General features: G+C 47.3%; 3 protein-coding genes across 3 annotated transcripts; 2 read left to right on the plus strand and 1 right to left on the minus strand.

Annotated features, from left to right (window-relative positions):
• Positions 1 to 11,640: 11,640 nt before the first annotated feature.
• LOC115321834 lies at positions 11,641 to 18,965 on the minus strand. The gene is made up of 5 exons (XM_040221934.3): positions 17,602 to 18,965; positions 17,352 to 17,489; positions 16,049 to 16,168; positions 13,498 to 13,758; positions 11,641 to 13,223 (listed from the first exon to the last, which is right to left on the minus strand). The coding sequence occupies exons 1-5, from the start codon at positions 18,146 to 18,148 to the stop codon at positions 12,436 to 12,438; spliced, it is 1,854 nt and encodes a 617-aa protein (XP_040077868.1). The 5' UTR covers positions 18,149 to 18,965; the 3' UTR covers positions 11,641 to 12,435.
• Positions 18,966 to 19,432: 467 nt separating this feature from the next.
• Positions 19,433 to 42,015, plus strand: LOC120849728. The gene is made up of 5 exons (XM_040221926.1): positions 19,433 to 19,799; positions 21,795 to 21,898; positions 41,686 to 41,733; positions 41,796 to 41,852; positions 41,959 to 42,015. The coding sequence occupies exons 1-5, from the start codon at positions 19,619 to 19,621 to the stop codon at positions 42,013 to 42,015; spliced, it is 447 nt and encodes a 148-aa protein (XP_040077860.1). The 5' UTR covers positions 19,433 to 19,618.
• On the plus strand, positions 42,002 to 49,763 carry LOC120849727 (BEN domain-containing protein 5-like). The gene is made up of 4 exons (XM_040221924.1): positions 42,002 to 42,405; positions 43,166 to 43,230; positions 44,015 to 44,234; positions 49,577 to 49,763. Exons 1-4 carry the CDS (start codon positions 42,195 to 42,197, stop codon positions 49,726 to 49,728), a joined length of 648 nt encoding a protein of 215 aa, XP_040077858.1. The 5' UTR covers positions 42,002 to 42,194; the 3' UTR covers positions 49,729 to 49,763.
• The last annotated feature ends 21,399 nt before the right edge of the window (positions 49,764 to 71,162 follow it).

Here is a 71,162-nt window from a genome sequence, read left to right on the forward strand (position 1 = left end):
TTTTCACCGAGTCTTTCAAAATAAGTTTCTACTGGCAACAATGAAACAATGACGTCAAAAAAGGCAGGGGTTCACTCTTTGGACCGTGAACCTTTGTCCTAACTGATTAGAAGCAGTTTCATGGTGTCAAACGAATGCTTTAGAGCCTCGCTTGAGCACACGCGCACAAGCACGAAACAAATGCTCAGAATCGTTCATTTTTAGACCACCCGCTTGACCTGCAAGCTTGCCTTCCACTGACTTCACGGAAATCAAAAGCGCGTGTTTATTTGAATGTTGGTTTTTGATTTTCGTCAACTATATTCATTGAATTTTTGTTTTGTGTTGTTAAAAAGACAAATCATTGACAGCTGTGGTTGAGCACATCAACGGCACAACAGCCGTCAATATTAGAACCAAAAAAACCTGAACAACTAAGGTTGGTACACAGAATAACATGTGGCCCTCCTTAAGCGCGCATGGAGTAGGGTATCGGTAATGGTTGGCAGGCGCGCGTCGCTCGCACGGAGTCCGGCGTTTCAAGTCGGTTGCTAGTCGTGACGTAGCTTCATTGGGAGCAGCTAAAGCGCATAAAGAAGTCACAGGAAACAATCGATGGATAATTTCTTTTGTACCTATGAATTTAGATATTTAGATAAAGGCGCGCCATCTGTCGCACGAAAAGACAAGTGGACCGCGACACTACATTGAAGGATACCGCTTTCCTCATGCCGCTCATGAAAATCGGCGGACGTTTCAATGTTGCAGTAATAATTGGAATACGCTCGAGCTTTGCTGTGTAAAGTCAGAAGGCATCTGTCTTGGTTGCTCGTATTTGCGAAAAAAGAAGTATTTGATTTGTTCTGCCATGATGACCGGTCTAAAAGTCGGCCATGATCGAGGGTCGACGTAACAATGCCGGTTTCACGTGGATATATTTAAGAGTGGAGATAAACCATACAGTGAATTACTATTGTTAGTCACGAAAATTGAGCGGCTGTATGTTTTAAATATTGCTTTATTAGTTGGGTGAGTTGCGAGCGTAGACGCCGAAGACAAGTCAAGCTACAATCTTGCGTGCTTGTCTGTCAGATAGGAAACGCTTATAGATTACAGTGTTAAGACCGTCAGGCGCAATTGAAAGTGGCATTATCACTTAAAAGCAAAAGAGTGAGAATAGCGATATAACCAGATTTTGCTTGTACATAAGCAGTGTACTCAGAGGATATGGTATCGCCGTTCATGGAAAGCGAAAGTAAGGGACACCTAATTTGCAAAAGTGCTTCTGGACGGAAACCTACTTGCTTTGCGCGCTTTTTGCCACCTCCTTGCACGTTTGTCAGTCAGTGAATGAGCGACTGCAGCCCATGGCAATCGTTGAGCCCATAGTCACCCAATCACTGACAACTGTGCAATGCCCGTTACATAAGCTCGTGACTCATCGGAAATAGCCTGTATGATAACAGGTTGTTGCAACAGCCAGCCATTCAAATCGCGTAGCCACGAACAATCTTATGTTTCATAAAAAGGTGGCCTCGAGCGCATCACCGAAACACACAATGAACACTACCCTACTAGAAGTACACCCTTTATTCCTGATGTGTTATGGGTCTCTCAGCATTTCAAAGAACTTAAGCCTTTCAAGCCCCTTCAGACCTTCAAAACCCTTCAGCCCTGCCACCATTTAGATGCCCAAATGACTGTGAACCATACACAAAAAATGCAGTTTAAAACGTGATTGCAAATTTATCTCAGACATTGAGTTTTAGATGCATCTTGTAACTGAAAAAAATATAATAAGAACTAACAGTTGCTCAAAGCCGAGCGCAAGCAGCTGCAGTCAAAGGTGATCAGATGGAATTAGGACAACCAAGTTCTTTGCCGCAAATAAAAAATATAATTCAAGGCACTTACAATGCTGCTGGGTATTATACTCTGGTGTACGGTAGTTCAACTAATGAAGCCGAGCATGTACACCACAAGGACACATGATACTGACAGTAGCACGCGTACGAATACGACGAACTCGCAACTAACACCCGCCGCCGTTTCAGGAATTCCTGATGCCGTCACGGCGGTGTCCTTGATGCCGTCACTTCGGGTGCATCACGCAGACACAAACACACTGTAGTCTGTTAGTAGCACATTTAGCGAAAGCCAAGAACGCACAACTAACATCGGCCGCCGTTAATAAATCCCTGATGCCGTCGCGCCCACGTCCCTGATGCCGTCGCTTCGAATGTCCGACACGGACTCATACACACGGTCAGTAACGTTTAGCGAAAACTATGAACGCGCAACCAAGATCCGCCACCGTTAAGAAATTCCTCATGCCATCATGGCGGCGTCTCCTGCGTTTTTTTCACTCGCTGAATGATTATGAAGTTGTACAGACGAAGAGACAAGAAACGCTCGTAGACTGAGAAAAAACAGGTTTTCTATAAAGAAACAACCCAAAGTCCCATTCTCATTTTTACCACGCCCCCACCCTCGTTCTTGATAGAAGACGTGGCGAAGAAAAACAATGCGGGGGGGGGGGGGGGGAATGTGGAAACTATGATGGGCTTAAATGCCGACGTACAAACTCGGTTTTCTGCAGGACACATCCTTTTTGCGCTCCCCTCTCCTAAGCTGCGAAGACAGCCAAGATGGAACGTGGTAAAAATTGGAGAGGATATAGGAAGGGAGGAAGTGGCAAGAGTGAAAAGCGCGATGTGTACGTAGACCTTTAAGTGGAAATGTGTGACCTTCTTCCACAACGGTCTCTTTCTCTTCGTGCGCGGCCCGTTACCCCTTAGCTGGGGCCGCGTCATGACGTGAAGGGACGTTGGAACGTATACCACCCGGCTGCGCTGGATTCCAAGGTGGCTAAACGGCTTCCCAGACGCATATATTGTGAACGTTCATCTCATCTCTACCAAAGACCCGTTCAATAGATTTTGAAGGGTGATGTAGTTGCACCAAAATTATTGGGACATACCCCGCAGGCCTCTCAAAAGAAGGTAACGGGTTTGTGAAATTACCCGCTGAATATAAAGAATAAAAACACACCCCTATTAAAAAATCCGGCGAAAACTTCCAGTGACATTCGGTGGAGACGGGTTAATTTCCACTCATTTTCACCAGAAACCAGCGTAGTTTACCAGTTCTTTGGTGGAAATATTACCAGCCGCCACTTCCAGTAACCAGATTTCGCTGGACCTTTTACCGGAGACACTTACGGTTGAAATCCGGCAAAAATTTCCAGTTAGATTTGGTGGAAACGGGTTAATTTCCACTCAGTTTCACCAGAAACTAGCGTAGCCACTTTCGCTGGAAGTTATATCAGAGCCATCTTCGATTACCCGCCGCTGGAATCCTACGGGAAAGCACTCTGGTTTGCCGGACACCGAACGTCACTGGACGCCGACGCAAGGCGAACGGCTAAAGTCAAGGAAGCCAAGACGAGCAGGGGGACTTGTGTTTGTAATGGCGGTCGCCAATGCAGCGGCATTCTCATGAGTGTGTGTTTTAGCTCGAAACGACGTGGCAATTCTGCAAGGACTGCGTGCAGCGAACTGTTTTGACGATCCAGAAAGCTGGGCAGCGATCGCCGGCAACTTGATATTTGCGACAGGCAAAAGTCTGGGCCAGAGCAGGTACGAGACCACTGGAGCGGCATTTTCGTTAGTGCGAGTTTTAGCTCGGGACGACGTTGCAATCCTCAAGAAGTGCGTGCAGTGAACTGTTTTGACGATCCAAAAGGGAGGGCACTTTCACCCGTTTTCATTCCAAACCAGTTTATCATGTCCTTAGTAGATTATTTCCGGGCAAACAGATTTCACTGGAATGTCACCGGCAGCCCCTTTCGTATACCACGCAAACGACCCGGTTTTCCTAGAAATCTTACCCGAAACGGGTGACTCGCTTCCCTGTTTACCGACCTTCACTCGATGCCGACGCGAGGGGAGGGGGAAGCCGAGACGAGCCGGAGACTGGACGTGTAATTATGGTGCCTCGCACCAAGGACGAGTCCCCACGCACCCTCTCTCCCTCGTATTGGGTTCGTGGGGAAAATGCAAGAAGGTCGTTTTGCTTACTTAATTTTTTTTTAAGAAAACCGGTTTCTTTGTCCGTCAACGAGCAGCGGCCGGCCAGGAGCGAACGCTCAGCCTCGGCTTCTCGTTCCTAGTGTGCGACCTATCTTCCAAAGCAGCTGGGTGTGCAGATGAAAATAATATATATTTCAGTGACCTGTTTCTTACGCCTCTTTGTCCGTCCGTCTTCAGAAGCATCCAGCGAGCGAAAAAAACTGTGCCCAAGATTTCTCAACGTCGGCGGATGTTTGTTTCGCGCGTTCGTGGTTTTCGCTAAGCGTGCCACTGACACTTGGTGCACCCGCGGCGACGGCATCAGGGACGACATCGTGAGTGCGCCCGGGATTTCTCAACGGCGGCGGATGATCGTTCCGCGCGATCGTGGTTTTCGCTAAGCGTGCTATTGACGCCTGGTGCCGTCGCGGCGACGGCTCAGTGACGACATCGTGAGTGTGCCCGGGATTTCTCAACAGCGGCGGATGTTCATTCCGCGCGATCGTGGTTTTCGCTAAGCGTACTACTGACGCCTGGTGCACCCGCGGCGACGGCATCAGGGACGACATCGTGAGTGTGCCCGGGATTTCTCAACGGCGGCGAATATTCGCTCTGCGCGTCCCTGGTTTTCGCTAAACGTGGTGCTGACAGTATGCCTGTGTGTGTCCATGTGGTGCACCTGCGCGGTTTTATTAGTTGAACTACCGTGCGGCTAGGAATTTACCCACCGGCATTGTGAGTACCTTGAAAGATATATTTTGCGGCAAAGAACTTGGTTGTTCCTATTTGGTCTGATTGCTTTTGTCTACAGCTGTGCAAATTGTTTCACTGGTATCGACCCTGTTAAATAAATACATAGAACCTCCAGGTCTATATGAACTAACCACTTTAATTGTTACCGAATCGTCGAGCATCTGGTAAACATAACCAACCACGGTTCACAGGCTTCCTCTTAAGTGCCTTTCGTTGACGTCCAAAAAAAGAAAAAAAAACACAGTAAATTTTGGTCAATCTGGCGATTTTCTGGTAAATTCTGGCTTTACTGGAAGTGAAAAGAGTCCCATAATTCAGTAAAATATATTTTTACTGGAATTAACTTCCGGTCGAAATCCGGTGACATTCCAGTAAAGCAACCGGTGACATTCCAGTAAAAATTCCGGCGACAATCTGGTAAATTACGGCTTTACTGGAAGTGAAAACAGTCCCATAATCCAGTAAAATAGACTTTCACTGCAAATGACATTCCGGTAAAAAAATATTTTTCAATAGGGATCTCTGTAATTATACATCCACATCCACACAACAAATTAGGCGAGGACCAGAATGAACCGACCGCATAAAAAAAAACAAGAGCGGAAAGCCTTTAGTGGCAGAAACATTTTCATGGTATTACTCATAGGTTAAAAAAGATCGCAAGCTGGTAAGGGGCTTGTGTTCTATGTTCTGCCCCAAATAAGGCATATTCAATGTGTGGCAAAGTCAACAGAGGTGAAAGTATAAACTGGGAAAAGATGTGACACAGCACATACAACAAGGTACACCCAATGACAGAAAGAGGTAGTTTATAACATTCCCTTGGGCATGTGAAAAATACTACATCGGCCAGACCGGCGTATGTATAAACGACTGATCAAGGGCGCATGCAGCCTTTTTAAAGAATTAGGTCACGACAGGAAAACACCGCAGCAGATTGCCGTGCATGCCATGGGAACCAAGAATGTCCGACTTAGCCATCGCGGGCAGACATCAATATAAGATTGGCCGTGAACTGCGGGATGCCCTAGCCATCGAGGAAAAGGGGGACCAATGTGTTAGTGCCCGATCGATTATAGTGCACCCCGAGGAGATAGTATTCCGTATTCTTGCGAGGGTCCACAAGAGTGGAACTTTTAGAAAGAGAATGAAGAATAAAACAGATAAAATGCGCTTTCATTCTGATAGCTAAAAGAGAAGAATGAAGTGGCGTTATTGGATGGTTTCAAGTCCAGCGGTGTGAATGTATAAATATTTATGTGTGTTTCTATCATTTTATGTTCAGCTGGTAATTTCGCAAGTTATGAGCAAACTTGCTCAGCTCCAGCCCGTAACTATGACGGGTCTCAAAGACCGTTTAGGAATTCCTAAAGGGTAGGTCAGGTCCCTTAGAAAGCTTTGACGAACATCTTAAACACATCAAACTTGTTTTGATTGGTACTTCAGAAATCCTGGTGGATTTTCACTAGACGGATTTTCAGTATGGATAAAACAACTAACCCACTCTTACTTTAGTGAATTGATGAGAGCACTGAATCGCTTGTTTTTACTCCAAGCGCGTAAGCAAAAAAACGGCCATTGCCTTTCACATATGAACTACTCACCAAACCACGAACCTAGTGATATGGCGACGTAAACGAACCAGGAGAATACTTTTAAATGGCATCCGCTGCCTAGAATACAAAGCCATATCAAGCTCTTGTCGCTGTTGTCGGACTTTTAAAAGGTATCTATGTGAAAAGGTCGAGGTAACGGGAGGCGCACAAAGTGACGCAAAGAGAGGAACATAACCATTGACATCCTTCGCCAACTGCACTCATCCGCCTCTACAGCAATTCCGAAAAAAAAATTCCAAGTGTATATATCCTCTACTAAACATCAGTCTTCGGGCACACCAGGTTTTATAAAGCATTATGTTGTACCCTTAAAAAAAAAGATTTGAAGAGTTTGGGATGTTGGTCAAAATTTCTTCAAGGGGCCTGACATACTCTTTGAGAACTCCTAAAGGATTTAAGAGTCCTGTTATAGTTTTTTAGAGGCCTGTGGGTTCTGTCTCAATCCTTCCTCAAAATTAAAGCACCCATCAAACTGGTGTTTTCGGCTCTGTGAGAGGGACCACGTGACGATTAAAAATATATCCGCCGGGGAAGCCGGTTGGCCATTTTGTACCGGGCGCCTGCAGCGAGGGTTGCAGATGGAGACGTTCCCCGGTTTCTCATTATTGTGTCTGTGTCTTCTGTGTATGCGTGTCACTGGCTGGACTAGAGAGCGAAAGAGAGAGATGGAGTTTTTCTTTCGCCCGATGACCCAAAGTCCTTGCTCACGAGGGAGAGAAGGTGCTTAGGGAAGATGGGAGCTGGACCTTTTTCTGTTTGAAGAAGATAATACCGCCTTCGTGAGAAGCTGGTCGGGCTGTGTTTTATTCGGGAAGGAGCGCAAACTAAATGCGCAAAATCAGCCGACGCTCAGTATTCGGCTTCCTATCCCATGTTTGGGGCATATTTTCAGGAGCAGCTTGGTGTGAGGATCAAGAAGATCTCAGTGCCCTGTTTCTTGCGCCTCTTCGTCCGTTCGGTTTCACGAGCATCCAGGGATCGAAAAAAAACAAAAACACAGGAGACGCCACTACTACGCCACCATGGGGCTCCGTACGAAAATATCAGATTCAGGCCGGAATGAAAACTGCCGGTTCCGCCTAGACGCAAAATTGGGGCACCAGTGTGTATGCAGCCTGGAACTGCGCATTTCCAGCCCCAATTTTAAACCCAGGCGGTGCACCGCCGGAATTCCCACTGCGCTCACCACTGGACTCTACAAAATAATTTCGTGTTATGCCCTCAGCCGTTACAACCGAGAGATCCTCACGATTTCAAACCCAGGCGGACTGGGTCTGAAATCGCGACGATCTCTCGCTTGTAACGATCAAGGGCATCGCACGAAAGACTTTTGTAGAGTCCAGTGGTGAGCGCAGTGGTAATTATGGCGGCGCACACGGTCGTCCAGGCGTCGTCGCGTCGTCATTAAACCAGTGCACGGAACACACACACAGCACGCACAAGCACAGTATCGAGTGTTGAGTGCATCGGGAAGTTCCGGCGGGCAAGCGATATCCGAGTTGTCCAAGTATTGTCACTAAGCACACCAGCGCATCCAAATGCCGAGCCCAACTGCAATGGGTCGGCAGCTTCACACTACATAAAGATTCAAAGCCGAGGCCAGTTGTTATCCATCCAGGGAAACGATGGGAGCGTCAGTATCCGTGCGCCCGCAGCGCGAACGTCACCGCCGGGCGAGCGCCCGCGCCGGCGCCGGCCGGCAGCCCGACGGAGCGGAGAAGAACCGAGACTCTCGAAGCGGTGCCGCTGACTGCAACAGACAATGAATGCAAGGCGCGTCGTCACCAAACACGGTGCACGGAACACACACACACAGCACGCACAAGCACCCCTATTGAAAAAAACAGTATGATTCTCAACCCGGCATACCCGACTTTGAACTGGGCAAAATGGAAATCGAACTGATTAAACTGGCGATATAAGAAAACAAACTGGCCGAATTGGAACATTAACAAGCCACACTGGCACCTTAACCTGCCAAACAGGCAGCCAGACTTGCCAACCATGCAGACAAACTTGCCAAACAGGCAGCCAAACCTGCCAAACAGGTTCCCGAACTGGCTAAACAGGAAACAAAACTGGCCAAACAGGCTGCTAAACTTGCCAAAAAGGAAGCAAAATTGCAAAACAGGCAGCGGAACTTGCCAAATGGGAAGCAAAACTTGCCAAACTGGGGAAACAGGCAGCTGAACTTGCCAAACAGGCTAAACTGAGTGCTAGACAGGTGAAAGTGGTAGCAGAACTGGTCTTACTGGTATTCAAACTGTTCAAAATGGTGACTGAACTGGTTACACTGATAATCAAACTGTTTTTCAAACTTGTAGCAGAGCATTGTGGTGGAACTGATCAAACTGGTAGCTAACAGCTCAAACTGGTAGTCAAACTGTTCAAATTGGAAATCGAGCTCCTCTAACAGGCAGTTGAACTATTCAAAATCGTGTATATATACCGAAGAAAGGTTGTTTTATAATCTGCCTAGCAGCACACTTTGGTAAATTACCTCATAAATGTAATTTAATTATAGTTACAACGTTTGCCGCCTTTTGCTCCAGCTTCCCAGAGCTGTGGTCTAAACAAGCAAAACTATATCTTTGTCCGAAATAAGGTAATTACAATTAGAACTACTGGACAAAAAGTAATTCATTGCAATTTACATTACTTTTAGAAAGTCAAAAATTTGGGGGTTTTACGTGCCAAACCAACGACGGGCATCTGGCACGCCCCAGCGGAGGACTGAGGATTAATTTCGACCACCTGGGGATCTTTGAACGTGCAACCGAAAGCTCGGTTACACGGCGTCTTCTCCACAATAAGCCTCCGTCAGATTGCGGGCACCTCGGCCGGGATTCGAACCCGCCACATGGGGATCCGTAGGCCGACGCTCTCGCCTCGGAGCCACCGAGGCGGCTACTTTTAGAAAGCAATTTCACAATGGCATTACTTTCTTTGAACTTTGAACCACGCCGACGTGGTTCAAAAGGCTCTGTCCGCTAATGCTGCCGACCACCTGCCAGATTCTGCAAAGGCTGTTCGACAGTAGTACTGTGCCAGGAACGTGGCAATGAGCTTTGGTCACTCCGCTACACAAGGGAAAAGGAAGCCGACGAATGAACCAAAACATTACCGTCCTGTGTCAATCACCTCGATTGTCTGTCGAACATTTGAAAGGATAGTTAACAGCCAGCTTCTCAACCACGTTGAAGAAGCCGGCTATCTCTCCGACAGTCAGAATGGCTTTCGAAGAGGTCGCAGCTGCGAATCAGCACTGGCAACTATTACCCATTTTATCAGTGATCACATGGATAATCGAACCATGACAGATCTAATCCAACTTGACCTAAGCAATGCATTTGATATGCTCGACATTAACCTCCTGCTTGAGAAGCTTACACACGCAGGCATACACGATTTCCTATTCACCTGGATATCAAGCTTTCTGCAGAATCGCAGCCAACAAGTTGTGTACTGTGGGGCACGCTCTACAGAGAGGGTCATGTCATCAGGAGTGCCACAGGGCTCTGTCCTCGCTCCGACGCTCTTTCTCATATTCGTGAACGACATGCCACGCAATGACAAGTGTATCCTAGTGCAATACGCAGACGATACATCAATCGCGATGACAATTTCGTCCCAGTCTGACGCACGTCACTTGCAAAACCATCTAGAAGATGTAGAGAGATGGATCTCGAGACAACACCTAAGCCTGAGCGCATCCAAGAGTTCCGTGATACGTTTCTCAAACTGCAAAAAACAGACAATTGCCTTGTATATACTGTAGCAGGCACTCCACTGCGCACATCAGACCACCTGCCTATCTTAAGTGTCACGTTTTCCCAAAACTTGGATTTTTCCGCACATATTGCCGGCATTATCGCGCAGTCTTGCAGGACGCTTGGCCTCATCACCCGCGTCGCAAGGCCAGGTGGGCCAGCGGTCCTGCAGGCACAATATACATCCTCAGTCCTGCCTTCATTGGAATACTGCTCTGCATGCAGTTTGGTCTCCCCTCAACAACATCTAATTGAGAGACTGTAGAGCGTGCAGCGCCGTGCAACCCGCAAAATTTGCGCCTGGTCCCTGGCACGACTGACGTGCCGTACCACGCACGGCTCAGAAAACTTGGCTGGCGGCCCCTCGATCAGAGACGAAAGATTTCTCGAGTCTGCGTGCTGTGCCGATTGCTCAATGAATCTCTTTCGGGGACTCGCCTATCGGCCGCCGTGCGTCTCGGTAGAAGATCAGGTCAGCTCGAACTTCTTCGAGGCAGGACTGTTCGTCACAGCGAATCCCTACTGCCCGCCGCCATTAGAGACTTTTTGACCATCCCATTAGCTTCTCGTAGCCCTCTGCCCACATCACACGATGAATCCCGGGAACTTTGCAAGGTATTTGCGAGACGAATGCCTTCGCGTCTGCAGACATCATGATCTTCACTCCGTCACCCTCTCATCTTGAATCATCACCATTGCCACCGCCACCAGCAACATCATCGTCATCACCACCACCTCCATCATCACCGCCATCATAATTTTAATGCTTAATTCTAAAGCTGGGTAGTATTACTCCCAACGGACACAGCAGCAGGCTGGCAGACACACACGCGTAAGGGTTTTTGCCTATCTGCTTTGCTTGGCAGACCGCCGTGTACGGACCAATTTAAGTGCAAATAAATCACTCATTCAATTACCATCCTTTGAGATACCCGACGTCAATACTTTCATATAACAACATATGTCGGTCCGAGACCTATAGCAAAAATCAGATCTGTAAACTATGGCACTGTACTTTACTACCTTAGTTTCGCAAGGTCGTGGATTTCATTAGTGATGTGATAAAAAGTACTTGGCTCAGTCAAAAGTTACGAAGGAATACACAAGAATACTCATTCCGAAACCAAAAAAGCATCCTCGTAGGCCATTAAAACGTTTTATTTAACAAAAAGTGCAAGGGAAAGAAAAAGCTCTCATCTTACTGGTGTTCCCCGTTTTTGTTCATAAAACGTTCCAGTGGACCAGAACGTTTTCTAGCTTTGAGAGGAAAAGGCTTAACCACACGTCGGCTCATGCAACTTTTTATGTTTTTATTTGTAACTTTTGACTCGAGCAAGTTTCATCAATATTATCACATATAAAATTTCCACCACCTAGCTGAGCTTGTATGGTAAATTACAGTGTTGTACTTCAGAAATCCGAATTTTAGGTCTATTTAAGTCTGGCCCCGACACACAGACCACCCGGTAGTGGTCTTTATCCCTTAGTGCAATCAGGCAGCAGTGCTTTATTTTTCTTTCCACTTTAGTACATTTGATAATATGCAATGCTTTACACAATAAAACCATTTTGACAGAATATAGCATCTAAAACAAGCAGCAAAGGACATAAATAGAACATGGTTGATGAAAGTGAAGTTCAACAATGACAAAGCATGAAATGCAACGACTCTGCATCATTACCCAAAAGAAGGTATTACCCTCTTTAGAGGTCTGCTCAAGCACAGCACAGCAAACTCAAGCCAAAAAGTGCACAAACATGCACCACCAAATGCATTTTAAGTTTGAAAGAGAAAAGTAATGAAGTATGTGCGATCACATGCAAGCGGTAATATTCTTCGGTTCTATCCACAACCCCTACCCATTTCGATCTGGATGAGCATCGTGCTGGCACATGTTTGTGTATTACTATTGCATGATGCACATTAAAGACCCGAGTCTAGCGGTTACACTGCACTGGCTAAATTGCTCATCTACAGCATAGAGAGCTGTCGCATCACTTAAATGCCAGATAGACATTGCGCTCTTTAAAACTGATAGTGTATGTGGCCCATTAAACTGTTAATTAAAACATCAATCAACACATTTTGATTAATTAGTCAAAATATTGTGACGTTTATCCACTCATCTAATGTCTGCCGAGCCCCAGAAGTACACAGAGAAGACGGAATCTATGTACCCAACACACGCTTTTTTAAATTCTGTAAAGAATGAGGAAAAAAAAGCCCTGTATACATGTTAAAGAACTTTAGTCCCTCTCAATTTTGTTCGGCATGTCACACACAAAGCACTTGCTGTCAGCCGGAAACACCATGAAAAGGCAGTTGGCCTTAATGTCCTCGGGTTTCAGCACCTTACAGATGTCTACCTGCGAAGGAAAACATTCCTTTATATGCTCAGGAAAGAGTGGTGTCTCCCGTAACACCAGCCGTCTGCAAAGGAGCGTGCACCCGAGACCAGCAACATGGAGAATTCTCTTAATTCTGAAATACTCCCCATCAGCAGTTGACACTACAGTGGTGTCACTCTTTGAAGCTCTTGTGTATGCGGTGCTATGGAACACCTGCCCCTTGTACACAAAACGCTGGTATTCCAAAGCGCTGCCAACTGTGCCTGTCCCACCGTAGACCTCTAGCGCACGTTCCTCGATAGCTGTTAGAATGGCAGCTTTTTCACGTCCTAGCAAGCATGCTTCATCAACATAGCAGGCATTCTGGATGTGTGAATAATCAAGAAATCTTTCACACACACTCCGCTCATTGGCACTGATTGCCACGTTGCTATCTGCCAGAAGGCATTCAAGCTGCTGCGTCATTACGACTCGCTCTACGATTTGATCCGGAAGTCCTCTAGCTGCAGAGACCAGCTTCACCAACTTTCCGTTTCCTCCCTCGAAAACAAATGCGGATTGCGCCCAAAGTGGTCCCAACTGACGCACGGAGTTTGGCAGGTGGAGGAGCTGGTGCATGTTGAACGTAAGCGAAGCCACTCCATACAAGGCCTCACAGCGACCAACAAAGTCGATCAGCAGATTTTCTGAAAACAAAAAAATAAGCATGCACAGGATATAATCTCAGACTATAAAATGAATGCATAACATTAACTGAAATTTCAAATGCCGCGCAGCTCATTGGATGATTTTTGGGTGTGATTTCCTACCACAGTTACCTGATTTGCATGCTCTGAGACTTTACACACAACATTCTGTCTAATCAATGCGGGTAGATCTTGACACTCCCATGAGACTGTCATACGGTATAAAAAAAGACCTTTATGAGGCAAATAGGAGAAAAAAAAGTATGAAGCTTACCTGCACGCTTGATCTCGTCGGCTGTGATGGTCTCACGTAGCAAGATGTGTATTGCTTGCGAGAGCTTGGAGAGATGTTTCCAATACTCCAGAGGCAGAATGTCCACGAGGCAAGAAAGAGCGTAAACCAGAAGCCAGAGTCTCCACTCTGACGCTTTCCAGAAACTGCGCTCGTTGAGTGAACGAGGCAGCCTTGACACACAGTGTGGTGGCTTGATCTGGAGGAGGCGGCTGTTGACCCGTGCCACGCAGGATGGTGCTCCTGTAAGCAACATAAGTGACTGGGCACATGAGTAATTTATCTTGCTTTAATAACCATATATGAGGCTGTGTACAAAGTACAACCACTCGAAAATGTATTCATGAAAGTTCGCCTCCCCAGAATTTTGAGGCTCAAACCCGAGGTTCAAAAGTGAAAAGTCAAACCCTGAGGTTTAAAGAGGTTTGAGAAATTTGAGAATCAATCTTCCTAACATTTAAATTCATTACGCTAAAAAATATGACAATTTTCAAACTCTTCAATTTGAAAAGTTCAATGAACCTCGAAGGTCAGTCGAATTTCTCCAACGCCAGGCTGTAATGAAATCAGTTTTACCTGTTTTGATTGGGCTAAGCTTTGGAAAAAAATTGTACCTATCTGTTCATGCATGCAGACTATGCGAACGTAGGAACAAGCACATATCAGACAACAGGTCAGCTCGATGTTTGATCTGGTTTCGGCATGGCCAAAGCGACGTGGTACAGAAAGTCCATTTCACAGCGAAGTAGAAGCTTACGCTACATGTTAACAAGTGGTGACAGCACTGTATCTTTGTCAGCTTCTGCAAATGTGGTTGTGGGTGGTCTCAAAAGCCATAGATCAAGCATGTGCAGTGCGCCGTGCAAGTACAAAGAGTGACAATCAGCAAAATACAGTGGACATAACATAAAGCATATATTGGATGCACTCTGGCCATCAAAGATGGGCACCCATGCTATGATTTTGCAAAACACAAACTAAAATTGAATGCCGTGACCATTTTGAAGAAAATCAACGTTGTTTTGTAAATAAACATGCTAAAATGACACTGTTACCATTACTATACGTAATATTTTTATTAGCTGCAACAAAATTTAAAAAAAAAAGAAAATGGGAGGTAGGGTAAATTGGGCCCGGGGCATGGTGGCCACTAGAAAAAAGGCAAATTTGGGTAATTAGTTAGCTAATGAACTAAGCTTGACCTTATAATGGTTTAGCCGTGCCGTCAAATTCTCGTTAAAAATTTGTGAACGCTACAGGGCCGAGAAATGTCACCCTGGTACACGGTGCCAAGTTGAAACTAAGAGAGCAAAAGCGCCGGTGACTTCATTGCTTTGTGTCACACTGCTGATGTCAGCTGCGGTGCGGGCACGTGGGTTGAAGCTATCGCAGCCGGCTTGGCTTGTTTAAGTGAAGCCGGCTGCAATAACGTCGATTCACGTGCCCCGCCACAGGGGACGTCAGCAGTGTCATGCAAAGCGATGACATTACCGGTGCGATTGTCCGCTTTGTTTCAGTCCGATGCTCAGTACCGTGACATTTCTCGACCCCATAGTGCCTACCACAAATTCTTTAATCAGAATTTAATGGCACCGTTAGACCATATTGAGGTCAAGCCTACATCCTCTAGACATATTAGGTGCACTCAAGTGAAAAACTGAAAAGTTAATATAACATTTGAGTTAGTCGCTAACAATTGTTACCTAATTTCGCCTTTTTTTCTAGTAGCCACCATGGCTACTAACACTGCCTCAGGGCTCACATTACCCTATTTCATGTTCTATTTTTTTTGAAAATTTGGAGCAGCTAACAAAGACACCTGTATCGATAACATTTTGCTTAGCGATTGTTATATGTATCTGTAAATATACTTAGTTTTAGATACATATTAAAAAATGTGACAAGCAGCTGTAGAGCTAATCAAAATCGGTCAACCAGCCTGGCAATTCTATTTTGCCCAATCTATGCCTAATCTTCTTGAAGGTTAAGCTAAAATTCTGATTTTCCAGATCTGGAGATTTGGCAAAACCTTGGCAACCACTAATGACATTTGTGTCAGCTTCAAAGTGGACGAAAATGCTGCTATATATAGAGTTATACCTAGAAGATATTCTGATAAAAATTATTAATAGCATGAAGATGAATTTGAGACTGTGCGAAACCCAGACCCCATAAAATTTGTACCTTGCGATCTCGGACTGAAAGTCCGAGGTTGCAAGGTTCAAAGTATTCAATATCTTCAAACTTTCGAACTCGAACCTTGGGAGGTTTGCAACATCTCTAGGTTTGCCCGGACTGTGGAGCTAGTAACAAGGGGGGACCCTCACTGGAGAATTCCCTGCTTCTGCTCAGTGGGCAAGTAACGAGCAGGAAACGCGAATAGTACTAGTATGTAAAGATTCAAGTCAGGAATTGGCCTGGTAAACACTATTAAGGTAAAAATAGCTCGAAGAGGTGCCACAAATTATGAAAAGAGCAACTTATGCGCCAACTTGTAACTGGAAATGAGACATTTTGGTACTGTACGACGTACCTATGTAGAACCGTTTTTGAGAGTTGGATGAAGAAAGCAGCAGTTCTGTAAACTGCTTTGCTGCTCCTTGAAGAACGGCGTGCATATACTCGACGCTCACTGCGGCCACAAGATCAAATCCTGAAAGTAAATGTTACATGTCTCTCAGTTTCTAACTCTAGGGACTGCAAAAAAGCATGCAACTGACGAATCACAAGTTCAATAATTCCAAGAGTATAGCTGGTAACAGTTCATGACATTGAATCTTTTAGTATACCTCCTGCTTTTTCGGTGAAAGAAAAAATATTAGTATATTAACTCCGCAAGTATGCTGGCCAGCTACTCTGTGAATTGGAAAATCAAAACATCAATTAGGTGTTCCAAAAGGTTTCTCTGAAACCGAAATAGAGTACAATTTTATTGAACGGTCGATTGCCGATCAGAGAATATTGACAGGTTTTACCATCGAAAACCATTACAAAATGCTCTTCTTAGCGCTTCGTACAAATGAGCATGGACGTGAATTTCAGAAGAAATTTGCGTGTATGTACTGCCTCTACTGTCTGTTTCAACGGCATCTTTCTTAGAGACCACTGTTGGCTAAGCTTATGTGAAAAAAAAAATTAGGGGGGAGGTGGCACTCTTACAATCATAGGAAGGCAGAACGCTAGCCCTGCCTCTGCCGTGGCCCTATGAATTTTTCCCCAAGCTTTGCAAAGGAGGGAAGGAAGGGAACAGTCTTGTCTTACTCTTGAGATTACACAGCAACCACAAAACTTGTGGCTCAGCAGTGTTACGTGTGAGTATACTTGTGTCACGCTTGTGTCAGTATGCTTGTGCAAAGTACTTCGCATCTTTCAGTTGGGCGCCACTGATCACCGATTTTTCCACTGTTGCAGCCTGAAATAAGTATTGGCTTGCAAACTTAAAATAGAAAATTAATTCACAGCGCATCCAAGTAGCCCGTCGTAACATCAGCTAACAGACCTTGGGGAGAAATTGGGGGCACGGCTGTGGTCATCTTCGCTGAGCATCTGCTACTGAACATTTGCAAATCAACAGTGCATTGAGAGTACAAAAGTATGTAGTTCATAATCTCAGAAAGTAAGAATGTAACATATCAGAGTACAGTCGGAACCCAAAGAGATTAGCACAATTAAGTGATCAACGTGCGGAGCATTGTGCTATTCGAAAACAGAATCAAAATCACAAAGATTTTGTGTGACTAATACTTTCTGTTCTCAGTGTGAAACAGTTTGCTTCGATCGCTTGAACCTTGGATAATCTGACCCTGTTCTTTAGACATTCAGGGAAAAAGCCACACCTGGTAGATTCATTAGCGGAGAAGGACCCTTGATTCCATTTATGGTGATCCCCAATCTCAAGGAAAGCTGCATATCTCGGACCACAAGCTCAGATGTTCTTGGAGCCGGTGGTTCCTTGGGCACGTAGCGCATGCTTCCTGTGAATAAAAATAAACGAAAATATATTATGAGGTTGCACCCAGTAGGCTCAGAAAAACATAATGTTTAGTTTGAACTGCAATGTGCACGTGCAAGAAGACCGATACATACCTTCCAGGTGTTCCCCACTTATGAGGCACCAGGGACATCCAAACGAGCCGTTGAAAAGTACCATGTTCTGAACTGCTGCCCTCGCAGGTGCGTCGACACAGCAGCAGAGCACATAAGCTCTGGACCTGTGCATCTCAGAGCTATGCTCCCACATCACGGGCGTCATGCTTTTGACTTGATCAACAAACTTTGCGAGGAAGGCAGTCATGTTTGGATGGCCTTTTCCGAACCAAAGTCCGGCTAGTGTGGTGTGCTTGAAGCGGATGCTTGGAGGGAGCTCATTCACAGTGAATTGAATAGGCCAAACAGACGTTTTGGATGACACGAAGAGAGGACTGCCGTCTGTGTTAAAAGTCAAAGAAAGATCACTGTCCCCCATCCCAGTCTTTCTGCGCAGAGCATCATAGGCTTCACCTGTTGTTATGTCAGTGACACCACTTCCGCTTGATGAGGTACTACGTTCCATGGCAAGCTTCAGGAGGTTGTTGTGAAGAAGCTCCTTGGTCTTCTCAATAACGAAGGACGGTTGCTTCGTCATGTCAAGCATTACGAAGTAGGATCCATTCTCTTTAGCACCTTCAGATCTATCCCTTGCTGGCACACTGAGCAGCTGGCTGCAGTCTCTGCGTCTTCCAGAACTGCTCCACAGCCCTCACAAAGGTAGTAGTGGCGAACCAAGTTTTTCGTCGTTGCTGACCAAAGCTTGCGGAAAGCATATTTGCTTTGCGGCACGACTTGCCTTCCAAACAGGGCATTGATGAGCACGAGCAAAGAATCGAGGCCCGACCACGTCATGCCCTGCGATACGACGTGGGCCATTATCATGGCGATGGCGCCGGCTTTTGTCGTCATAGAATGGGGAAGTGTCTCCGTCCCGAACTGATTGAAACAGGACGACAGAAGGTGTTCGAGCAAGGGCTGTGGTACAGGGTCATTTCCATTCATCTCGTCATCATCATCTCCATAGTCCTCACCAGAGTTCACGACGTCGTCTTGAACATCGTAGTTCTCGTCGCTAGCATTTAACGATTCCGAACGCTCGCGTTCGTTATCTGTGCTCAATTCGGATTCTTCGGAATGGCAGTCCTCGTCATCAGAATTATTCCCAGCGGATTTTAGTGCTTGGGGAACTCGAGTTAACGGGGTGAGCACGTCATGAGGGGGGTCTCCAGGGTCCTGAGCATCCCTTGTACTGTGAAAATATTGCGTTGATCTAGGCATCACAAAAGGCTCACTCTCTGCCAAGTAACATTTCCGACGCTTGGCACCCGGTGAGCTTTCCATTGCAGCTAAAACTTAACAGACAAAGAACTTGGCGCCACCTGTTGAAAGGATAATGGAGACCATAGTCAATGAGACTTGGATTGACTACGTTCTTGGTGTTTGTGAGCAATCGGAACCCGGTTTCTTACACCGGAAAAATAAAATAGAACTATACTCCGTTTAACCTTCAGTCCGAGCGCAGCGGACGCTAGGTGCCATCCAAGCCAATCCCGCGTAGAGAGAGTGTCATGTGACCTTGAGCTCCCTGCGCCGCTCTGCCCAACCGGCAGGTCACGCGATTTTCTCCCGGCGCTGGATAGGCTGGAATAGCTGGTGGCGTCCACTGCGCTCGGACTGATGGTGGAACGGAGTATAGTAAAACGTAGTTCCAGCAAGATGCCAAAATGTCAAGACTTACCAAAACCAAAATAAAAAGTTAGAGGCCAAAAAAAACTGCTTTCGTCTCTTAAAACCTAGGTGGCGCGAGCTACCGTCCAATATAAAAATAATAGTCAATTTTGTTTATTTGTCTATTCATACAGGCGCAGCCTAGCCAAGCCCAGTCCCTGTCTTGCGCGCGCTTTCTGTCGTCTCTTGCGTGCCTGCGTTTGACCGTCTGCGTCGCCATAATTGCTTTATCGTTGCTTGCCCGCGTCCCCATCATTGCTCGACCGTTAGAGGTGGACGGCTGGACCTAGACCGCCCGTACGCTCGGTTTTTTTGCGTCGCGGGTGTTGTGGGCGTCCGTTGGGCGATGTACGCATTTGTAAAGTTTACCGACGGTGGCCGACTGGTTATGCCGATCTCGATGATAAAGAAGTTTAGGCCTAGGGATGATCAAGACTGCAACCCAAAACAAAAGCTTGAAGCGTTCTGGATCTCTGAGAAAGGAGGGGAAGAAGGCTACTACGAAGCGACGGTGGAGATGCTTGGAGGCATGTGTATTCGTGTGATACCTTTTTTAAGATACCATGCTCAGGAATCGTCGGTTCTGGAGATTTTTGTTTGAGCTAATACGCACGTGGAGCAGGGCGGCCGGGCACGAACAGGTGCGCCTTACTTCTAACAAATGCCCCCATCGTTCAAGTACTTGCGCAGTGAAGGCACATGGTTTCACAAAAGCTGTAATTCGGGCTATTTGAAAACGGGTGTTACGAATGCATGTACTGTACTTTTTTAGTGTGAAGGCTGCATTCGAGGAACAAAAACAAAGGTGAAGCGCCACCCATGAGCGTCACGCATGAAATGTTTTACAGCGAGTTCGTTTCACGGCACTCGTGCCCACGCGTGCCCACTCGCAACGTGGAGCGGGTTCGTTTCAGCCGGCACTCCGCGAGTGGTTGCACTCTATAGCGCGAAACACATGTACGACGAAACCGTCCGATCCGACGTGCGGACTGCCGGAATGACCTTGGGGGCGAGGGTTTCCGTAGCATCGGAGGGCGTTGAAAACCCTCGCCTCCGACCGTCGTATTGCGCGGTCGGACGTCGGATCGGACGGTTTCGTCGTACGTGTGTTTCGCGCTTAAGAGTTCGTTTCAGCGCCAACACCCCACGCGTGCATGCACTCGCTGCACCGAGGAAATCGTGAGTGCGCCAAAATGCAATCCCGTCATGCCTCGCTCCGGCGAGGAGCGATGAGCAGACGACGATGACTCGTCTGCTACGATGTGTCGCGGAACCGAAAGGAAAAAAAAGTAGATTTTTTGATAGAAATCGGGTCCCGCGGGCAAAGGAATCAAATGCGAGCTTGAATTGTAAGCGTCTGCTACTTCATGAAGGAAGCAACTGACAAACCGTGCTTTATTTGCAGGTTTTAAGTCGCTCCGTTGCCGTACAGACGCTGAAATATACCGGTGTGTAAAGAAATGCTCAGAACAGACGCATCAGCGGCCCTCGATATGTTTATCACCATACGTGCGCGGGTGAAAAATTGAACATTTGTCGACAAAACTCGTGTTTTGTCGACAAATGTTTAACATTTACCAACGTAAGCTAAGGTACCCCGTCGTATTTTGTTCGAGAAAGCTCTTTCTCGACGCCTCACCACGGCTGATATCTGATTCACCTGTAATGATGATCGAAATCGAAAGTCCCACGAAAAGTTTTGCTGGATATTCCAAGAGACAAGTTTTTAAGCCGTGCCCTTTCAGTGGTTCACGTATGATACCATGCTCAAATGGGTCAAGCTTCTGCTCGGACAGCATCATCAGTTTTCTTTAGTGTAAGCGGCTATAAATAGATCGCAACCAGCCGCTTTGTAGATAGCTGGCTGCGGAAATTTACGCCGTCTGTAACCATCTTTACGACAGCCCAGTTGCTTGAAGTCATCGCAAATATAAACTACAGAAAAGAGTCAAAGTACAGGCTAGCTGGTGGAAGTCAACCATTTCGTCGTTTACCCTGAGACCCCCCAGTCTCAGGGTAAACGACGAAATGATAAACTACAGGTTGCAGCGACCAACGTTTGTAGATAAACGTTGGTAGCGACTGCACTCTCGCATTTCCACCCATGACTCCGAACAGAAAAACGCTATTTTCGGTTTGAGGTTGGTACCTTTTCCATGACATAGATGGCGGCAGCATCAGTTTTCTGGACTTGGTTTTCTGCACTCGGTGCATTTGGCGAGTTCGTTTGATTCCAGTTCTCCGTGCAACACTCTGCGAGTGCGATGCATTCTGGGAGAGAACTCGAACAGCGCCAGTGCGTGTGAAACGAACTCGCTATTAGACACCTATGCTAGTCGAGTAAAGGTTCCGTAAGCTGGTGTGCTAAAAATGGAGTCACTCCATCTTAAGACGTTTTGAAATCAGAACATAAGAAGCTTTCATGTTCTCCACTAGTGCGAGGCGATGTGATGTGCGTGATTGCTTGTTCTAATTTTCAAAAGTAATGCTATGGTTTGGCACGTTACCCACAATCTTCGCAGGGACAGTTGAACTTCTCATCCAAAAAATGCAGAAGGCAAGAGTAGCAGTGCCAAGGATTCTCAACAACCTCCCTGAAGGTGGAGTTGGAGACTCCATGCAGAAGGCAAGTTCATGTTTCAAATAGCTTAATTTCCATGTGCCTGCTGGCACATGGAAATGTGCCACCTACTGGCAAAAGCTTGCTGATACAGCAAGCCTTTGCCAGTAGGAATGTATAGAGCTACCTACTGTTAGGGGGAACTCGCTGATGGATGGACGGTGCTCCGCGTTTTGACAGCTGCTGGGGCAACGGGAAGCTCAGTGCAGACGCAGTAAAGCGTGAAACACATGTACGACGAAACCGTCCGATCCGACGTGCGGACTGCCGGAATGACTTTGGGAGCGAGGGTTTTCGTAGCATCGGAGAGCTTTGAAAACCCTCGCCTCCGACCGTCGTATTGCGTGGTCGGACGTCAGATCGGACGGTTCCGTCGTACATGTGTTTCGCGCTTAAGCTTCAGTAGCAGACAACGCGCTGCATACGCCACCAATGCTGCTCACTGCATCTGTTCTGAGCCAGCCGAGCAGACTCAGTAGTTGGCTTATATGTAAAATTCTAAGTTTCCAGATTTTTATTTTTTTAAGTGAAATTTTTTAAAATTATTATTACGTATTGACTAATTGCACTTTTTTCAAGCATCTTGTCCCAAATGCAGTACATTAGGCTCGTGTCTGAAATATTCGTCCTACAGCAGCACTTGCAGACGGATGGCTGTAATTAGGACAAAGAGCGGCACAATTCTCACAGAACAGTTTAGAATGAGAAGCGGCCTCACTTTTCTCCTCGCTTCGGTTCACTTTCTCAAGACAACTTAGCGAAGAGGAGAGGGAATGAAGAATCATGACGAGAGTATGTCCCGTCAGCCTTGTTGAATTGCTCCCTTTCATTCCCAAAATACGGCCATCCCTTTGAAATATTGCTGTACAAGTGATGTCAGGGAGTTTGTAGCGTACCGCCTGTCACTCCTGCCTTGATTAGTCATAGCTTACAAATCAAATTTTTTGATATTTGTTTAGGTCTCGGCCCAACATCAGGACTGCGAGGTAGAACTTGCCTACTGCCTCCTAGATTTTCACTATACTCCGTTTCATACATAGCGTACAAAGCTGGGAAAGGTACTGAAGTAGTGCACATGAAAAAATATTTAAAAAATGTGTTACTCAACGCGTTTCGGGGACGAACTGTAAAAGGCGCTGCTCTGGCGATACCGACGTCTCGGTGGCGGTACCTCAAATCCACTTAACGTGTAAGATTTTTTTTTTTTTACATAATTTTTGTGCATGATTGTGTGCATTGCGGAAGTGCATAGGTCAGTTCCTCTTTTCTTGTTTCTTTTTATTTATAAGGGGGTAGACTAGGGGTTGGTGTTCCGCTTGAACCTAGTGCGGGCCCCATTAAAACGTAAGAATGGTTGAGATCCAGGGTGTCTGCTTAAACCGTTTATTTACATGATACCGTGAAAATCGGAGAGTACCTTGAGAGTGCAGTGGACGGGGCTTTATATAACGAATACTGGGATGCGACTTCATCCAAGTTTTCTTAAGAGTTGGAATGCTGGCGCTGGTGTATGGAAGTCATCCAGACGGCAGTTTCTCGCTGCTCTGGTGCCGGCGCCCCATGAACTGAGAGTGATTCACAATAGACGCGTACACACCACACCCCTATTGGAAAACCCCAATATAAACAGCGTATTATGGATATTGGTAAACAATATATTTTTATTGTATTGCAATACAATATAGACAGTGTATTGGAAAACATTACATTTATTGTATTGTATTACAATAAGGATTTGTTATGGGATTCCAATATACATAATACGCTAAAAATATTGGAATCCAATACCGTATAAACCCTTATTGGATCCCCAAGTGTCGTATGGGGATCCAGTAAGGGTTTACGATTCCAATATACTCAGCGTATTATGGATATTGGAATCCAATATATTATATCGGCTACCAATAAAACTATAAACGAGTTGGAATATCACGTTCAGCGCAACATTTCTCTGCAACGCAGTCTCTTCTTGTGTGTATTTCTGAGTGATAAATTAAAAAAATGTTGCTGTTGTGAAATTGTGAATAAAGAAGCAAAACACTGGACTTATCCATACCAAATATATTTAACATATTCCTGAACTGGAGGATCTGGCATTTACTGCAAAAGAAAGTTAATTGTTTAGGACTCTCATTCAAAAACTTGATGTTTGAAAACAGAATGTGAAATCCTGACCTTAAAGGGCCCCTGAAAAGAAAAAAAAAAGTTTTTTAAAAACAGTCTGGTTGGGACACGCGTGTCGAAAAATTAATTTTACGCGACAAAAACGATTTTTTAGAGCAATATTGACCGCGCCAGACGCAATTTAGTCGGCAGCCACCTCCTTTCCACCTTTTTCTCTCTCGGCATTTCGGGCGCGTGGAGGAGAGGTACACCCCGCCTCTTCGTAGTGGATCGGCTTGGCTGCTTTCCCGGCTTGGCTGCGCCCCGCACGAGAGCCATTGCTACTTCCTGGCCGTGTTCCAAAATTCACTCGATCTTACCCCAGGGTAAGAGTTTTGTACCCTTGGCGTTCTAAAACCTACCCGCGTACAGCGTTTTTCAATCTGTGCTGTCACGTGATACGATCCGCCGGAATAACTCGGATCCATTTGGAGATTTGGAACACAGCCCCTGTGTCTGCCGGTCGCACGACGTTCCGTGGTTCCGTGTCGTATCGTGCACGTACCGTGGTCACACAGTACATACTCGTCGCGATGGACCCCGACCTGAAGCGTCGGTTGCTTCAACCCTTCAACGCTGCCAGCAGCTGGGCCTTCGCCCGTACGAGGACACGCCTCGCCAGCCGGAAGGCGTCCGCTCTGATCGCCGCGAGGCAACCGCTCGCGAGGAGGCACCCACTTCGCTGCGGAAGGCGGCGAAGCGGGAGCCTCGACGAGTTCGTCCGAGCCGCACGACCCTTCAAGCCGCCGCGAGGACACGCAGTGGTGACTCATTTTTTTATTAATCGTTGAGTGCGGTGCCGCGTGCCTTCACTAAACTCTTTACGGGAACCGATATCTAAAAAGAAAATTGGCACTGGCGCTCGCCAGAAAACATACAAAAGATGGGGTAAACGGGACACACGAATCACGCAAAGAAGAGCAGGAAAACAAAAACCTGTCACACCGCGCCACTTCCTAAGTACTTACGATGACTAACTAACACGAGCAACAAGCCCTCTACAGAAGGTTTTCACATATAAACTCGATAAAACTATAAAACCACCCGAGGTACGCGAGACGCGTTACAACGACGGCGACCATGACAGAAAACAAAATGGCGAAGCGTTTGTTTGTTGTTTTGTTGTAGGATCCGAACGGAAGTTACGATTTTGTAAAACGTTTGTAAGCAATTGCGACAATCATTCGATGGATTGTTTCTTAAACCTAAAAATATGTAATTCAAAAGGCGATCTCAAGAGATCATGAAGATTTTATAACCAACATCTAAGCTGCCACTCATTCTATTGGCCAATGAGAAGCCGATTTGAATGACCATGGTTACCAATGAGAAGCCGAGCTGAATGACCAGGGATTTGCGCGCAAAATTTCAAATAAATCTCTCGCCGTCAATATTGCTCTAAAAAAATTTTTTTTTCGCGTAAAATTCATTTTTCGACACGCGCGTCCCAACCAGACTGTTTAAAAAAAAACTTTTTTTTCTTTTCAGGGGCCCTTTAATGAAAACAGCACCTGCTAGCTGTAGCCATATAGAAACTGCAAAATAAAAATTTGGGATTAGTTCGCGACAAGTAGCAATCCTTCACCAAGCGGGTAGATTCAAAATTATGTCTGCGTTCGATTGTGGAAAAATAAGCTTCAATGCCACTGCCACAGGTCATTCTGAGCTCGGTCAATTAAATATATGTATCCGCTCGTCTGGCTTCACTATTCCTGCTTCGCACCTAACTAGAGTATCTGGAATGCTCACCTTTGAGGAAAAACAAACTGGTGCTTGCTTGCTTGTAGGCCGTGGAAACTGGAAGAGAGATTTGCGGTTAGTTGCGTCCAAGTAGCAGTTACTTTGAGTAGCCACGTAAAGTACACTAAGTCTGAAAGATTCAAAATTACATGCGCGGGACATAGATATCCTCTTGCGACGTAACTGGGCACGTGTCAATGTCGCCCGCTTGTATTACAGAAAAATAAGCTTCAATGCAGGAGCTCCCAGTCGTTCTGAGCTCCGTCAATTAAAAATGCTGTACCGGTCGTATGGCTTCAGTATTCCTGCTTCGGGAATCTGGAATTCTCACCTTTGAAGAAAAACAAACTGGGACCTGCTGGATCTTAGGCTGTAGAAACTGCTAGAAAGATTTGCGATTAGCTGCGTCCAAGTATCAATTTCTTTGACCAGCCACCTACAGCACACTAAGCCGGATAAATTCAAAATTACATGTGCGTGACATAATATGCCTCTTGTGACAAAACTGGGCACACGTTTTGTCGCCTACAGCAACACTGAAGCCAGACACACAAGCGGTACGGCACCTTTAATTGACGGAGCTCAGAACGAGTAGGGACGCTTTCACTGAAGCTTGTTTTGCTACAATACACACGTGTATTGCAGCAAAACAAGCTTCAGTGAAAGCGTCCCCAGTCGTTCTGTCAATTAAATATGCCGTACCGCTTGTCCGGCTTCAGTATTGCTGCTTCAGAGCAATCTAGAAAATCTAGAATCCTCACCTTTGAACGAGAACGAACTGGCGCCGGCTGGCTTGTGGGCCATGGAAACTGCAAGAGAGGTTTGCGATTAGTTACGTTCAAGTAACAATTTTTTTGGGTAGCCACCTACAGCACAGTCAAAATTACATGCACGGGACACAGATGCCTCATGCGACGGAACTCCCTTCGTCCTTGTTTTCTGTTAACTCTGCTCACCTTCACCACTCGCCTCCAATTTCTGCGCTACTTCTTTAATCTCGATTCCCTGGTTCCCAAAGGCCATGCCATGGCTTGCGCCAGTCACGGATCTGTCAGCTCTGCGACTGGCGCTATTGTGGCAAAGACGCTACAGCACCTGGCGCTTGATGTGCTCTTTCAATATTTTGAGCACGGCTCAAAACAGGTGGATGGGTGTCTGGTATGCCCTTTGCTTATTTGCGGATCGTTCCGAATCAGAGGGTAGGCGCTTCTGCGACCTGGGCGCATGCTCGGTATTTTACAATAGTTGAAACCGAACTCTGCAGGAATCTTGAAACATAACAAACATAATGTGCACGCCAAAAGGCATAGCAAATGAAACACCCACCATCTATCTATTTTCGTTTCTTGTCCGCAAGAAGCTGTCGTATATGTAGCCTCCCTTGCTTAAGCCGTTCCTCCCTAGTGTCCCGGTTGGATCTCGTCCTGATGAATCGTCGGTGGAGACCTGAGGAGCGGTCAACATCAGATTAGACCTTTTTGTGACAGAACCATATACTTGCTGAGAGGAAGTACACCCAAACAAATCTCAGGCATGTCATTTATAGTGCGTTTTAAATTGAGACGAATGATGTAAAATGAGACGTCAATACTGACGCACCCCTTTTGCGTACCCAAAATTTTGAAGGCCTTGTCCCGCTCGCTAGGGGGACAAGGCACATGAATCCCGGCATGTGGATGAAAGTTTTGCCTTAACATCCCGACTCAATGCCCATCCCTGAATATTCGACCACCACACTTTTAGAAAAAAAATTTTTTTTTTAGAAAACATCGAGTTATATACCACCTTTACAAACGCCTGAACCAAGCATACTCGTACCGTGGCTTGTTTGCTCAGTGCCGCCCCCGAGTTAATTCGGGCCGACAATGTTGTGTTTTTTTTTTTTTCAAATGGAACCCACATTCTTAGTTTTGGTTTGTCTTGTAGAAGCAGGTGGATACTTTTATAAAGCTTCCTATGCGCTTCCGAGTCAACATTTTTGCAATGGCCAACCCCCGGGCTTTGATTTTGCGCTCCTTGATGAATGCTGAAACTCATATAGACGGGCAATAGCTCGCATTGAAAATGCTTGCTTTTGGTGGCCGAGAACAAACTCGTGTTGCTGATTGGCAGCCACTTGCTGCCAAGAATTGCTGCACATATCCTAAAGATTAGTCTAACACAGATGCTTTGGCCGGACAGAGACACAAAAGCCTGAAACAAGGCCACTATACAGACAGGTAGAGTGTCTGTGAGGAATGAAACAAACAACTCAGATAGGCATCAATCACTTACCTTGAAAACACTTGCCATGCGCGGCAAAAAACAAACTTCTGGCCTTGATTGGCTGGTTCTTGCCACCAAGACCTGCATGTGTAAGAAAGAACCCGGTCTTAATTAAACTTTGGTGCTTTTGCAGAAGAGAGACAACAAAATACTAGTGCAAGACCACTACACATAGGTTATGGCATTCAAGAGGAATGAAATACAAAACTCATATAGGCGGGCAATAGCTCACCTTGAAAATACTTGCTCTCGGTGGCCGAGAACAAACTCGTGTTCCTGATTGGAAGCCATTTGCTGCGAAGAATACCTGTAGATATCCTAAAGAACCCAGTCTTAGTGTAACACAGATGCTTTGGCCGGACAGAATACAAAAGTCTGATACAAACCACAAAAAGCAGGAAATAGTGTCTGCGAGAGATGAAAAAAGACCCAAGTGGAGAGGCTCGTTCTGTTTCACGTTAGTCAAATAGTGTAGCTCATTTTGCTAAAACGATGCATATTTGCTAAAAAAAGTATCTATATATTGCCCCATTTAGCAGAGTTTACTGCCAAGGGTACCTGCACACCAGAATAAGTCAGAATTAGTCAGTTTTTTTTTCTTCTTTTGATGAGCGACAACAGAATCCTAAACAGGTGATGAAACAAAATATGAACCCAGAAAGACAGGCTAGTTTGCCTTGATGCAAGCACAGTGCCTCGGCCAACCAAATGAGGTTCTATCCTTTATCACTTGTCATATTTGGTGGGAATAGTAAAGTAAATGAAAATAAGGCAACCTCTCTTCTAGCCGACAGCTGCAAACAAAATTAATATACCTCGATGAACGACCTGGAAACAAAATTGGGTGGTGACCAAGTGGTTTAAGGTGTCAAATTTCAAACTTACAGAATGTAGTTTTGGTTTAAGTCCTCCTGGTGTATATTTTTATCCTTATAACTATATTTACACCGTTTTCTTTTGTATTTTTGAGGCACAAGTACTTAATTTATACGCTAATTCACCTTTAGAAGCGTTTTAATTACCCTCCATGCCTTTCTAGTGCTCGTAATTGATTCTTGGTGAAAGCGGTCTTAAATTTTTGTTTTCTTGCTGTCGCTGCTGCTTGCTTTCTCACCTTTAGAATGCTGACAACTCGACACAAAAGTAATGAAAAATGTGTTTAAAATGTCATGAAGATCAGCATTTCCAAGCTGTACCCCTGCTTCATGCCCCGACCATGCCACCATACCATAGCTGAGTGCAGTGACAAATGGTCCCACGTTTGTCACCCGACCGCTTTTTCGGCTTACGGTGTGGCGCGACTCATGAAGCACCTATGCTTCGCGATGGAGCCGGTGAGCGAGGTGTGACACACTAGAGCTGTGCAAGCCACAGCTTTACAGCCTGCAAAGCGTGGGAAGATCCCTCTCCCTTTGCAGAGCTGGCATTAGCTCACCGAGAAGCTATTGCAAGCACTAGAAAGCCACAGAGTGTGAATAAAAGCGCTTCTGAAAATGAATTAGTGTGTAAATTATGCATCTATATGTTAAAACTTAAAAAAAAAGTATATATGTATATATATATATATATATATTTAAATACTAAAAAAGGCAAAAAAGAAAAAAAAATGTTTCCAGGTGGGCTTGCACCCAGAGCTCCACGGCCCTTGAATTCAGTTCCCTAAAGCCCGCTTCAGACGGAACAATTTCGCCCAGCAACTTCATGTCGCAACACCAGCAACACGGGCCGCCCGCGTTCACATGCAGCAACCAAATTGCTACGACTTGCCATCATCATCATGAAATTTTATTTTTCTTACAGTATTTAGACGCACAGTTATATCCTAAAAACATGTTTTTATATCTTTAAATTGCGCTGAGAATACTAACTCATCTTGTTGAAACAGTTTATTTTCAAAAATGATCCATTTCAAACCTGAACTAAGTCCTCAGTTCTCATCATCACGACCACAGGGGTGTCACGTGAAAATATTGCATTCCTGATTGGCTGCTGCCGCTTCAAACATCTCCGAGTAGTCAAAGTTGCTCGTCCGCTTCGAGCCGGACCCAATCTCAGCAATTCGTGTCGATCTAGGGAAAACTAGGGAACAACCCGCCAGCAGCCCCAAAATTGCTGGAAAGGTTGCCCCGTCTGAAGCGATCCTATACTCTGTTTCATACATAGAGTGCAACGCAGTCAAAGCTAGCGCACCGGTTTGCATTGCTGACCGTGCCTACGTTCGCCCCATAAGATAGTGCGTCCCCTGCAAAAAAATTTTTAAAAGTCGGAAAATGTGCCTCCTCGGGGCTAGTAACTGATAGTGGCGTTATGATTTCAACGGAGCACAGATGTTTTTCAAGAAAAAGGAAAAGATAATGTAAACCACCTTAAATTATTTTCGTGTTCATCCGTGTGGCAGCCGCTGTGGGTTTTCGGGTTGTGTGGCACTGGCTGGTTTTGAGAAGATGGCGTCTTATGCAGCAAGCTCAAGTACCTCTCCTGCTCGGATGTTTTCGAAGATTCGTTGTGCGAAAATCTTGAAAGAGTGCAAGCAGATGATCGCCAATGTGTACGGGAGTATAAGAACACATTCCCCGGAGAATTCGGTCGTGAAGTCCTGGAGACGGCCAGTAACGACACTGGAGTGTGCCCTGTACTGCCGCGAAGTGCAAGGCGCAGTGCCCATCTGGCAAGGTGGCGTCCCCGAAGCAAAGACCTCGCAACATGAAAGTTTCGAGCACGGGGACCGTCAAGCATGACGAGTTCACACAGAATGCCATTCGCCTGAAGGTGCATCGCAAGTGCTCCGAGAGGGAGATTCCTACCTTTGACAGCTATTTCAAAATAAACTGTACAGGCCATAACTATTGTCGATTCACGTTTTATTATAAATTTTGGGACAAGGCCGCTATCAGGGCGATTCCTCATTCCACGCTGCACGAAAGAAAATATAACTCGGTGCTGGAGGCAAATAACACTTGCAAAGCGGCAGACCAGATGGTAGAAATCTGGCCTCTCGGCGACTTATAAATAAAAACCAAGAAGGAGGAACTGAAATATGCACTTCGTCAATGCGCACAATCTTGCACAAAAAGTATGTCTAAAAAAGAAAAAAAAAACAAAAAAAAAATACTTTGCGCGTAAAATGGGTTCAAACCACGGCCACCGAGACGTCAATATCGCCAGAGCAGCGCCTTCTACCACTCGTCCACGAAACGCGCAAAGTAACACTTTTTCTATTTTTTCATGCGCACCACTTTAGTACCTTTCACAGCGTTGCACGCTAAGTATGAAACAGAGTATAAGACACCCTATTGTCTGGTACAGAGACCATTTATGAACGCTTGGGTGTTTAAACGATGTATTACACATTTTACAAAAAAAAAAAAAAAAAAACATTGGGTGTTTAAACGTTGTACTACCCCTTTTTCAATAGAAAAAGCAACAATAAAAAAAACATTTAAGAAGAAAAAGTTAAGGAAACGAAATGTACCATTATGTTCAGTGAAGTTTGGTGACAAGACTTGGGACTCGAGCAGGAATGCAGTTATCCTTGGTGTGACCCCATGAGACTGTCTTGCTGCCTTTGCTGGGGTTTATCTAACTGAAGTACCTGTGCGAAAAGTAGAACGCATGTGCATAACACTCATTATTCACAAGAAAATTTGTCAATGTCCAAAATGACCCATGAAGAAAATTATGCGAGGAATTTTCAGGCTGCGTTGGCCGAGTCACCTCTCGTGGCCAATGTTCCATAGCAACTTTAATTGTAGTGAACAGTTATAGGGTATATTACGAACAAAGTGCAATTTGGTTTTGTAGGAAACTATAACACACAAAACGACACTTGAATACAGTATATTGAGGTACCTCTAAACAAACTCCAGGGTTTCATGGCGCCTCCTTCAGATACCTGATGTTGAACATGAAATATGTGCACCAAGGAGTGAGCAAACAGCGACTTCAGATTTGTCTCTAACACCAGCGACATGTCGACAAGGAGTGCAATGTGTAGAAGGTCGTCTAGAAGTGTGCCAAGATGAAAAAGCAAGATGTAATGATATCAGAATAAGATCACACCAACGAGGCACCATTGTGGTGAGACAATCTACGATGTAGAGACAGTAATCGGGGGTCAACCGACGTACGGCCGCGATTTACTTTGCAACGACTGAAATAAAACATGGCAAAAAAAAAAAAAAAATTGAAAATTAAAAGCGCGTTTTTTTTTTTGTTTTTTTACCTTATTCTTTGAGCGCAGCCGGAAGCAGAGCAGTTGGGCGGCGTCACGAAAATCTGACAGACTCGCTAGCTTCTCTCAACTTGGTACGGCGCCAGTCGGCACCACAGATGAATGGTCAGCACTCTTAGTCTACCAGGGAAGAAAAAAGTACGAGCTCAGAGCCCAGCGTCGATCGCGACTTTCGTAAAGAGAAGCTCCGGTAACACTTCGGCGACTCGCGAGCGTTAAACAACGCCTCTTCGAACGAGCCCACGAATCCAACACGTCGAACGGTTTGCGCCGGTCAGCACGCTGGGAGCCAGGGGGCTGGAGGTTGAATATCCGAAAGAGACGAGGCGCTGGTTTCTACGTCTATTTCGCACATGAGATAACAAGCCGAGTGATAGCTAGCCGAGTGTAAACACTGACTGAAGTTACATCAGAGTACACGCAGTCGAAATGACGTCTGCAACAGAGCACAGCCAGACGCTTTCAGCAGGGGACGCATGCGTTCAAATAAGCTGCGATTTCAAAAACATCATGTCTCCCTTCTGTCCTTCAGTGTTCACTTTGATCTGTGTATACCAAAGCACTCAATGCTGCAAGTAATAAAGTCGTCTATACGTACCTTTCGAAGCGATTGAAAGTGCGTTGGTTTCACTTGGAATCCACAAGCAAAGTGCGCGACGAACTTGACGAGCCGTTATCCGTCGGTCCCGCCATCGCCGCTGTCTCGCTGTCTCGTCGGGTTGGCGCGGTCGCGGTCGCGGTCGCTGCGCAATGGCGTAATCTTGGCGGCTTGGCTAGGCTTGGCTGGATCGGCCGATTCGGCCACTCGGCGGCTCGCACAGTCGCTTGTCTGGCTCGATAGGCTACTCGCGGCTCGCTCGGCTCGCCTCCCTTCGAAATTCGAACTGCCTCCGAAGCTCGAGCGCTCGAGCCACTCGAGCTTTCGCGCGCGCGGGTTGACGATGGAAACTTTTCTCATAAAACGAGTCTGTAACGTATCGTTTGATGGCGCAAATGCACGTATTTTTCCCGTCGTTTTTTACAGTGTGTGAATCTTGCGAAACAGGCGACGAAGAGTGGTGGGTGAAATGTGCTCGTGTGTGGATGTGGCTTTTGTGTACGACGTAGGATTACCCAGAAAGGTGGGTCAATATCGATAAATGTGCGGGTAAGAAGCACGTGACCTGTCAAGCCCATTAATCCTCATTATTTTATCGTGCGAACTGACATTGTCACGTATCGCGTTCGATTTGGGTTTCAACATCGGTAGCCTAACTTTTGTTGCATTAAAACTGCAAATAAACATTTGTTTGAAAACGATCACTCCAATGAGCACGTCGTTATTGAGCTTTCTCATTGAAAGGTAGGTCGCGGGTGTCCCAGCTAGTTATTCTGAATGATTTGGTGGTTGTCTAGCATTTCAAGCGCTCGAGGCTCTGTGTACTGTGTGCCGTACGTACACTTGCGCTTTCGATCAATGTGAATGTGTTTGCAACGCGGAACGTTTGTGTTCTGTGTGTATCCACCTCCAATATCGTTCTCTCTCGTATTGCCGTATGGTAACTCCTGCTGTTCTACGATATCATTCACGCGATGTCGTATATGTGGGCGTACCGATATCCACATGTTGCTTCACGGGCGATCAATACTGTGCTACGTATCCTCTTAGTCCGCGGTATATGCCTACGTAATTCATGTTGGTAACTTGGAATTCGTTCTGAGATTTATCCACGCGATATTATATCCTCCTTTGGGCCCGTGATCGACGACCGATATTTATATATCGTGTGGCCGCACAGTATGTCCATGTCGGTCACCAATATGCACGCGGTGTCGTATTCTATTCCAATAACCGTAAGTTCTGTCGGGATATTGTGCTTCGATATCGTGTTGTATACCAATAACCGCAAGTTATATCGGGATAGTGTGCTCCAATATCCTGTTGTATACCAATAACCACATACTATATCGGGATATTGTGCTCCGATATGAATTCCCATCGTGCGTATTGGGTTAATCGGATAACAATAAGTTTTTATTGGTTTCCATCAACTTCATTGGAATACAATATTTCCAATAAGCCGAGTTCATATTGGCCTTTTTCAATAGGGATGGCACTCGAGGTCAGGGTCGAGTGTTGTTTTCTTTTCAAGGAAAGCAGGGGCCTCGGAATGCAGCCACGGGCACATGCGTCGTCCACTTAGCCGACCAAGGTTACGGTCCCTAAAGTTTCGTTTACACTCTTGCAACCGAGTACGACCGACAGAGACCAGACCGGTTTTTAAGCCTCTTGCGACCTCTTAGGACCAGCTCCACTACAGTGCATCCGGTCCTAAGAGGTCGCAAGAGGCTTAAAAATTGGTCTGGTCTTTCTCGGTCGTACTCGGTTGCAAGAGTGTGAACGGGCTTTTAGGCAGAAGAAACCAGACGCACCTAAATGCAGCCACGGGCATTGTCTGCCTAGCCAACCAAGGTTAAAGGCCCGTTCACACTCTTGTGGCCTCTTAGAATCGGGTTTTGTTAGAACCTCTTAATATCTATTACAACAAGAGGACACACTGGTGCCATCCATTGGGTACAAGTGTAAACTTGGCGGTCGGGCATGTTTTCTATTTCTCTCTCGCATTATCCTTTCTTTCTTGGCCCAAAAAGCTTTTGTCAACGTTATAAACGAGCCGTTCTTATAGGTATTACGCACATTTGACCTCAGAAATCCCGCAAAGCCTTTGCTCTTGTGAAACGCAGTTCCAGGGTCACCGCATAGATGGCGCCAAAATGCCAGTGTGTTCCCTCGTCCTAAAAAATTTTAAGAAGTTTTAACAGATCTCATCTCTCTCGGTCATACTCGGTTGAAAGAATGTGAACGTTCCTTAAGGTCCTGCAAGCAAACTGAGCAGTAGGCACTATTCATCACCGGCGCGGTTCCTTCTTAAGGCTTGTTTCACTTTGAAGCCATAAGGCCGATTTTAACACCAGACATAACTGAAGGCAGTTCACAACACGGTCCACGTGCTCAAAACTCACGTTGCAAGGTCTTCGCTTCGGAAACGCCACCTTGCCAGATAGACACTGTGCCTTGCACTTCGCGACAGTATGGCCGCACGCTCCGGTGTCGTTACTGACAGTCTCCAGGGCTTCACGGACTGACACGTCTCCGGGAAAATTGTTCTTGTACTCGTGTACACATTGGCGCTCACCTGCTCGCACTCTTTCGAGATCTCCGCACAACGAATCTTTGAAAATAACCAAGCAGGAGAGGTACTTGGGCTTGCTGTGTAAGACTGTTCTCAAAACCGGCGAGGCAGGGGCCAGCCGCACAACCCAAAAGCCCGAAGTGGCTGCCGCACCAATGAAAACGGAAAACAATTTAAAGTAGTTAACATTATCTTTTCCTTTTTATTGAAAAAGAAAAGAAAAAAATATATTGGTGTTTCGTCGAAATTGTAACGCCGCTATCAGTTACTAGCTCCGAAGATGCACATTTTTTTACTTTTTTTTTTTTTTACAGGGGTAGCACTATCTTATGGGGCAAACGTACGAATGGTCGGCAGTGCAAACCGGTGCACTAGCTTTGACTGCGTTGCACGCTATGTATGGAACGGAGCATAGAGCTAAAATATTTCATAGACTGTCTTGACTACAGATGTTGTGAATAAATCGAGGCATAAGTTTGAAGACACCTTTTATAGAATTTCACGAAATAGAAATTTCGGAGCCTGTGCATCGGCTCATCGTACTGTTTTAGGCTAAATTGTGCAAGTAGATGAGAGAGAAGGACATTGGAGAAGGGTGTTCTGCATGGCACAAAGTGCTAGTTGTTTGTCAACCTTTAGGAAACAATAATGTAATTGGCGTAATATTTTCCATTGGGTGCACAGACGTCTTCAAAAAACCCAAAGAACGGAAAACAAGCACAGCTTATTGCTCAAAAGAAATTGTGCGAAGACTACAACTCCAACAGGACAGAAACCTCCAAGGTGAAAAAGCCTGGGAATAATTAAAGTTCTCTATAAGTAGAAAATTAAATAAACAATCTTTATGCGCTCATAGAACCCACTTATTGCTATTCTCATTTCAGGGAACGAAGAGAACGAGCTCAGAGAGCAGCGAGAGTGATGAACAGACTAATTCACTTCGTCAAAAAAATGCAGTCATTGTCCAACTTCGAAAGCGCTTGAGAGAGGAAAAGGAATACAGCAGGCGGCTAGGCCTTGCCCTTCTGGACAAGATTGGTATGCTTCTTTGAACCGGTCTTATCAGGGGTGTGACAGCTTTGCCACTAGACTGTGCCAAATTCCCCAGCACCAGGGAAGATGCGGCGAGTGAGCACTCGGGGACCGCCTTTCTTGGCAATGCAGTCAAAAGCTATGGGCACGAGCGTCATAGTCGTGCGTATGTCCTCATCGTTTGTGATATTCCAAGAAATGTTGTCCCTAACTAGAAACATGCCTGCCTTTTGGTAGGAGACATTTGAAGTAAATAACGAAAATGAGCCGGCAACAAATGCTAGTGAAACATTTCACTTGAATTGGGTTTTTCCTTTGCTGCAGACATTATACATCTCCTGCGCATGTGCCTAAACTCGTCGCACGCATCTGGAGGCTCGGCACAGTGTATTGCACCATTGAGAGTTTTGCGACAACCGAATAGACAATGTCAGTTTCCCAGATGCCACGGCGTGCGTCCTATTATTTGTGGGAACGGTGTTTGTTGACTCAGTCTTTTTTTCGTGATTATAAGTGTACTTATTTCGTTCTGCCTACTGTATTTTTTGTGTACGATTTGCTCTTGCATGTTTTTTCTGTCGTTTTCGACGTGGGCATTGATGGACGCCAAACCGCCTCTTTCGCTGCTCCTGAGGTGTGTTTTGGTGAAGATACGACTGTTTACGAAAATTGCAGTCCAGACATGGCCATCAGATCGCAACTGCGGCAAGCCAGGAAAGGATCGTGCAAATGCACTATTCGTGATGACAAAGCAGCCTCTTCCATATTGGGCACGCAAACAGTAGTCTGATGTCATATGTTCACATTTCACACAGCGAGCGCAAACGGCCAAATCCAAGCACTGTTGCCTTCGCTTTGCAATTACGGTTTTGTTTTTCAGTGGTGACATGTTCACTGGTTTTTGAAACTATTGTCTGGTGATTGCATGCAGGTAGATAAGTGAGCTAATGGTGGGATAGTGCATGGTGAAAACAGCAATACTCGCTTCAGAAGCAGCCTGGCGTCCCTCAACACTCGTTTTGAAAGCGACCAAATGTACACACAAGAGCGAATCTTGCACGGAAAATACGGCATGGAGAACGAAATAAGTACACATATAAAAGAAAATAATGAACTAGATTATGTGAAAAGAAAGAATTAACGCTAAATAACGAAGATAAAGAGGACATGCACCGCGACGGAAGGCAATCTGATCGAAGAGCAGCCGGGGGACTGGGCATACGAAAACGCTGTTCCCACAATAGACCTTTTGCAAAATCTCCAAGTGCCCTGGCCCGCACGCGAGGGATTATGGGAGAGATTGTCCCTCGCCTGGCCGCTCTGCCTTGAGATCGCATTGCCTTGTCGCTTGCCTCCTCTTAATCCTCTGTGTTTCGATTCCATTACCTAATTTTATCTATTCCAGTGTATTTTTTTTATTGTTTCTAAGTGGTTCTATTCTCTTCTGCGTGCAATATTTCTTGTAAATATATAGTATTGGTGCCTTTATTTTGCCTTTTTCGACGGGAGTGCCGACAGGACAACATGTCGCTTCGCGCGTCGTTCCTCGGGTGAGTACTACCGTTGCTACCGATTCCTTTCGTGCTGTTAGCTGCTTATTTTGGTTCAATTTGACCCACGTGCAGCTGAGGGGAGCAGTTTATTAATACCCGCGCACATGTCATAGGGGTAGGCAGAGCTCTTAATCAACAATCGCGACGCGAGAGCCGGGTGCGCTGTGATTTGACTGCCCGCGCTTGCTCCGTTGACTCGCACTGTAACGTATGCCTTCTAGTGCCGCTTACTTGACCAACATAAGCATGCCGCTTTGTCGCCGCGAATAATTTGTCCGAACGTTTGCGAAGCTGAGGCATACGCAACGTTGCGGCGCCTGACAACTGCAGCAGTTGTCAGGCGCTTATGGTATGCCTTCTTAATCTATTCTATATGCTAAGGCTAAGCGGTTTTCAGTTGCAAACACCCTTTTTCAAGTGCTGACAACTGCATGCAGTTGTCAGGCGCCGCAGCGTTGGATATGCTGAATGGTGTTACGGTTTCGCAGGCATTCGGGCAAATGATCCGCGGCGACAAAGCGGCGTGCTGTATCTTGGTCAAGCAAGCGGCACTCGAAGGCACACGCTACAGTCCGAGTCAACGGAGCGAGTGCGGGCGGCCAAATCACAGCGTACTGGGCTCTCGCGTCGCGATTGTTGATTCAGACCTCTGCCTATCTCTATGACATGCACGCGGGTGTTCATAAATGGCTCCTCTCGACTGCACGCGGGTCAAATTGAATTATAATGAACAGCGCGATAGGAATCAGTGGCAACGGTAGTACTCACCTGGGGAACGACGCGCGAAGCGGCGTGTTGTCCGTTGGCACTCTCGTCGAAAAAGGAAAAATAAAGACACAAATACTATGGGACTAAAAACACTTAGAAGCCGTAAAAAAATATGCTTGAATAAATAAAAGTAAGTAATGGAATTGAAAAACAGAGGATTAAGAGGAGGCAATGCGATCTCAAGGCAGGGCGGCCAGGCGAGGGACAGTCTCCCCACCATTCCTCGCGCGCGGGCCAGGGCGCTTGGGAAAATAGCAAATCGTCTATTGGTCGGATGTGCGCCAGGGCACTTGGGGGAAATTACAAATCGTTTCTTGCCTATCTCTTAACCACTGTGCACACTGTCACGGCCTTCATGCTTGGTGGGCTTTGCTGCCTTGCATTGCCGTGTTAGGAGCAGCAAGGTGCGGGCAGTATTTGGGTTAGCCCAATCGGCTTTGAACTATTTGCTCTCTTAGACACTCTTTCGTCTTAATTGTGTCAAATGCTTATTTAAAGAAATGCCGAACTATAATTTAAAATTATGCATTAGTATGGCCATCAAACTCAGTCCGATATAAAATTCATATGAAATTCCTCAATATCATTTAAGGGATCGTAAACCAAAATTTGGATAAAAAAAAAACAAAAAAAAATGCAGATGTAGGTCTGGACGCTACAATCACTACAACATTACTCGTTGGGTGATATCTCGAATGGACGGCCATATTTTTGGAAAAAGAGGCCGAGATTGAACCAGGCCGACGAGGCGCGTGACGTGAAGATATCTTGTTTCCTCCTCTCTTCGCTTCGCCCCCTCAAGGTGGCGAGGTGAAGACGCGAGGGCCGTTGCCTCTCCTCAGAGAAAAGAGACGTAAACATTTCTGTCAAGTACGCCTTTTTTTTTTTTTTTAATACAGTTATCTGTTAGAGATATTGCTGATGAGTGATGTTTTGGTGTTTGTAGCATCCCATTGCACTCTTTTGCTGTATGTTTTGTGGAATCCAGATTTCGGTTCGACATCCCTTAAAGTGTATCCACACGACGGACCGGGCCGCGGACCGATTGATCACGTGATGCGCGGCCCGCGGACCGCCCGGCTGAAATGAGCATCCACACGGCGGACCAAAAGAGATTGACAGAGCGAACGGGCCAGACTAACCCTCGACCTCACAGCTCCGCCAAACGCATGCAGCGAGCTGCTTTGAGGCTATTTGTAAGGAGCCAAGTTGGAGGTTGAACGAAAGAGACGTTTGGCCGCGGTGGCCCTGGCGTTGACTATTGAGGACGTGGAGGACTTAAGTGAACCGGAAAGGGCATGCATCTATTGTCCCACAGAGCGGGGAATTGCTCCACGAGCGCGATTAAGTAAAAAGTTGCATCGTCACACCATACCGCCATCGAAGCACAACAAAAGGTTGGTCTTCTTCGTCTTCACCAGTTGGCGCCAAAAGAAAACGACTTTTGATTTGGATTCCAGTCCAAACAACAAAAGTCAGCTTGTTGCCAGACTTGGCACTTCAATTATACTAAAAACGCCGCGGTCCGCCGCCAAGGTTCGGGCGAAAAAAGTCACTTGGCATTTCTCAGAAGCGCGGTCCGCGGACCGCCGGCGGACCTCGAAAACCGGTGACGTAAGATCACGTGATGCGCGGCCCGCGGACCGAAACAGCAATTTGGTCCGTCGTGTGGATACACCTTTAGGGGGTTATGACATGCCAAAAATAAAATGAGATAACTGTACTGTTAGGACCCATTGTATGTTTCTATAATCCTCCTAAGTTTGTTTTGAGAGTGGCGCGTTAGTTTCGTGGATGAATCGATTTATATGCGGGTCCCTCGGACCCGCCCTATTTGAAAATGCCACCCTGGCTGGGAGGCTGGTGACTTCACCAGCCTCCCACGCGGCGTCCCCTTGCGCAAGCTCACAGACTTGGCTCTCATGGCGTCTCGAGCTTCAGCTTCCTCGTTTACCTTCCGCTTTTCAAGCATACGGTCTGTGACGATTACGGCATTGCTGCTCGCCTTGTCAAAGTGTTCGACATTGACCGCAGCAGCAATGAGGGTGATTGCTATCAAGAGACGTTGGAAGCTGTTCATTTTGACTGCAACCCGCTGGCGACCAGCTCCAGAGATGCGAGTTATGGACGAACTCGGCGTGGTCACCGTCGCCCTAGAATGTCTCGCAGGCACATGCAGGGTGGAAGGTGCTCTCGCCGGGGCCGAGAGCAAGAATAGCGTGTCGGTTACCGTGCTGCGTGAGCGGTTTTGATTGTGCCGCGGCGAGGGAGAGCTTGGGCGATCATGGGGGCGCCTTGAATGAGAGAGCGTTCATGATCATGTGGTTTATGGACGCCATGGGTGTGAGTAACTTGTGCAGTGTTGCCTGGTCGCCAGATGAAAATGATAAAAATTTATAAACCGATTATTGCAATTACCAGAGCTCTAAAAATAGCACAATTGGTGTATCTACTAAGTAGCCTATGAGCATTCCATATCAAGAATAATCTATCCGTCATAGCCCCTGTAATGGTTACATTTTCCCAAATCATTGTTTTCTGCTGGGTTTTACTGCATAATATTGATGCTTTTTTTAACCTCTTTGCAAATATGGACGGTGATGCCATTTTGAACTTACCGTGATGGTCAGCGTTTTCAGTGCAGTGGTCAAGCTCACTTATTTGGGGCGCAGTGGCCATAATCAAAGCTGCGTTTTCAATGCTTTCTGTTCTGAAATGTGGGATATTTTGGTCCTAAGCTGCTGCAAAACGCAAATTTTCCTCGTCCAAAAATTACTCCAAAATAATTTTTTTTTCTGTCCTACCCCTGTTTTATGGATTTTGTTTGTGTAACAGTGTTTCTATTGCTTCTACTTCCATTTTTTGCAGAAGTGGCCCGTAAGAAGGCTTCACAGAACGGAGCTGCAGTGTCCCTTGGTAAATTGCTCTTCAGAGCATGTCTTTTCATGCGCTAATCAATAATTGTATTTCCTTTTCAGGTCGTCGAGCTTCAAACAGCCGCGATGGCTTTGATCTTGCTTCTACATCACACTCGGGTAAGTCTAGATTACTGACATTCTAATGTCATGGGCAAGATTAAAGGCCATGCTTTTGAATGTTGGAGGCAAAATCGGTAAAGGCCATGGAGCATCTTTCGGCTAGAAAGCTTTCAGGCATTTTAAAGATATTGAGGGTCTGCAAAGCCAGGAGCTTGTTTAAATGATCGAAATTAATGAATAGGTCTCCATCTTTTCCGCGTGCTCTAGCATCAGCTGCCTCCCTTGGTCTCGTGTCAATGGCAGCTCTACTCCTTGCTTCTCCCATTCCTGCAGCGGCACCCTCTCTGCCTCAGCACCCTGCTCCCGCCACTGTAGCTGTCCCCCCGATGGATCAACACAATGCCCCCGCCCCTGCAGCAGCCCCCCCTATGGATCAACACAACGTTCCAGCCCCCCCCTTTGGATCAAGAGCCCGTTCCTGCCCCTGCAGCTGTCCCCCTTTTGGATCGCCCCGCTCCCATCCCTGTGGCAGCACCTCCTCTGGACCAACACCCTGCCCCACCAGCGGCTCTTCCTCAACGTCCTGTTCATGGCGAAGCTGGAAATCTTGGTAAACCGAGCCATCAAAGTCTGATACTGATATCAGCGTTTGTTTTCTCATAGAAAGCAGTTGGGTACAAAGCGCGATATTGTTAGAGCTGGCGAGCGATGACGAGATTTTGCTGCTTTTTTGTTAGTCGGAATGCTGTCATTCAAATTTCTGGTGCCGTAGGAAGTGCTAATTTGGGACACTAACATACATGGTAAATACATGTGGGAAGCGAGCAGTTGTGATTAGCTGTTGAGCACCGTGTGTCGTTCGGTCAGGTTGCGCATGATCATGCTTTTGTAATTTTTTGGCTGCCTAGAGCTCTAAAGTGAGTTATCACCAAAACAACCTCAGAAACCTCCTTTAGTGCCCCCCTAACTTCATAGCCGCAGAAAGTTGTCCCCACTTACAGTATACAGTGAAACCTCGTTATAACAAAGTTGAAGGAGCGGTCATAATTATTTTGTTATAACCATCAGTTTGTTATAGCCAATGTCCATTTCTTTCCGCTATTAGCAAGCAAGGGGAATTATGATTGCTTTGTTATATCCATTAGTTTGTTCTATCCCATTTTGTTATAACGAGGTTTTACTGTAGTCCTTTCCAATGTGGGTTCGTCGTAATCCCAAAATTTTAGGTTGAATGGAGTTCGCCTTGAACAGGCTGTACTTATGCTTTGTCAAGTACTTGTGAATCCTTAGGGAGTTTCTGTAAATTCTGCCTAAAATCAAGCTAACCATTTCATCTCATCAGTGCACACACTTTTATATTTCATGGACAGCACACCAGCTGAATGCAGCTGTCCAGGGTCCACTGCGACCACTCTATGAAGTCAGGCAAGGGAATGTAAGTGACTGGTTTACATTTTTTTTTTTCATTGTCCTTGTAAGGGGAGAATCAGCCAGCACTCCGTGCATCTGCTGAGGAAATGCCTTGGAATGATCAGCATAGCTACTGCTCGCTCTTACGAGAAGTGCGATGTGTTGACATTCTCGGCGTTCTCTCCGCGGCAGGTGCCGCATGCATCTGTCATGACTCGAGATTTCTCCTCTTCGCAGCGCTTGGCGCACTAATCAGTATTCCAATCCCTCTGTGCACATCGGTGACTAATATATAAGCACTAAAGTTCAGAGAGGACTGAACTGACATCATGTGTTTTGGTTACTTGAGGCCCTTTCATACACTTGCAATCGAGTACGACCAAGAGAGATGAGACCTGCTGAAACCTCTTAAAATTACTTAAGACAAGAGAGCACACTGGCATGCTGGTGACACCTATGCGGTGACTCTGGAACTGCATTTCACAAGAGCGGAGGTTTTGGATTTCCGAGGTCAAATGTTTGTAATACCAGGCTCGTTTATAACGTTGACAAACGTTTTTCGAGCCAAGAAAGAAAGAATAATGCACAAGAGAAGTAGAAAATATGCTGGACTGCCTCTCGTCGTAAGAGAGATTAAGAGGTTCCAAGGCACTCGGTTCTAAGAGGTTGCAAGCGTATGAACGGGCCTTAGCATTAGAGTGACTAAAGCATTGCATGTCCTGAAACCGACCAATATTACGAAATGATTTCTGCAAAATCCTGCTTTCTTCATAGAATCCTTCCTTATTATTGCGTGCCTTTTGTCACAGATTCATCTGGGAGACGATGTCTATCTCTCCGAAACAAAAATGACGCACCTTTTGAAACTGCCAAGTGACCAGAGATTCACTAAAGATCTCATGCGGTGCATCTGGTCCATCGAACAGCTGCAGCAAAGAAGCGTGACAGGCCAAGCCAGCCGTCGCCTGGCCAAACTTGGAGCCGCAGCAAAGCAAGCACTCACACCAAGGAAGGTGGCCGCAGTAAAAAGTAAGCTATGTGTTTTGGTGTATCTTCAGAATTTAGATATGTGATGCAGAGGTGGCTTTTGAATAGTGTTTATCATGTGCACTCTCAAATGCTTGAACAAAACTTTGTTGTTCTGTCTTCAATCTGCCACCAGCATCAAGAGCTTGTATAATGGGGAGGCTACCTCGTTTTTCTGATGAGGGGAGGAAGACACCTTTCTGCGACATTTACGAACAAAAGTTTGAATTAAAATAGAAGAGGAAAACACAACTTGTCCAAGGATTCCAGGAAAATATAAAAACCAGTCTGGTTTGTGCAACTGGCAGTATCAAAATTCAGGGTTTTTAATGGGAATGTCGCGAACTTTTTTCGAATCGAAGTTTCGATGATCGAATCAAGCGGTTCGAACGACTTCGAATTTTCGAACTTTCCATAATTTACAAATTCGACCGAAGTCAAATATTCGAACTTATTAAACTGAGAAGTTCGATGCTTTTCGAACTTATGACGCAGCAAAATTCGATGCTTGTCGAACTTTCGAGCTTGGTAGACTAAAAAATTCGATTATTTTCGAACTTTCGAGTTCTTGCACTAAAAGGTTCGAACCCTTTCGAACTTTCGAACTTTCTACGCTGAGAAAGTCGATAATTTTCGAACTTTCGAACTTATTAATCTAAAGAATTCGAAGATTGTCGAACTTTTGATTCCAGAAAAGTCAAAAGTTCGAACTCGAACTTTTAGGGTGAAAGTTCGAAGTTCTTCGAACTTCGAAAGACCGGCGGCCGGTTTCATTTGGATTCAAGCAGTGAGGTACATTCGTAATTTTTTTCCCAATTTTGCATGTGGTGCCGCATTCCTTGCGAAAGACAATGCCGTTTATTTCAATCATCTGGCATGCTTGGTTTTAAAGAAATAGATTCCCGAAGGAGCGACGAAGGGACGAAGGACGACGGGTTTTTCACAATTGTCGTTTGTGTCATATCTGAAGCACGCTATAGCCGGAGCTATTTATGGCAGAGATGTTAAACTTTTTTAAGAATGATCTATGTATAGCCTAGGTAAGTGTCGTCTTAAGATATGATTATTGCTGTTCAAGACGAGTTTTGAAGAAATATCCAAACATGGTACCTACGGGCAATTATGCCCTAAACTTGGTAATTTTTTCGCCTACGCTGTTTGAGGTATCGTATTTAAATTAACACGAGAGGCACTACATATTATTACCATCTACAAAATACAAAATAATGTATATATTTTTTTTCACGTTGAGGAATAAATTATCTCATGGGGGAAGATTTTCAGAATTTTTCAAGTTCAGCACGTCATACTTTTTTTTTTCTCATTTTACGCTTTTGGGACGTGTTTCTTCTGGCCTGTACAGATTTTGGTAGGAGAAATTTGTTTCATAGTTCTGGGCCTCCTGAATATGCAAGAATACAACACTTCCGGCGGGTTCTTGATAGTATTTTTTTCTCCAATTTTTTTTTTATTTTTGCACTTATTGTCATGTTTAATTATTCATTATTTATTACCAATGGCACAGTTATTTAGGTCAAAAAGGCATAGCTTTGAACTTCCGAGCCACCGAGCATGTGACGAGTACTGCCTTTTGAAAACCAGTTTCCAACAACGACCATCTACGCGATCTTTTATGCAGTGAAGAGCGACAGTAGCTCTACATATGCATAAATAATTTCAGACTAAATAAGTTCGATCATGCCCTGTTTCCCCGTATTGTTTTTTTTAACAATCCTAAATATACTGGAAGGGGGGGGGGAGAGAGAGGCTGGAGCGCCCCCCCCCCCCCCCGTTCTTCCTCTTCCGACGCCACTGGTATGGTAGAACGCTCCTCGACCTCAAGTTGTGTCAGCTTTTGTGCTTTTTGCTCGCCGTGGCGTTTCTTCCGTGCCAAAAAATAAACCTCCAAAGCAATTACAAGCAAAAATATTGTCAAGGTGCAGGCGAGCTGGTGTATGTTGATCATGATGCCAAATCCCGCGACTGGAAATGAAATTCGCAAAAAAATAGTGTAAGAAGAAAGAAAAAAAGGGGACAGGACAACGTCTCAAACTCGGCTGAGCTGAGTTTTCAGCTGAGTTGAGTTTGAGACACTGTCCTGAGGTGAGTTTGAGACGTCGGCCTGTCCCCTTTTTTCTGTCTTCTGACACTTTTTCTTTCAAATTTCATTCCCAGAGTTCAGTATGAGACGTTGTCTTGTCCCCTTCTTTCTGTCTTACAATTTTTCTTTCGAATTTCATTCCCAGTTTCAAGATTTTGCATCATGTGTAAACTAAACTCACTATATGCCAGCGTCAATCGGGCGGCGTTCGATCGGATTACTTCCAGCGTGCAAGGGAGTAGGGGGGACATTTTGCCAGATCACTTCAAGGTTTTTCTCAGCCTCAATCACCTGCCTGCCCCTTGCCGTTTCGAACTGTATGAGTATCGTTAAACGGTGCGTTCGTAGGATCACTACTTCGTGATGCACGTTAATGATCACACCGGGCTGACGGTCACGATTACTGATCTATTGTCACATGTCACTCTGCACTGGAAAATATTCCAGCACGTCCGGGACACTCGTCGTCTTATTTAGTTGCCTGACCAACTTCGCACAGTTTAAATATCACACCCGAACTTTTCTAAACCTGATTTCGTGAAAAGTGAGGCGTGAAAACATTATTTGAAACTGAAACTTTGGCGGAACATGAAAACCGGACTTCTAACTTTGCGCACTTGGACTTCAAAAAAATTTAAAACACCTTCGAAGTTTTTTTGTTTTTTTTTTTAATTTAGCTCTAAAAGAGAATCGAAACCTTCGAACTTTATGTAGAAAGAAATTTGAAATCTTCGAATTGATCGAACTTTACTTCTTTAAGAATTCGAAACGTTCGAAGTTTTCGAACTTCAGATCCAAAGAAATTCGAATCTTTCGAACTTCAAATTAGGGAAGTTCGAAATCTTCGAATTTATCGAACATCAAGTAAAGAAACATTCGAAATAATCAAACCCGAACTTTTAGAAACCGTGAAAGCTTCGAACTTTTCGAATTCGAAACCCCACGATATTGGAAAGTTGTGAATTTTTCGAATTGGAACCTCCGTACGGTCGGAAATATCGAAACCTTTCGAAATCGAACCTCAGCTCCCTTCGAAAATATCGAAACCTTTCGAAATCGAACCTAGGGTGGTTCGCGACATCCCTAGTTTTTAAGATCAGTTAGTCCACACAACAAATTGAGAGTTCAACGAAGAAAAAAAATGTTTAGAGCTATATTTACGGCGCTATACGAATTTATAGTTGGCGCCGCGGAACAATGGCCCTTACTTATCACGTGACTGGCCCATATTTATCACGTGGTGCTTGTGCTCTTTCGGAAGCTTCCTATGGCCTCTAAAAGTAACTTACTCATCTTTGTTTGAAGTATAACAAAAAAGTAAGGTTAATAAGTAAACTTCTAGAGCCCAAAGGAAATCCCTGGAAAAGCATAAGCCGACGTGATAGACCTGTGTGCTGTGCAGAGACGGTGGTGCGGAGAAACGCGTTGAAGCGGCGTCGCACAACGCTCAGCGTGCGGCGGCGGCAGCGTGACTTTGACCCGCGAGCGCCAGATACAAATTCGTTTTGTGCCGCAAATATAGCTAAATTTTTTTTCTTTGTTTTAAATTCGTTTTATGATATTCTTTTTCCATCTAGCCTGTTTACAAGAAATGTTTTTTTCCTTTGCATGTGTCCTTTAAGAAAAATGTTTATTTGTGTCGTAATCAAACCTCAACCACTGTCATCACTTCCATGAGACTCCTTGTTCGACGCCTCTTCCCAAAGGCAGTCGTCTTCAGCTTCGGTGCCGTCAAGTGCATCTGAAATCCCGCACATCTTGAAAGGGCGAGAGACGAGCGTGCGCCGATGCAGTGAAAACTTGGCGCGGCGAATAGAGCAAGCAACACAGTGGGGGGTCGGCTTGCCAAAGTTCTCTCGCCTTCTCATGCAGCAGCTCGATGTTTACAGCAAGGTGCCATTTACATTGCTCTTTCACAAAGTCGCTGAGATGTGCCTCGACGTCGGCGAACACTCCATTCATTGGGCCTCTAAAGCTCCTCGTTTCGTTGCACGCGATCAGCTTGCGTTTGTCGTCTCATCGGGTGATGCTGCCTTCATTCATGGCGAATTGTCATCCGGCAGCACTGTTGCCGATGTCGTCCACAACCAAAATGACTTTTCTTTTGAAGGCAGCAGAGTGTTTCTTTCGGACCGTCGGGCCCGAAAACTAGCCTGACTGCGGAAGATGGTGGCACCTCGGACATTGCTATTTTAAAGGGGTACGGAAACAAAAATTTAAATATTCAGATTTCGTTTGGAAATAAGTCAAGCATGACGGATAATAACCGTAAATGATAATTACACGTTTGTATTTTGAATGACTGGCTATATTGTTCGTTCCAAACGGTGCACTCGAGCAAGCGCTCGAAGAGAAGCGAATGGAGAGCGCGATGCGTCGGGATATCCGGTGCAAACAAAAACAGAAAGAAACGATTTCTCGCGTCCATGGAGTAGCAAGGCAGGCGTGGTTATGAGCTTTGCCCTTGGTGGCATTGTCAGAGTTGTGGTGGTGTCAATAGCGTCGGTGCGTTACAACCGAGCATGTGACTGGCCCATGAAGGACGTAGCTTCCACAACACTGTCAGCTTAGGGCTGAACGGGGTGGGGAAAGTAACATTTGTGTTTTGAGGGACTGGCTATCTTCTGTGGGGAGAATGGCTGTTTCCGGTTGCACGAACGAGGGTCCAAGAAAGAGGGGTGTCCTTCCTTTCTGTCTCCTTCGACCATTTGGTACAATACGCAATATGTGAGTTGAGCTAGGTGTTAAGCTAAAAGGGAAAATGTTGAAATTCCAAAGGGCGGCGCTGCTCCGAGGGAATCTGCTATGTTACGAGTACGTAGCAAGTTCCCCAACATTGTCAGATTAGCTCCCAAATAGGCTCCGCATGCATCCACCAGGTGCACATTGAAAGATTGTTTATTTAGTTTTAGAATTAGTTTTCTTGTGCCTTTCAACGGAAGACTGGTGTTTTTGAGGTTAGGGTGCAACATGCAACACATTCAAGCTAGAAAATAAGCACTGGAATTTCGTTTCCCTAACCCTTTAATGGGGATGATAGCTATTTTGAACACCATATTGCTTTGAAACCGAAACTATGTCAAACTGCGTTAGATCGCGCCTCATTGAAGCTGAAAATTGTTGGGACCCGCGTATAATACGAGCCGCAAATTTTACATGGCAAAATATGAAAAAAAAGAACTCTGATTTTATGCGGGTCTTACATTACTTCTAACTAGTAACTATTGATCCAATTTTCTTTCAGACGCCTTGAGCTACTACATCAACCGGCACCCAAACCCTGAGGCTGCCAACCCCCAAGAAGACCATGCTGTCCGTCTGCGACAGATTAACAATACAATGACGAACTTTCTTTCGGATCTGGGCCGCCCTGCCAGGTGCCGCAGTGCAGAGTGAATTTTTTCTGTAAAAGAATGTTGAGTTGGGCAAGTTGGTTTATTTTAGATTAGAAAAGCGCCAGAAAACAAGGACAACAGCGCATCGTTTCGTCTATTCTTCCTGTTGTCCTTGTTTTCTGGCGCTTTTCTAATCGAAGAATTTTTTTTCTTTTATTCTTTTTTAGTGCAATTTTTTACCTTCATGTTTTTATGTTGTGCATATTTGACCGACAGGCGTCGCACCGCACCACGAATGTTGTTTTTTTTTTTAATTATTTTATACTTGATCTCACCTTCTGTCCAAGCGCAGCGGAGGCTGCCAGCCATCTCAGCCAACCCACTGTTGAGAGAGAGTCATGTTTGCTTGAGCTCCCCCCGACCAGAACATCACGTGATACCCTCCGGACGCTGGATTGCCTGGTGTGGCTCATAGCCTCCGCTGCGCTCGAATGGAAGGCTTTAGGGGTTTATGTTGCTCCACACAAATGTTTTTATTGTCTAGTCACTTTCTTTTGTCTTGTTTAGTGTGTTGGGTATATTGAAATAACCATTCAATAGTATTTTTAGTGTTTGTCTAGTCGGACGTTTTTAATCCTTACTCGGGCATATTTGACCGACAGTATGGTGCCTCGAGCATATTTGACCGCACCATGAATGTTTTTTTTTTTAATTCTCTTTTATACTTGGTTTCACCTTCTCTCCAAGCGCAGCGGATGATACCAGCCATCTCAGCCAACCCACCGTTGAGAGAGTGTCACGTTTCCTTGAATTCCGCCCAACCAGAACATTACGTGATACCATCCAAACGCTGGATTGGCTGCGGTGGCTTGTAGCCTCCGCTGCGCTCGGACGGAAGGTGAAACAATGTGTTAACTTCAGGGCTTTATGTCGCGCCACACGTTGAATGTGTTTATTGTCTAGTCACATTCTTTTATCTTGTTTTGTGTCTCGAATATATTGAAAGCACCATGCAATGGTTTTTTTCGTTCTTGTGTAGTTAAACTTTAATCTTTACAGTGTGGTGCCTCGGGTATATTTGACAGACAGGCGTTGCACCACACCCTGAATGTTTTTTTTAAATTCTTTTTTATATTTGGTTTCACCTTTTGTCAAAGTGTGGCGGACGCTACGTCCATTCCAGCAAACCCACAGTTGGGGGAGTCCAGTTTCCAGCCCATGTTGAGTCATGTCTAGTATTTAGACTTTCTTTTATCTTCTTTAGTGCCTCAGGCATAATAAAGGCACCATGCAATGTTTTTTTGTTTTTCTTGTATAGTCGGACTTTTTTAATCTTTACTCGGGCATATTTGACCGACAGTATGGTGCCTCGAGCATATTTGACCGCACCATGAATGTTTTTTTGTTTTTTTTAAATTCTCTTTTATACTTAGTTTCACCTCCTCTCCAAGCGCAGCGGATGCTACCAGCCACCCCAGCTAATCCACCGTTGAGAGAGCGCCATGTTTCCTTGATCTCTGCCCAACCAGAACATCACGTGATACCCTCCCAGCGCTGGATTGCCTGGGGTGACTCATAGCCCCCCCCCCTCCCCCCTGTGCTCGGATGGAAGGTGAAACTGTGTTATCCTTAGGACTTTATGTTGCGCCACACGCTGAATGTTTTTATTGTCCAGTCAGTCTTTTCTTTCTAGTTAGTGTCTCGTATATTGAAGGCACCATGGTGCCTTCAATATACGAGACACTTGGTTCTTGGCTGACTATTTTCAGTTAGTTATTCAGCCTTGGATTTACCATTTTTTATTGTTAAAACCACTAAAGGAGTGGTTAAAATTTCTATGCAAATAAAATCGTTGTGATAGTTTGTAGCCTGAGTTTTCAGTGTGGTGAAGCTGGCTGTACTGGTCTCAGGTACGAGTTGTACCGTTTTCACCAGTGAAACCGGTGTACCTGTGTGACCAGTATGGCTGGTTTTATCATATGCCCAGTATATCCAGTATTTCCAGTGCATCCAGTATACCCGTCCAATAATCCAGTTTGATACTGGCCCAGTATGCCCAGTAAAACCACTACCAGTATTCCCAGTTTGCCCGTCCAATAATCCGGTTTGATACTGGCCCAGTATGCCGAGTATGGAAATATTTTCAATAGGGACAGTATCCATTGTTGGAGTGAATCGGGACGTTTCGGCACGCAAGCAGTATCCGAGTTGTCCAAGTATTGTCACCAAGCACACCAGCGCCAAGCGCATCCGGATGACGAGCCAAAGTGGAATGGGTCGGCAGCTTCACACTAAATAAAGATTAAAAGCCCAGGTCAGTGGGTATCCATCCAGGGCAACGATGGGCGCGTCAGTATCGTGCGCCCGCAGCGTGTACGTCACCGCCGGTCGAGCGCTGACCGACCATCCGACAAGAGCGAAGAACTGACTAAACTCTCAGAGACAAAGCCAGGCGCGCGCGCGGAGAACGCCGGCTCGTAGCGCCCGCGTAGTGGATGCGCCTGTCCCTAACGCGTGACATGCGAGAGACCGCGGAAGTTCTCCGCCAACCCGCCGACCCCCCCTCCCCCCCACCCACCACACCCACCCCTGCCTCCCCTCCTCCAGTCACGCATGTGCGCGCCCGCTGGCTGGGAGCAGACGCCCCTGGAACAAGGGGAGCGTTTCGGATTCACCGATCACCGTGCGATTCCAATGCGCTGCGTCTCACTGGATCCGACTGGTTACACCCAGAATCGCGCGGATCGGAACTGTCCACAAGTTTAGAACCCCGCGGATTCAAACTGGAACCGCTTCGATCTGACATTTTCGTATGGGGCGACACCGTAACTCTCAACAGCGGCGGATGTTGCTTGCGCATTCGTGGTTTTTGATAAATATGCTACTGAAAGTGTGCATGTGTGCGTGCGTTACACCTGGTCGGTTTTATTTGTTGAACTACAGTACATCTCAGGAATTTATCCACCATCATTGTGGGTACATCGAAAGATATATTTTGCATAAAAAAATTTGCAGTCCCTGTTGGTCTGATCGTTTTTGTCCACAGGTGCTTGCGTCCAGGTTTAAGTAAACAATGGCTCGTATTGCCTTTTGAAGTTACAACATGTATGTAAAACTTAATGCGAGAAATTGTTTCCGGCAACATTTTAAACTGTATTTTTGGTCTATGGTTCAACGTCATTTTGACAACTAAAGCGCTCAAGGGCTGCCGGTGTCTGAAAGGCTGAAGGGTGTGAAGGGCTGAAGTCGTTTGAAGGAATACGGTTTGAAGGGCTGAGGGGTTTGATGAGCTGAAGGGGTTTGCAGCGCTGAGAGAGCCCCTAACACATCAGGGGTGAGGTGTTATTGTCAATAGGCTCCGCATTTGTATTCTAGGGCGCATTTTGGCCGTGTTTTCAGAAATATTGCCACGCGCGTCGCTGAGCGAGCGTCTGCGTGACCGAATGGTTACCAAGCTGGGCTGTCGCGCGGAACATCTGGGTTCGATTCCAGGCAGCGGAATTTTCTTTAGTTATTCTTTCTACTTGGCATTCTCGCAACTTTGAGAACTTTCTTGTCTGACTGAGTTACGAATGTTCTACGCGCCGAACCTTCTAGGCCAAATGTTCCAGAGGCCCACGCGCCTACAAAAGGTGCTCCGCGTGGCAAGCCGGAGTCAGTTTCGTCCCAGCGTTTCATCCTGCTGTTAGGCCGCCATGGACGCCCGCGACGTTTTATTGTTATACCTTGTTTCCTTTTTAATATAGGCAGACGTTCGCCCCATTAAACGCTTAGTTTGTTTCAGTTTTCGTCGCCTCATCTATTGTCATTTCTGACATTATGGTGGAGGTGCTGTGTACCGAATTCTATGGCAGTAGAACGTACCCCTAAAAAGATCTGTCGGGCGCGATATTTTTGAAGTCCCGAAGAGCTGATCCCCGTTGACATGACCGAAACCCGAGCCAGCCGCCGCGCCCAAGGTCAGCCCCAGCAGACCTTTACCCGAGAAGACGAAGACCAAGACGACGACGATTTTCCAGCAAAATCCGGTCGCCAATTTCGTCATCTACCTGCCCGTCGCTCCTCGAAGACCGACTCCCGTCCACGGCGAGATCCACGAAGACCTTCGAGGACTAGATCCAACATTACGAACGGGTGGCGCGCCACAACGGATTAACTGCGGAGCATTGCCTGCAGAACCTCCACTTTTCGCGGGTTTAGTGCTGCGAGGCACTTGTTCGAGAACCACGAGCCTTCGTTTACGTCGTGGGAGACCTGTGTGGCCAAGCTTCAGCGGACGTTTGCCATCCAACACCAACGGGAAAGGGCAGAGAATATTTTCCGGATAAGAACCCAAGGCCTCAATGAAAGCGTCACGAGCATCGCGGAACATGTCCTAGACCTAAGCTCCCGTGCCGACCCACAAGCCACAAACGACAAGAAGCTCCGCCTCGTCATCCGCGGATCGAGGGACGACATGTTTGGAGGCCTCGTCTGCAAACCGCCGGCAACCGTCCAAGCCTTCGTCACTGAGGCAACTAACATCAAGCGCGCACTCTAATCGCGCGCTTCCCACTACCTTCAATATCCAGGTGTCGCTGCGTTCACGCTGCTTAGTGGCGAAAGCGCTCCTGGTACGCCGGACATCCGCGAAATTATTTGGGAAGTCGTCCGGGAGGAACTGCGAGTGTTGCTACCAACTACAAGTCGTCCATCAACCCTGTCCATCGCCGAGGTTGTCCACGAAGAAGTGCATCGGGCCCTCCAAACAGAGGTTCCAGTCACCATAGCGGCGCCAGAGGAGCCGAAGGTGAGCTACGCCGCCGTTGCCCCACGACCGTCGCAAGCTCCCCGCCAAGCCCCCGTGCCACCCCGAAGAGACACCCTCATTCCGCAGTATCCTCAGCGTCAGGAATAACAAGACCATTACGCCAACCCGGAACGACCCTCGCCGAGAAAGACCAACGTACGGCGAACGGCTGAAAGACGCCCGGTCTGTTACCACTGTGCGGAAGCAGACCACATCTGCCGTGGATTCCCCTACCATCGACTTGGACTGCGTGGTTTCCACCCGAACGACCCACGCCCGAGGTACGGCGAACGCCCTCGCGACGTTGAGCAGTACCTTTGACGCCCACCCTCCTCAGCACCGTCTCTCCGCGGTGAATCTCGCTAACCATCGCCACGACGTTCACCGTCTCCAGCGTCAAGACCCCGCCGAGATAGCCCGTCTCCGCCGCGCCGCCGGGAAAAATAAGTGTGGGAACTCCTGGAGGTGGCGTTGACGAAGACGGCCAAAGTAAAGAGCCTCCAAGAACGCCGAAGCGCTCCCACTCTCCCTACGCCACCCATTGCAACGACACTCCTGCAACCGTGCCGAACAACCTAAAAGTTGTTATCCATGGCCACGACGCATCTGCACTCGTAGCCACCGGAGCAGAATACTCAGTCTTGAGTGGGAGGCTCTCTCGTCTCCTGGCAAATGTTACCACGCCCTGGGGAGGACCACAATTGCGAACCGCTGGAGGAAACCTTATTACGCCTGTCGGCGTGAAAAGGTGTCATCCGGCGGAACGTGTCCTGTGAAATTTGTCGTTCTACAAGACTGATTCAGAGGACATTCTCGGCATGGAATATCTGAGTGAATACGACACCGTCATTGACTTTGCTGAGAACAGATTTACGCTGCGGACGCCTGTTCCGCCTTCAGAGAAACCCCGAACAGCGTCAGCGGCCGTTCGAGTCACTGCCGACCACGTGAACCTGCCGCCGCAATCAAGTGTTGTCGTACCCATCGTGACCGATGCAGCTCCCTGCGGCGAAGTTGTTCTAGAAGAAAACCTTGAATTTACCCTGGGAAGAGTAATAGGCGTAGCAGGAGGAGTGGCTGAACTTCAGGATGGGCGCACTGTAGTCCTCGTGACGAACTTCCGTTAAGAAACGCAACACCTCACGAAAGGTACCGCGGTGAGCCACGTCGAGGAACTCCGGAACTCCGCCGAAATCACCGCGATTGCTGAAGAATCATCGCCACCTCAGCAAGACATCATGCCGCCAGCCCAGCTCGACATTGACCCCAAGCTTCTAGGCCCGAAACGAGGGCAGCTGAGTGACCTCCACGCTGAATACAGCGACTGCTTCGCGACGTCACCGAAGGTGCGCCAAATCGCCGTTGCCAAGCATCGCAGCATTACCGAGGACGACGCGCTCCCTGTGCACCGAATGCCGTACAGAGTCTACATAAAAGAAAGGGAGGTCATCGAAGACCAAGTGCAAGAAATGCTGAATGACGCCACAATCCAGCCTTCAAGCAGTCCGTGGGCCTCTCCAGTCGTGCTGGTTAACAAGAAGGAGGGAACGCTTAGGTTCTGCGTAGACGACCTGCAGCTGAATGCGGTAGCGAAGAAAGACGTCTATCCACTCTCCCGCATCAATGACATGCAAGACCGGCTGCGCCGCTCTCGATAATTTTCGTCGATGTACCTGAAGAGCGGCTACTGGCAGATCGAAGTGGGCACCCTACTGAAAAAAACCATTTGAAATTCAAACGGGTGGCAAACTGGTAAATCAAACGGGTGCAAACTTGTCGACCCGTTTGGATGAAACGTGATCATGGGATACGGGTAGCCGTTTGAAACGGTACCCATTTGATACAGGTGCCCGTCTGATACGGGTGCCCGTTTGATACAGGTGCCCGTTCGACCTTGCACGTGACCACACGTTTGAACGTGCCATTCGAATCGGGAAATTATGCGCTAGCCCTAAACGGAGATCGTCTGGTAGGTTGATTAGCTTAAACTTATTCAAGACGTTCCGAAACTCATAAAACTATTTATAACATGGAGGAAACACGTAGAACAAATGTACTCACGTAGGAGCTTGCAAATGGACAGGAAAACAGACACAAAAGATTTTTTTCAATTCTCCTCAAAGTTTATTACGTCTTCTGTAGACAAGTACAAACGTGCAAGCGATCTGTGAAATGTGAGAGGCACTCTAAGCTTTTATACAACTGAGAAGATAGCAAACCAAACAAGAACCGAGGTAATTCTAGACTATGAAGGTAGACTTTCGGGAAATTATTCGCCCGGCTGCCGCGAGAATAGTGGCTGCATAATTATATGGATAATCTTGAAGAGTACGAGTAGAAGAACGGTCAATCGTTGCCAAGAAGTAGGTTGCAGTGCACTTACCATAAAAATAGCGGGCTTGGAAGATGTAATCCGTGATATTTGTCGACACGGTCAAAGCAGGACAACCACACAAACACAAATGAGAGGGAACGGCTTCTTGGAAGTTTCAACACGATGTGGCGCACAAGCTGTCAGTTGCCGAACCCAAACAAACCGCAAGAATTCCTGACTTCGTTGAAGAATTGCTTGTTGCCGATATAGACGTAGGACTTTTCGAACACTGATATCTTTGGTGCACATCCAATACGTTGTCGAGAGACATCCTAATAAGACCAGAGGGTTAGGCGACAGATCGATGCAGGTGGACGCGCGAAGTTCGAGCTGGAACTGACAAGCAGAAAAAGAAAAAAGCGGCTGCTAGGCGCACCCTTCCGGATCTCGATGCTTATCAGCGTGCAGCTCGCGCGCGGCTTTTCGGGTGACAAGAGAGGAGGGAGGGGGCCAGCACCACAGGGACAGCCCCTCTCCCTCTCCCCAAGCATTACAGAGAAATGTGTTTTTGTAACCTCGAAAAAAAAAAAAAAAAAAAGACGCGCGCGCGCGCGCACTTTAGCGCGTTTGAATCTTGGAAATGGCGGCGGGGCGGCCAGAAGCTCGGCTTGCGCCCTAGCGAAGAAAGTACTCAGCGCGAGCTCGTAGTTTTACTGCTGCAACGGCGGGCGTGCTCTCGCAATGCTCGATGTTCTTGCAGCCGCGTGTACGCGTGCTACCTTCGCTGCGTCTTGAATTAAAGTGAAACGGAGTCTAGACGTACATTCTTTCACGCGGTCGCGCCTTCTGCGAGACAGATTCGAGCTGAATAAGTAAATTGAGGCAACAAAGATGGACAAAGCTTTGAAGTTCTGTCAAAAATATCGGCTCACCAACGTCGCGCGTTCACGTAAAAAAAAAAAAAAAGTGTTAGTTTTAGTTGCAGTATAAGCGAACATGAGCGCAATTGAAATATAAATATAATTACTTGCATTACGCGGACGATTTGAAATCGATGGGCCGGCGCTCCCAGCCTTCCGGAAACATTGGCTGCCACGGCTGAAACGCTAGGCGTGCTTACGCCGCCGATCTGTACGTTCAGTATCAAACAGGCTCCGGAGAGCCGTTTGATTAAACCGGTGCAGTTTCCTACATGGTCACCGGTTTGAGCAAACGTGCGACAACTTTGCCCAAACGAGTCGCCCATTTGCCGAGACGAGAGACCCATTTGCCCAGACTAGCGACCCGTTTGCCAAAGAAGTGACCTGTTTGTCCAAATAGGTGACCGTTATGGCTCATACGGGGGACCCCTTTGAGCCATACGGGCGACCCCTTTGACAAACTGGTGACCGGTATGGTTGAACTGTTACCGGTATGGACCCGTTTGTTTTCATATAGGCACCAAATCGTTTTTTTCAGTAGGGCAGACCCAATTCAGGTTTGTACGAACCATCTATATGTGTATAGTTTGACTTTTACGTTTGTGTGCTTTTGCTCTTTGTACGCGAGTTGTTTTTGGCGTGTTTTCTACCCTTTTGTTTTACGCTGTGTACCCACTTCTTATGTAATACCCCCAAGGGGGTCCTTAAGATATCTAAATTAAAAAAAAAAAATATAAAAAGAAGACGAACGGGCCCGAGAAAAGACAGCTTTCGTCACGCCGGATGGACTGTATGAGTTCAAGGTGATGCCTTTCGAACTATGCACGGCGCCAGCACCTTTATAGCGTGTCATGGACACCGTTCTGGCAGGATTGAAGTTGCAGAGCTGTCTCGTCTACCTTGACGACGTCGTAGTGTTTTCAAGTGATCTCGACGAGCACTTGCGACGACTCCGAGTTGTTCTCGAAGCCATACAGACCGCCGGACTCACCCTCAACGAACTGAAGTTCCTAGGCCACGTGGTTAGTAACGAAGGCGTCCGCCCAGACCCGGAGAAGACTCGCGTTGCCGGGGCATTTCCAGCGCCAACAGACACGAAGGCCGTGCGATGAGTCCTTGGACTTTGTGCCTACTATCGACGCTTCGTTCGGGATTTCGCGAGGAATCGCGCACCTCTCACTGAACTCAAAGTATGCAGACAAGTTCGAATGGGCCGAGGAACAGCAGCATGCATTCGACGAGCTGAAGCAACAACTCCAGACTCCTCCTGTTCTTAGACACTTCGATCAAGATGCGGAAACCGAGATTCATACCGACGCCAGTAACGAAGGACTTGGCACGGTACTAGTACAAGTGCAAGGATGCACGCAGCGTGTCATCGCCTAAGCAAGTCAGACACTGTCCAAGGCGGAGAGAAATTACTCTACGACTGAAAAGTAATGTCTTTCGGTCGTCTGCGCAATCGCGAAACTTGTTTCGCCCGTACTTATACAGGAGCCCTTTCCACGTTGTACGGCAAACACTCGCTCTGCTGGCTTACGAACCAAAAGGACCCTTGAGGACGTCTCCCTCAATGGAGTCTCCGAGTGCAGAAGTTCAACATGGATACGGTCTTCAAGTTAGGCCGGAAGCACAGTGACGCCGATTGCCTGTCCAGAGCCCCTGTCGAGACATCTCCCGTTAGCAGCGACGACGATGACGACAAGTGCTTACTTGGCATAGTGAACACCGACGATATGGCGCAGCGTAAGAGACGATCATGAGTTGCGCGCGCTAATCGAGGACCTAGAAGGACGAGGAGGTACTATCCGTCGTGTCTTCTCAAGAGCCACGCCAAACTTCGTCATTCGACAAGGTGTACTTTACAAGGAAAACTTCGGAGACAAGCGCTCGCCATGGCTGCTGGTAATCCCTGCCGACCTTAGAGAGATCTTCCAAGCCTGCCACGACAACCAACGGCTGGGTACCTTGGCTACAGCAGGACGCTCGCCAGAATTCAGGAAAAATACTACTGGCCAAGGCTACCGAAGACTGTTCACCTCGACACTCGATCATACCACGAGTGTCGGCGACAAAAGAAACCCCCGACGAAGCCGTCAGTGCTTCTGCATCTGATCGCTCCCCTGTCCACGCCGTTCCAGCAGATCGGAATGGATTTACTTGGTCCTTTTCTAGCGTAAACATTGGGAAACCGCTGGATAATCGTCGCCACTGATTTTCTCACGCGATACGCCGAAACAAAAGTTCTTCCTTCAGGTACTGCTGCTGAAGTCGCCAAGTTTTTCATCGAGTCTATTGCCTTTCCGCACGGCGCCCCCGAAGTATTCATTACAGACCCTGGATCATCGTTCATGGCTCAGATGACGCAAGACATTCTTCGCGTCAGTAGCACCAGCCACCGTTGAACCACTGCTTACGATCCATAGACAAATGAACTAACGGAACGACTAAACAAAACTATCACCGACATGATCTCCATGTATGTTGACGTAGAGCACAAGACGTGGGAAGAGGTGCTACACTACGTGAAGTTTTTTTACAAAACGGCGGTGCAAGAGACCACAGGAGTAACACAGCCTCAGCTGGTGCATGGCAGAAAAGTAACGACCATGCTCGACGCGATGCTGCCCCACGAACCAGCTGACAATGGGAGCCACGACATCCAGGTGGTGGCTCAACGAGCTGAAGAAGTTCGCCAGCTCGCCCGACTCCCGACTCAAGGTAAACAACGCGTCGACGCCACCCGGAACAACCTTCGTCGGATCGACGTTCGCTTCAAGCCCGGAAACCATGTGTGGGTCGGGACCCCGATACTACGACGCGGTCGAAGTGAGAAACTCCTGAAACGCTACTTCGGACCCTGCAGTGTGCTTCGTCGACTCGGGGATCTGAGCTGCAAGGTGGTGACCGACGGAACACAGACTTCATCACGCCGCACTCCATGACCGGAAGTCGTCCAAGTCGTGCGCCTGAAGCCGTACTACAATCGATAGGACCTTGAATCGTGTTTTATACTACTATTGATAGGATTGTATGCTACAAGTTTCCGTAGTTTGCCATTATTTTAGTTTGTTTTTCTGGTTTGTTTCGCAGCATGTCGCATCGAGGCGATGAGCTTTTAAAAGGAGGGAGTAATGCCACGCGCGTCGCTGAGCCAGCGCGTACATGGGCGAATGGTTGCCGTGCTTGGCTGTCGCGCGGAAGATCTGGGTTCGATACCAGGCAGGGGAATGTTCTTTTATTTATTTACGTTCCAGGCCGAATGTTCCAGGAGACCCACGCAGCTACAAAAGGTGCTCCGCGTGGCGAGCCGGAGTCAGTCTCGCCCCAGCGTTCGATTTTGCTGTTAGGCACCCATCGTCGCCCGCGCCGCTCTATTGTTATCGTCTGTTTCCATTTTATTTTCGGCACAAGTTTGAGCCATTATACGTTTAGTTTGTTTCAGTTTTCGTCACCTTATCAATCCTCACTGGTGACAATATCTCAGTACCTGTATTTTGGCGTTCTAATATATGTATCTCAGTATTTGTATTAAATAATGCTTTTTGGAATATCACTGCCCAGCCCTTTGTACAGATTTCATTTCCTCCCTTGGGTAAGAAAGAAGTGCATTCATTCCAGGAAGTATCTATAAAACTGAAAAAGCACAGTTCTTTTGAAAAAAGAACACAGCCACAAAAATGGATTAAGAATTGTGGGCCAGTTTGAAAGTAATGATACTATTTCACTATAAGGTTTTCTATTTGATCACAATGCTGTTAAATATACAAAGTGATTTTATAGTCAAGTGGGTAACTTGGGGTTTTCCTTTATAATTTCAAGGTTGATTAAACGACATTTTTGAAGCATCAATCAGGGCATATGTCTTTCTTTTTACGGGATTGTTATTCACTTGATATGGCGCTGCCTGAGAACAGTCAATAGATATACATAATTTTATGATGTATATACACGGGTACAACTAATAGACTGTCGTTTTTTTAATTTAAGACCGCAGCTCTTAGGCGCCCGTTTCCAGCTTGAGCGGCGTCGGCGTCGCCGTCGCCGTCGGCGTAACCGCGCGGTGCATGAAGTGTACATTTTCCCGAAGGAACCCGAGGTCCTCCCGAAGGACCTCGGGATCATTCGGGAGGACCTCGGGTTCCTTCGAGAGGACCTCGGGTTCCTTTGGGAGGACCTCGGGTTCCTTCGGGAGGACCTCGGGAGGACCTCGGGAAACCTCGGGTTCCTTCGGGGGACCTCGGGAGGACCTCGGGTACCTTCGGTGACCTCGGGGAGGGGGGGACACGTGCCCCCCCCCCCCCCGAGGTCACGTGACCCCCCCCAGATCACGTGACCCCTCCTCCAGGTCACGTGACCCCCCTCCCCGAGGTCACGTGACCCCCTCCCCGAGGTCACGTGACGCCCCTGAGGTCACGTGACTCCACCCCCGAGGTCACGTGACCCTCCCCCCCCCCCCCGAGAACACGTGACCCTCAGTAGCCTTCCCTCCTCCTCCTCAAGAGCTGCGCTCTACAGGGTGAAACAAGGAGACGGCAGGCTCGTTAAATCGACCGCAAAATTCGGTTTCTTAACCTATCACGCTACGACTTTGTGCAGCGTTGCCCACAGATGGTGCATTTTTTTTGTAAAATTTGCAAAGAGCGAACTTACCTGAAGAAAAAGAAAAGAAAGAAAAAGGCTTAGCTCCTATGGAAACGCATCGACGCCACCGGTCTTCAAAACACACGGCGCCGTTTCGCTCGGGAGACAAGAGATGGCGCAAGCGGTCGCGACGCCAACTGCCAACGAACGAGCAGACGACGCCGAGAACCGGCGTATTTAGCAGACAAGGAACTGCAGTTCCTTGTTGTTACCGCGCCTGTTTTTGTTTCTGCGACTGTCGCCGCCTGCGGAACGCGCGCCGCTTTTGAGTCGAAAAGGTTGTCTGCTAAAGACGCTGGCTATCGGCGCCGTATGCTCGTTCGTTGGCGGCGTTCGTTGCGCCATCTCTTGTGTCCCGTGCGAAACGGCGCCGTGTTGCTTGAAGACCGGTGGCGTCGCTGCGTTTCCATAGGAGCTAAGCCTTTTTCTTTCTTTACTTTTTCCTCAGGTAAGTTCGCTCTTTGCAAATTTTACAAAAAAAAAAAAAATGCACCGTCTGTGGGCAACGCTGCACAAAGTCGTAGCGTGATAGGTTAAGAAACCGAAGTTTGCGGTCGATTTAAAGAGCCTGCCGTCTCCTTGTTTCACCCTGTAATTTGGTGTTACAGGGAGTGGTAAACGGCATTCATTTTTTTAACAAAAATATAAGATGAAACTTTACTCTTTAAAATTGTATCTCCACGTAGTTGCGGGAGTTCGAATAAGATAGAAACCTTGGCAACAACAACTGTACTTGAGTATCGCAGTCTTTATCATTTTGAATGTTAAATATCCTTCAGAGGTCTTGGCTCAAACTTTTTACTTTAAGAGGGGGCGCACCTCAGTGCCCCATAAAGTATACATGAGGGTTTTTGCCATCTCCAAACACTTTTCACAAAATGACGGCTGCGCGGATCTTTTTGGCGATTCCGGCTTTAAAAACATTGACGCGCTATCGAGAAATTAAACGGAACAAATGTGTCAATATAAATTTAATAATATTATAACAAATATCGTGAAAATGCTCAAAATTGACGAATTCGGTACTCTTGCGTTTGGAGCGAATTTACAAAATTGTCTAAATGCATAAATATAAATATTTTATTGAATGTATTCTAAATTTATTATGAAACCGAACAATACAAAAAATATTAATGTAAGTTGTTCTGTTCCGTAACTAAAGCCAATTACAATAAGCAAGGTGTCGGTGCCTGTTTTGTTTTTTTTATTTTCTAAAGTATCTCTCTCTCCTGTGAGGTGGCTCTCGCTGTCCACGAAATCGTTCTATCGGAATTCGGCGCTCGGCGCTCTCCACGGTGTTCTTCAGCGCCCGTATCCGGTTTCATTCTGCACGCACTTTCCTGGTCAGCTTAAGTTTTTATGCATGCATGCCGCATAGCCACAGTAAAAGTCTGTATTAAATTGTTAAAAGAGAGTATGTTGTTATTCAGACTAAAAAAATTGCTGATATGCCGTACGGCTATGCTTTGCAAACGGTCTGCATTTCGTGCTGACCGATAGGTAGCATCGTGCCTAAATTTAGTCTTGTTATTTTGGCACATAGTCTTAGTCATGGTTGTATAATGTATAAGTACATGGTGTCATGACAACAGTATCTTAGGTAGACGAACTGGTGATTTATACGTACAGCAAAGTCCATTATATACAGATTTTTCAAATCACTTCTGATGCTTCTTTTTTTTTTACTGTATTTCGAAAATGGTTGTTGAAGTATATTGCCACGCTCGTCAACGAGCAACTGCGCGCGTGGCCGAGTGGTTACCGTGCTTGACTGTCGTGCAAAGAGTCTGGGTTCGATTCCAGTCAGTGGAATGCCCTTTTATTTGTTCTTTCATTGCGTTCACGTGACTTCGAGAACATTCTCGTCAGATCGAGTTCTGAATGTTCCAGTCGCCGAACAATCTAGGCGGATTGTTCCAGAACCCAACGCGCGTACATAAGGGACTCCGCGTACTGTTCTGCAGTCAGTTTCGCCCCAGCGTTCGACTGTGCTGCTACGCCGACTTCGACGCCCGCGACGCTCTATTATTCTCCTTGTACCCTTTTAGTTTTGGCACAAGTTCGCCACATTAAACGTTTATTTCTTTCTGTTTAGTTATTGTTCTTTTGGTCACCACCCGTGACATTTTGGTGGAGGTGCGGGGTACCGCATGCCCGTGCAGCGTTCCCCTCCCAGGACCCGCAGTGCAAGCCCGACTCCAAGCTCGCTGAGAGGACCACTCAGCGCGGAACCTGAAACTCGGACCAGCCGCCGCACCAAGGGAGAGGATCCGGAGTACGGTTTGCTCCTGGACAAACCCAAGCCGAAGAAGACGACGATGGACAACCAGTCGCAGGCCCCCGCCACTCCTGCCGTCGTCTACCTACCCGTCGCTCCCCGGACACCGGCTCCCTTCCACGGCGAAAGCCACGAAGACGTCGACGACTGGGTCCAACAGTACGAACGAGTGGCCCGTCATAACGGGTGGACACCGGAGCAGTGTCTGCAAAACGCTTACTTCGCCTTGGAAGCCACCGCCCGGAACTGGTTCGAGAACCACGAAGCTTCGATCACTTCCTGGGAGCAACTCAAGGCTGAGTTGCTAAGAACGTTCACGAACCTACAACGAAGAGAACGCGCGGAAGAGCTTCTTCAAGCGAGGATTCAAGGCCCTAACGAGAGCGTCGTTAGCTTCGTGGAAGATGTCCTGCGACTGAGCAACCGCGCCGATCCCGAAGCATCCGAAGCAAAGAAGCTCAGAGTCTTGATGCGTGGCGTCAAGGAAAACATTTTCGGTGGTCTTGTGCGGAGCCCGCCTACCACCGTCGAAGGCTTCATGGCGGAGGCCACCAACATCGAACGTGCCCTTCAAGCACGAGCCACCCACTATCACCGAGTTCCCGGCGTCGGTTCCTTTTCGCCTTCCGGCTGCAACACCACGGACATCCGCGAGATGATCCGAGACGTCGTCCGGGAAGAGATCAAGAAACTTCTACCTGCCGCCGCAAGCCCAGCTTCGCCCTCAATCGCCGAGATTGTCAGGGCAGAAGTCCAGCAAGCGCTGCAGCCTGAGGTTCTCGTCAGCGCCGCTCCGGAACCACCGACGTTGAGTTATGCCGCAGTGGCCCGACGGCCACCGCCTCCTCGTCGCACTTATGTCACGCCGCCCCGACGTCAGTCTCCTGCGCCGCAGCACGACCGACGCCACGACGACCAGGTCCAGTACGCCTGCCCGGAGCCTCGCGCACCCCGCAAGACCGACGTGTGGCGAACGCCCGACCGACGCCCTCTGTGCTTCCATTGCGGGGAAGCGGACCACACCTACCGCCGATGCCCATACCGACGACTCGGGCTACGCGGGTTCCACCCGAACGACCCGCGCCCCCGTCATGGTGAACGCCCTGTCGAGATCGACGAGTACCTGCGACGACCTCAGTCCCCACCGACCTTAGAGCGGAGATCTTCCAAGCCTGTCACGACGACCCGACGTCCGGACACCTTGGTTACAGCCGTACGCTGGCCCGAATTCGTGAAAGGTATTACTGGCCCAAGCTGCCGAAGACCGTTCACTTCTACACACGGTCCTGCCACGAGTGCCAGCGACGCAAGAAACCGCCGACAAAGCCGGCAGGTCTCCTGCATCCGATCGCTCCCCCGACCGTACCGTTCCAGCAGATCGGAATGGATCTACTTGGTCCTTTTCCACCATCGACGCAAGGAAACAGATGGATTATTGTCGCCACAGATTATCTCACACGGTATGCCGAAACGAAAGCCCTTCCTGTAGGGACTGCTGTGGAAGTCGCCAAGTTCTTTATCGAATCCATCGTCCTCCGGCACGGCGCTCCCGAAGTTTTGATCTCTGACCGTGGATCATCGTTCATGGCTCAGCTGACGCAAGAAATCCTTCGTCTCAGCCACACCAGCCATCGGCGCACAACGGCGTACCACCCGCAGACCAACGGGCTGACGGAGAGACTCAACAAGACCATCGCCGACATGATCTCCATGTACGTCGACGTGGAGCACAAGACATGGGACGAGGTGTTGCCGTACGTCACATTTGCATACAACACGGCCGTGCAAGAGACCACCGGGGTGACACCCTTCCAACTGGTTCATGGTCGTAAAGTAACGACAATGCTGGACGCGATGTTACCCCACGAACCGGCTCTCGACGGAAGCGACGACGCCCAGGTGGTCGCCCAACGGGCAGAAGAAGTCCGCCAGCTCGCCAGACACCGTATTCAAGCCCAACAACGTGTCGACACTGGCCGCTACAACCTTCGTCGTCGGGACGTCCACTTCCAGCCCGGAGACAGGGTGTGGGTGTGGACACCGATCCGCCGCCGTGGTCTCAGTGAGAAACTCCTAAAGCGCTACTTCGGACCCTACAAAGTACTTCGTCGACTCGGGGATCTGAACTACGAGGTGATGCCCGACGGAACACGGACTTCATCACGCCGCGCTCCACGACCAGAAGTCGTCCACGTCGTGCGCCTCAAGCCGTACTACTCGCGATAAGACTGCGAACTGTGATCTTGTGCACCGCTTGATAGGGTTGTGTTTCGCGAGCCTCCGTAGGTTCCCATTTTTTTGTTTGTTTCGCTCTGTTTTGTTGCCTTTTACGTGGCATCGAGACGATGCCTTTTTTAAAGGGGGGAGTAATGCCACGCTCGTCAACGAGCAACTGCGCGCGTGGCCGAGTGGTTACCGTGCTTGACTGTCGTGCAAAGAGTCTGGGTTCGATTCCAGTCAGTGGAATGCCCTTTTATTTGTTCTTTCATTGCGTTCACGTGACTTCGAGAACATTCTCGTCAGATCGAGTTCTGAATGTTCCAGTCGCCGAACAATCTAGGCGGATTGTTCCAGAACCCAACGCGCGTACATAAGGGACTCCGCGTACTGTTCTGCAGTCAGTTTCGCCCCAGCGTTCGACTGTGCTGCTACGCCGACTTCGACGCCCGCGACGCTCTATTATTCTCCTTGTACCCTTTTAGTTTTGGCACAAGTTCGCCACATTAAACGTTTATTTCTTTCTGTTTAGTTATTGTTCTTTTGGTCACCACCCGTGACAATATTTTTCTTCGTTACAGTGTCAATAGTTGTTGAGGTTCTTTTTCTTGTTGTTTGTTTGTAATCCTTCAGCCCGATCTCTTATTCAGTCTATGTTTCTGCATAGAAAAATATATGAAAAAAAGTTTCTGTTCCCAGACGATTTTTGGACCGTGGGACTCTGCCTCCAAGACAACCATTCGCTGTTTCTGTGTGTGTGTTTTTTGAAATTTTGAAAAGGGGGCATAAAACTTTTCAAGTAAAATATGTATGAAAAACCAAGTATCATTGCTGTCCCAGTGTTGAAGATGTCGCCCCAGTTGGTTTTGGCTTGTTTTTGGGGATGTGATATATTGCCGCGATTCGTTGTAATCTCGAATAGTAACACAGCTTCCCATGAAAACTTAGATACTTTAATTGCCCCCTGAAACTATGTCCCATCATATTCACGTAGCCAAAAATTCCCATTAACCACTGAAAAAGCAAAACAAAATGTCGATGATATTTTGTAATTTTCGAACCCTTCCTACTAAGCACGCCCGCACGTAGAATCCAAGCGATGCTCGAGGTGACACCCCTCTGCTTCTCGTATCGCTTTTCGCGGGCGTACGGTGTGGATGGAGGAACAGCCGGAAGAATCGGAGCTTTAATTTTCGTATATGCAATATTGGTTCCTCCTTCCTGGTATAAGGTTGAGCTGAGTGGGTGGACTATCGATGAAAGGCGCATGATGTTGAGACCCGCAAGCTTAAATTGAACAAAACATCCAAGCAGTCTCTTTACTCACAAAACTGTTTTGTAATAGCGTCATTCCGCTAGTGCGACAAACACCGCATTTTGTTCGACGACACCGTTAAGTTTCGTTTGACTGATCCTATCCCACTGCACCTCTCCGGACTCGCCACATAGCGCCGGAGCTGCCTCGATTGACCGCAGCAATAGACCGATCTCACCAGCTAGTTTGAGTACGCCACCGCTGCCGACATTCATCGTGGGAGCTGTAGTCTTTCTGCACGCGCGACAACCCTGCGCGAGCAGAGCACGAGGCGGCATGAGCTGTGTCGTGAACTGGCGTCTGCCTCCTACGAACTACAGTTATGGCGGCGTCACGCATCCGTGGAACGCTTGGTGAGATCGGTCTATTGACGCTCTAAGTGCAGACGAACGTGAGCTGTTCCGCTCCTTAGATTGAGGGTGGCGAACATAACATTTTAGTGAGGCTCGAACACATCATTCCCAAGTATGGTAACCGGTCAATGAGACAACCGATTCCAAGGTATGCGTTTATTTTTTTATTGTTTTTATTTACGTGAGGATTTTTATGTGGTGTCCAGCATCGTGGCCCTTTGACTGGCACACTTTGCAGCACCACATGAAGGGGTTGCGAGAGCTCCCCGATGCTTCTTTACCGAAGGTCCCAGTGCCTTGCTCAGGGCACCCACCAGGATGCCCGCCAAGGCCGCAGTGCCGGCACCACCGGACACGTAGTACCCGACGGCCGCCAGAAGTCCTGTCTTAACCTCTCTCTGGAGGTCGAAAAACTTTTGCTGAAAAAGAAAAAAAAAAAAAGAAAAACGAAGAGACATGTTTTTGTGCGGAAACGCAACTATTCCAGTGTACAACCGTGAGGTTTGTTAGTTTTCGTCAATCTTAGGTGACGGTTTTTTTAGAATCAGCGAAAAGAAATTATTGAACGCCAGTTAATATTTAGCGAGCACGGCCAGTTTTGTTGTTACTTGAAGAATTTCGTTACAGGCTAAACATTTAAACATCTGATGCAGGGGTGCACAACATGCGGCCCGCGGGCCGCATCCGGCTCGCGGGCCCCCGCAGGGGGCACCTGTGAAAGCAGGTGTTTGGAGAGTGGCGTCTCCACGGACCCCGAGCTCCGCAGGGGGCGCCTGCACCTTAGGTGCTAGGTGCTTGGTAAGTAGCGTCACCACGGACCCCAGCCACGTGGGCCACCATACCCGCACGCAGGGGGCACCTACTTTATAGTAGGTGCTTGGTGAGTGGCGTCACTAGGAACCCCGAGCCATGTGGGTTCACCACCCACGCCTGGCTGTGCGTGGCTTAACCCGTGTCCGGGGAAAGGGGGACCCTGGTGGTTGAGCTGAGCCCGGGGTGTGTTTGGACCCTTCAGGGCCCCCCGGGCGAGGCAATACACCGCTTCGGCCCCTGTTTCTCGTAGACGGGCGTCCTGGCTTCGCCCGACCAGGATGATTCAGTCAGTCGCCTCTTCTACCCTGTTCTTCCTTCTTTCACTTTTCCTCCCACCTCTTTCTCTTTTCTTCGACACTCTCTTTCTTCTTTTTTTTCACCTTCTTAGGCGGCAAGGGCCAACCTTGATTGGAAACAGGTTCTGTCCCTTTAACCACACTAGGGTATAGTGCCCGGGCAGCACTGGTAGAGTAATTGTGTCAGCCAAGCCCATCTTGCTATGGCACATTACTTACCCCCTTGTTGGGCTCCGTGGTGGGCGGTGCACCCGGGCACTGAAATTCCCTCCCATCTTTATGGGTTCCAGAACTAAACCACCTGATCGGGCCCTGAAAAGGACCCGCACCGAAGTACTTGACATTCCAACTAAGACCCCTAATCTTTTCAAATTCCCAAAGTTCCTTGTTTTGCACTCCGAAAATAAAAAACCACTGGGCAAACTGTCCCCCTTCCTTGTAGCCAGGGTAATAGAAGGCGTTGTTGGTAAGAACTTTCATGTAAAGAAAATGGCATCCGGAGAACTCCTTGTAGAGATCAGAACGAAACAGCAAAGTGATGCCCTCTTGGCACTCAACTCTGTTTCGGACTACGAAGTCACTGTCACTCCGCATCGCAAATTGAATACTGTCCAAGGGGTTTTTCCCGAGGACGACCTGCTAGACACATCGGGCGCGGAGCTGGTGGAGGGCCTCTCCAGCCAAGGAGTTGTCGCCGCACGACGAATCAATATTCGTCGTGATGGCAACGAACGAAAAACGAAGCACATCATCCTAACCTTTGACAGCACCACTCTCCCTGCGACTGTAAAGGCAGGCTACCTCCAGTGCAAAGTCCGACCCTACGTGCCGAACCCCCAACGGTCCTTCAAGTGCCAGCGGTTCGGCCATGGGTCACGTAGCTGTCGGGGGGGGCCGACACTTGTGCTAAGTGCTCAAGCAAGGACATGCTGCGGACAACTGTGACAATGAGCCAAAATATGCGAACTGCGAAGGTAACCACCCTTCATACTCGCGTTTCTGCCCTCTCTGGATACGAGAAAAAAAAATACTGACGCTGAAAGCCAAAGAAAACATACCATACGTAGAAGCGAACAAACGATTTTTTTTCTTATCGAAGGGTGGATATGCCGAGGTCGTACGCAGGGGACTGGCACGACCAGTGACGGCATCGACGGGAACCCAGACGTCTCCGGATGATCTGCGGCTCTCGTTGAAGTCCCCTCCTAAACCCACAGGGGCGGTGCCAGGGGCACAGGGTCCCAAGCCCAGGGTGGATGCTGGCTCACTAGCATCCACTTCAGAGCAGGGGAAGGCCCCCCCTGGTCGGGGCCGGCCACCCCGCACCTCTGGTCCGAAAAGGCCTGGTGAGCCGTCACGGCAGTCGATGCCCCAGGGGCGGCCGTCGGCGACGCATGAGGAGCCCATGGACGAGAGTGGGCGCAGATCCGACGAGGAGCCCCCCTCCTCAGGATCGTTGTTTCCTTTCTCTGCCCCAAGGGACTCCACTGGGAGGCAGGCAGATACGTCGAAAAAGAAAAACGCTCCACGTGCAAAAACTGGTTTTAAACCATAGT

The sequence above is a fragment of the Ixodes scapularis genome, unplaced genomic scaffold (genome assembly GCF_016920785.2).
Source record: "Ixodes scapularis isolate PalLabHiFi unplaced genomic scaffold, ASM1692078v2 PGA_scaffold2__306_contigs__length_199485367, whole genome shotgun sequence".
Lineage (NCBI taxonomy): Eukaryota > Metazoa > Arthropoda > Arachnida > Ixodida > Ixodidae > Ixodes > Ixodes scapularis.

What these genes read in the sequence shown, in the direction of transcription:
- LOC115321834 (XM_040221934.3), bottom strand. Translation starts at nt 18,148, where the DNA reads ATGCTTGACATGACGAAGCAACCGTCCTTCGTTATTGAGAAGACCAAG. An exon ending in AAGTGGGGAACACCTGGAAG is followed by an intron (nt 17,490 to 17,601) that starts GTATGTATCGGT and finishes TTTTATTCACAG; the next exon opens with GAAGCATGCGCTACGTGCCC. An exon ending in TCAAAAACGGTTCTACATAG is followed by an intron (nt 13,759 to 16,048) that starts GTACGTCGTACA and finishes TGTTGCTTACAG; the next exon opens with GAGCACCATCCTGCGTGGCA.
- LOC120849728 (XM_040221926.1), top strand. Translation starts at nt 19,619, where the DNA reads ATGTACGCATTTGTAAAGTTTACCGACGGTGGCCGACTGGTTATGCCG. An exon ending in CGGAGCTGCAGTGTCCCTTG is followed by an intron (nt 41,734 to 41,795) that starts GTAAATTGCTCT and finishes TTTCCTTTTCAG; the next exon opens with GTCGTCGAGCTTCAAACAGC. An exon ending in TGCTTCTACATCACACTCGG is followed by an intron (nt 41,853 to 41,958) that starts GTAAGTCTAGAT and finishes TCTTTCGGCTAG; the next exon opens with AAAGCTTTCAGGCATTTTAA.
- LOC120849727 (XM_040221924.1), top strand. Translation starts at nt 42,195, where the DNA reads ATGCCCCCGCCCCTGCAGCAGCCCCCCCTATGGATCAACACAACGTTC. An exon ending in ATGAAGTCAGGCAAGGGAAT is followed by an intron (nt 43,231 to 44,014) that starts GTAAGTGACTGG and finishes CTTTTGTCACAG; the next exon opens with ATTCATCTGGGAGACGATGT. An exon ending in GAAGGTGGCCGCAGTAAAAA is followed by an intron (nt 44,235 to 49,576) that starts GTAAGCTATGTG and finishes ATTTTCTTTCAG; the next exon opens with ACGCCTTGAGCTACTACATC.